Source organism: Rhinolophus sinicus, chromosome 8 (assembly GCF_057876585.1).
Source record: "Rhinolophus sinicus isolate RSI-liver-muscle chromosome 8, RSI-T2T, whole genome shotgun sequence".
NCBI lineage: Eukaryota > Metazoa > Chordata > Mammalia > Chiroptera > Rhinolophidae > Rhinolophus > Rhinolophus sinicus.
In genome coordinates, this window is record NC_142508.1 from 32,530,290 (window position 1) to 32,597,684 (window position 67,395).

Here is a 67,395-nt window from a genome sequence, read left to right on the forward strand (position 1 = left end):
GTTATAAATAATTTGAGAGCCAAGTTGATTTACATGGCAGAATTAGTTACAGGTTTAAAAATTAATGAAAATTATTATTCTGAATCAAAGGAGTTTTGATTACATAAAATATGCTTTAAAATGTATGTCATGCTCCATGTTTGTTGCTAGTATTAGATTGGAAAAGCATGACAGGATTTCATGAAGATAGGGAAAACTGAAGAAACCCCTGCTATTTTGGTGTGATTTTAGATACGCTGTTTCTTTAAAAAAATGACTCATTTTTTTATTATGCATACACTATAATAAAGCAAAGATTGTCCTTCCTGTAGAAGTGTCAATTGGCAGAATGCTAACCTTCCAATTTGTGTTCCATCTATTCTGATTTTACAAATTATTGAGTGTTTAGTTCTACCCTAATCCTTTTGCTATTACCAAAAAGTTTATTTTGCCAGGGATTTGACATCCATACCAGACATAAAGTAGGCAACATCATGTCCCATGGTGACCAGGAACTGGCTAGGGGGAACAGGCAATTTCCACACACACACAAATGGAAGTTCACTGTCACATTCTAACCCTCCTCTAAAATTGCACAACCTGGTTCACATTGGGACACATTTAAGCAAGTTTTCCTGACCTCCTTTGATCATTTTCATATGGAAAAGAAACCTTAAAATCCCTGATAGGGCCGGCCCGGTGGCTCAGGTGGTTTGAGCTCCGTGCTCCTAACTCCGAAGGCTGCCGGTTCGATACCCACATGGGCCAGTGGGCTCTCAACCACAAGGTTGCCAGTTCAATTCCTCTAGTCCCGCAAGGGATGGTGGGCAGCGCCCCCTGCAACTAAATAATTGAACACGGCACCTTGAGCTGAGCTGCCGCTGAGCTCTCGGATGGTTCAGTTGGTTGGAGCGTGTCCTCTCAACCACAAGGTTGCTGGTTCGACTCCCGCAAGGGATGGTGGGCTGTGCCCCCTGCAACTAGCAACGGCAACTGGACCTGGAGCTGAACTGCGCCCTCCACAACTAAGACTGAAAGAACAACAACTTGAAGCTGAACAGAACCCTCCACAACTAAGATTGAAAGGACAACAACTTGACTTGGAAAAAAGTCCTGGAAGTACACCCTGTTCCCCTTCCCCAATAAAAATCTTAAAAAAGAAAAAATCCCTGATATACTTTACATGATTAATATTTTATGTTTTGACTAAATGTGTCCTGCCTAAGCTTGGGTTTTGTAGAAATGGAACAGGGTACAACAACATGTGATTTAGTGAGGGGAATTTATCAGGAGAAATTGAAGGATGAAGAATGAGACAAGAAAAGGAGCTAAACAAGGGTGTGGCCTCATCCTACCTCTGCGTGATCCCATAGAGATCTCTAGGGTACAAATGGTATCACATGTTGGTCCTACCTTGAGACACTCCAGGTCTGTGTAACAAAACTGCTTTCTGTATTTACTTTTTCTAAAACATTGGACTTACCTGTAACTAACCTGAATCTATATATAAGACATTTTACTTTGTGTTATTTCTGAACATTAATTTCTTTTGTTAGGAAGACTAGATTGCATATCTATGGGCATCCTAAAAATCAACCCATCAATGAATTAAAATGCTGACATTTTTTACCAAAAAAAAAAAAAATGAGTCCTATGTTGAAATACTTACAGTCTACCTCACTTGGATGTTTGATAGATTCTAAGACAAATATGTCCAAAAATAGATCTTAATGTTTCCTTCTAAGCTCCTCCATCTGCACTACTACCACCCCTTCCCTTTTTAGTTAATGACGAATCCACCCTCCCAGATGGGACAAAAGCCTCGAGTCATCCTTGACTACTGTAGTGACACAGTGAGGCTGACTAGGGGTTGAAAAACCATGTTCTGATCTAAGGAAATGGAGCCGTGTAACCACAATCGCATGCAGCTCCTCAGTAACAGAAATGCTATATATAATGAGAATAACAGGCACCTTCTCAGATGAATTTTTGTTGAATAAATGTTAATGCATAGCAGGGGGTCATTGGTAATGTGCGTAATCTTGCTAATAGACTAGTAGGGAGTAATTTGCTTTTCACACATGGTGTTCAGAGATCATTTCAATCCCCTCTGGCAGATACTATCATAGAAATTACAGCAAACAGATTGAGATTAGAATATATATTTATCTCAGCGTTCAGATGGCCACTGTCCTGGCAGAAAATGAAATTTGGTAAATGACGAGACAAGTAAATAGTTAACAGGAGTGAGCTTGTGAGCTGGCAGGATGGTACAGGCAAAGAGTTAACAGGAGCGAGCTTGTGAACTAACAGGAATGAGCTTAAACATTAACTGCTTGGCTCTGAATCCCCTGGCTAGTACTGTACTTGCAAGTCGACAAGCACCTTACAGTTCCCTGATGCAACGGCAACCCCCTGCAAACTAAGAAACACCCATCATAGATGGGAACAGAACAGTTCCCAACCGCAACAGCAACCGAGTGCAAGCTCATATCCATCATAATGGGAACAGGACAGTCCCCCCCCTGCAAACTGACAAGCACCCTACATCTTGCTTAGAAAAATATAAAACTTGAGCTAAACAGAAAGCCACTGCAGTTGTCCCTATCAGATTCTACCCTGGCAAAACTCCTTTTGCCAGTTCCAAACAGAATTCTCTCTCTTTTTGACTTTCAATAAATCTTTTCTTACTCTTGTAGAGTCTTGTGAATGCTTTCACGTTCTGTGAATGACCAGGAGTTAATTCTACATCAAGACAGTAAATATCTCTCCTTTTCCAATAGATATCAGGTGTCACACTACTAAAAGAAATGGAATGTGCCTTGAAATATAGAATAAGAAATACTATATTGATAAGACAGTGCTGCTCACTGGGATGGCATCAGTGAGTATGCAGGTAGGAAAAGAGACTTGACCACATGATTCAATGCTGCCTGATGTCATCTCTGCCACCTCCTCCTCTCTGAGTCTTTTTTTCCATTGTCCCTACAGAACTGACTCTTAAGCTTCAGTCCTCCTGTAATTGAAGAGCAACAAGACAATATTTATTAGGACTAATCTTTGAGTGGATTCACTTTCTGTGTGACATCATGGTCCGGTGTGTCCCTTTGGGATTTTAGCCTTTGGGCACATACAACATAACACATGTAAACATTTCTCTCAGTTGCAGAAGACTTGCTCCGGAAATAGGCTGGGTGCCGTTTAAGAACTGAAGAAACCTCGCCCCGCCCCCAGAGCCTGGTGACGTCATATCTCAGATACCCTCCTGCAGGCACCACTGGTCTTTTGCGGAGATTTCCGGAAGGGCCCCCCTGGACGCAGCAGGAGGAGCTGTGAGAACCATATTACCCAGCAGGCTCAGCGTCAAGAGTTGGGCCAATGACTGCGCAGGACTAGGATCACACGCCCGGTGAGTCTTTGGGCGTAGACCTCGCGGAGGCGGTCTATCCTCGAGGTCACCGTCCTGGAGGCCCAGACTGGCTCAAGGTCACGTGAGCAAGGAGGCTTGAGAAGGTCATCGCCTCCCTCTGTACCGAGGCGGGGACGAGGGTGGGTGAGGCAGGGACAGGGGTCAGGTGAGCCCTTGAGATCCTCCCTGGTCTTCCACTTCAAACGGCCTCTGTCGGTCCCATGGAGTCTTCAGAGGCTACGATAGACCTGGCACAGGTGAGTGGCCCCCTAAGGTCTCTTGGACCTCCAACCGAGGGGCCCAGCATTCCCATATAGAGCATAATGTCCTGTGTTTCTTTTCTTCCCCTAACAATGCCTTTGAGTCTGAGGACCACGAAAGCTGGTCAGTCCAGGCCTAGTGTCCTGGATCCAGGCCAGGGTTGACAAGGAGGGCTTCCCAACTCTGTCAGGTAATCGATGAGGTGTGGAGGGATCTCCCAGGCACATGAACCCAATAGATGCAAATAATAGGAGGCAAGGCTGAGCTAGGTGGAATCGCAGATCTTCATGTTGCCTGGTGAGAACTGAGAGCACTTAGAAGTCAGGTCTGGAATGACAGGCTGAGGAGCTAAGCTTTTTGTTTTTTAGTGGACTTTTTTGCAGACTGCCTGAATCTAAAAAGTGTCCCAGTGTGTCTTGTGTGTGTGTGTGTGTGTGTGTGTTTCAAATAAATTTCATTTATTTTTTGTCTCCACCATTTTTTAAATTCCACCCCCCACTCTGCTCCCCTTTGGCAACCATCATCTTGTTCTCTATAGCTATGTGTTTGTTTCTATTTTGTTTTGCTCATTCATTTGTTGTGCTTTTTCAGATTTCACATATAAGTGAAATCATACAGTATTTGTCTTTCTCTGTCTGACTTATTTCACTTAGTATAATGCCCTCTAGGTCCATCCATGTTGTTGAAAATGGTAAGATTTCATTCTTCTTTATGGCTGAGTATTATTCCATTGTATATATGTATCATATCTTCATCTATTGATGGACATTTAGGTTGCTTCCATATCTTGACTATTGTAAATAATGCTGCAGTGAACATTGGGCTGCAGATATCTTTTTGAATTAGTGTTTTGGATTTCTTTGGATAAATACCCAGAAGTGGAATTGCTGGGTAGTACTATTTTTAATTTTTTGAGGAACTTCCATACTGTTTTCCACGGTGCTGCACCAATGTGCAATCCCACCAACAGGTTTCCTTTTCTCCACATCCTCGCCAACCTTGTTTGTTGATTTATTGATGATAGACATTCTGATAGGTGTGAGAATGATATCTCGTGGTGGTTTTAATTTGCATTTCCCTGATGATTGGTGACATTGAATGTCTTTTCATAAGTCTATTGGCCATCTGTATGTCCTCTTTGGAGAAATGTCTATTCAGGTCCTCCAGGACCTGGACCTCTTTTGAAGTTGGTGGTGTTACTGGGTTTTGATAATATTCTTTGGTTCTGTCTTCTCAAGAAAAAGAATTCAGTCGAGAGACGAGTTTTGTGCAGGTAAAGGGTAGCGAGTTTATTAATAAAGGCACATACACTCTTAGAAGTGGACCAACCCCAAGAGGCCTTACATTGTATGAAGGCTTTTATTTCTTTGGGTAGAATTGCTTCCGCCTCTCCCTTCTCTTTATCTGTTCCTCTCCTGCTGAGGTGCCCAGTCCTTCGTTTTGGTTCTCAGGGCAGTTTTTGTCAATGTTCTTTTTCGGATTTGTTTGAGAAGCTCACTAAAATGGTCCTGATAAGCAGGATATGTACTCTGTTGAGCGGGATGTCTTCTTCCTTCACTGGCTTTTACGAACACATCTCTTTGACTTAGGAGCATGTGTAAGCCTGGAATTCTGCTGGGCTAGTAAAGCATCAGTGCAGTAAGTGAGGGCAGCTGCAAGGAGTCTTGACCCAAGTAGGAGTTGCAGCAAGGGGATTTCTAACCGGGACTAGGTCTCTCCTCCTGCTCATATCTGTCTACCTACCTACCCCATCAGTGGGAGCCATGGAGGATTTGGGAGAGAGGAGGAAAATGATCTGATTCAGGTCTTAAAAGGCTTCCTTAGAATGGAGATGAAAGTAGGGGGAGAGAGGAATCAGAGAAAGCAAGGAGGGGGCTCCCTGCAACCTCCACACAGTACTTGGAACCCTCTGTTTCCCATATTACTCTCAGCCACCCTCCCAGCCCAAGCTTGTGTCGTGGTTGGCTTGCAACATATAGTAGTAAATTCATTTTTCTGTTTAAGCCATTTACTTTTATGTGAAAAGTAAGTGCATTAAAGATTCAGTGATGGCAGTGTGCAGTAGTGTGGTGTGCACATGGGTGTAAACACAACCGTCCCTAAGTTTCCCTCTAGCATGTGACCCTCTTTACTTGTCATAGCCCCAGTCACCGCAAGAGTTTTTGTCATTCGTGTGGCCCCTCCCTTCATTCCAGCCATGTTCCAGTGGCCGCTCCTCAGAGGGGCCTTCCCTGGTTTCCTCTTCTAAAGCCCCCTAACCTCTCTAATCTCCCCACTTTGTTTTCTTGTCATCAGGACCCTTAGGGCCATCTGTCATTGTCTGGCTCAGTTATTTAATTCCTTGCTGTGGGGCTGCCTCCAACCCTGGGGTGTGAATCCCAGTCTGCTGCTCTGTCCCCTGGCCTAGAACAGGGCCACACCTGTAAGTGCAGTGTTTTCCCGAAATAAGCTCTAGACAGACAATCAGTTCTAATGCGTCTTTTGGAGCAAAAATTAATATAAGACCTAGTATTATATTATATTAATATTATATTATATTATATTATATTATATTATATTATATTATATTATATTATATTATATTATATTATATTATATTATATACCTGGTCTTGTATTATAGTAAAATAAGACCAGGTCTTATATTAATTTTTGCTCCAAAAGATGCATTAGAGCTGATTGTCCGGCTAGGTCTTATTTTCAGGGAAACACAGTAGCTGGTTGGAGAATGAACGAGGCTCCCCTGCGTGGGCACTAATCATACTTAAAGTAAGTGCACAGCCTCACATTGCCTGCTGCAGCCATTCTCTGACTGCTCTGTGTCCCCTTCTGTTCTTTCTTTCGTGGCTCACTGCCCCCCAGCTGCACCATCCTCCACTTGCAAGCTCCTGTCCCCTTCCCAGCCTTTGCCCTTGCAGTTCCCTCCCCGGAGTCTGTCTCCAGAACTCTGCATGTTGTCCTTGTGCATCTTCAGGCCTCTGCTCAACTGCTACCCCTTCCTAGAGGTATTTTCTGGCCTTTCTAGTTCTAGCTAAAGCACTCCCTGCACCCACATGCTTAGGAGCTGGTATTTTGGGGCAGAGGAGAGTGCTGGGTTGAGATTTTCCTGGGTGCTTGAGGAGCAAAGAGGAAAAATAATCATAACAAAGCAACCGTAATGGCTGGCTTTCACTGTGCCCTTGATTCCCTCTGAGGGACAATTACTAGGTTTCATCTCATTCAGTCACCACCTCCTCAAATTTAGGTTCAGTTTGCATCCCTGCTTTACAGGAGAGGAATGTGAGGCTCAGAGATTTAAGTCACCTGCCCAAGTCACACAGCTCGTAAATAGATGAAACTCACACATTGTCTGGCAACCAGAGCCTGTGTTCCCAAGCACAGTGGGCCAGGAAGGCCTGAGGCTGACACCTAAATTAAACATTGTGAGGTGGGCAGGGACGTCTCCTGTAGGTGAGCTTGGCACATGGAGGGCTAGGGAGCCATCCTAAGCAGAGGGAACCTGGTGGACAACAGCAGTGAATACACAGTTGTTCAAGGAGGCACGAGAGGGCCTTGTAGTCGCCAAGGGTTCCCCCACCTGCTGAGACATGTCTTGGGAAGGGGACAGTGTGTCGCCACCCCACTGTCACACAGGACACTTTACGGCCAGTCGGAGGCTGCTGCCCATGTTCTGATGGCCACAGCTGCCTGTCCTCACCCACGTGGGTTCCCTGGCCCTTAAGGTGTCCATGCCTCAGACACATGTGCAGTGAGGACTCAGGAAGGAAACCTGACTGACGGCTCATTGTGGAGTCTCCTGGGAAGTCTGCAAGGGCCAGGGGACTTGAGCAGGTGTGGGGAGCTGGTCCAGGCCCTGCCACTCTAGGGGCAAGTAGCACGCCTTTTGGTGCCTGTCCCATGAGATGAGTGAGGATGGTTCCTATCCTCTGCCCATGTCCCCAGAAATATATTCAGGGGTGGTTGACATGGATGTAACAGCAACAGTTGTTAAAAGTGTTTCACATCCTGGTCACTGTGGGTCCGCTCTGGTGATGGAGGAGTGGGAGCATTCCCATAGACCTAGAACAGGGGGAGCTGGGGCCACATCCCACCTGCTGTGTAGACTGGGGGACTAGGGGACTCACTAGAGCTCCCTTAGCCTCAGCCCGTTGATGGTGACATAGAGCTTATGATAGCGTTTATCTCCATGGCCGTGGAAGGATCAGTTAAAGTAACAAAACATACAGAGCACTGTCACGACCAACGACTGCAGTGTTTGCTGTATGAACGTTTTCTCTTGAGTTCTTACAACTTGAAGGAGTGAGAATTAGTACTATACTTAGGGGGAAATCAAGGCTCAGACAACTGAAGTGGCCTCCCTGAGGTCACACAAGCAAGTGTCAGATTCAAGAGGTTGAATTCAAACCTGGGAGTCTAGCCCCAGAGCTGAGACATCTTATCCCCTGAGCCTGGGGCAGATGGATGGCGAGGACCAGGGCAGCTCAGCCACTGCTGCTGCTGCTGCTGTTCTCACCTTTGGAATTATCGACATGATCATTCTCCCCACACCCTCCACCCTGTTCCTCTGACGTCCCAGAGCACTTGCCATCTGCCCCACAGTCCTCACAGGAATGCCATTGTGTGTGTCATATCCTTTGTTTCCACCTTTGAAGGCTTTTCTTTCAGCCATGTCAGCCGCCCCCTTTAGCCTTGCACAGAGCTTGGCCCTCAGGAGGCCTTGGTGCTTTGGGCCTGGGTCTCTGCACCTTCACCAGTGACTGAGTGACCAGCTCAGATCCCACGGAACAACTCCAAGGAGCGTGATGCTACTTACTGTGTTTGACTTCCCAGGTATCAGTGACCTTCAAGGATGTGTTTGTGACCTTCACCCAGGAGGAGTGGGAATTACTGGACCTGGCCCAGAGGACCCTGTACTGGAAGGTGATGCTGGAGACCTTCCGGCTCCTGCTCTCATTGGGTAAGGCCTCTCCTCACCTCCATGCAGCTCCTGCAGCCTCCGAGGTCCCGTCCTCTTTCTCAAGGCCTGACCGGGAGAGGCTCCTGCAGCCACCCGCTGTCCCTGCCATGTTCTGGACTCATCTCTTCCTGCCTGCTCTTCCTTTGTCTTCACCAGGGATCACTAGGCAGGAAACATAGTCCCCCTTGTGGAAGGAATTGGGAGTGTCAGGCAAGACGTGGGAGCAGGATGTCTAACCCCACCAGGAGCTGCGTTCAGGAGCTGAGAGGAAGCAAGTTTGTGCCCAGCTCTGGGTCTCGTCCTGGCTTCTCTCTGTGGGTCTGTGCATGTCCCTGTCTTTTCACAGCAGCTTTTATTTGGTAGGCGTGGGTACCTCAGACCTTACTTTCTGACACCCTCAGATTTCTCATCTCTACTTTTCTCTGCATGTTTATATCATGGCTTCTCCATGTGGGTGCTTTTGTGGAGGGAAGTGACCAACTTAAGCCCACTCGTCCTTCGACCTCTCACCCCAGTGCCCAGCATAGGCTCTACCTAGGCCAGTTATTAAAGATTCCATGAGACGATCTGAATGGCCCAGATTGATTGGCTCAAGTGATCCCACAGTCCACTTCGGCTCATGGGTGATGGGCCGCTTCTCCGAGAAGGAGCAGATTCAGGCAGGCCCCCCCAGGAGCATGTGCTATCAGTGCCACCATCATCTTTACAAGCAACACAGTCTCAATTAAAAGGCTTCTTTGGCCCTTGCTGTCTGTTTGACCATTCCTTGTTCCAGAGGGAGGAGCCTGCTGCTCATAGCGCTGAGCAGGTATGAGCTCGCCAGGCATGGTTTTATATCATTGTGTTTTGATGGTAACCTTCTGCTTGTGGTGAGGGAAACTTTTTCCCATTTTCTGGAGTGATATGAGATTCCCTTTTTGAAGAAATTGATTTAAGAAAAATAAAAAGTGGTTTGGTTTAAAGAGAAGCCATTAGTAACAATTAGTAGTCACAGCTAATGTCCCCTGAGCACTGACACTAAGTCAGTCCTGCTCCAGGCCATTACCCTGCTCTGCCCATTGAACCTTCACCAAGTCCCTGTGGGGTTCAGTGTTTTCCCAAAACTGCCGACTCCGAATCCAGTTCTCTCCCCTCTGGGGACTTTCTGCCCAAAGACAACAACTCAGATTTCGAAGAAAAAAATTCATTATGATTATTTTAATTCACATATATTATTCAGTGATGTGATTATATGCCTTATATTATTATTTCAGTAAGGTGCACAGTCCTAAGTACCTAGCGCAATGCATGTTTTACTCATCTACCTCCTAGTGTGACTTCCCCCGGGTCCATCTCTTCAGCCCCCAGCAGGCTCCCTTGCCCCACCGTGTACAGAAAAAAAGCTCTTGCAGTGAGTTTCTCAGAAAGGTAAAATGCTAACATTTAGTTTTAGCTTAGAAAATGCCCCTCCTGGTGAGATGCCACCCTCTGCCTTCCTTGATAGTACAAGCCCTTTCCTTTGTGAAATGATGCTGAGAGCAGATGGTAAGTTGTTTTGTAAGTGACCTCATTTATCCAGGTCATTGTGTAGGTTTCCCTATGTCTGTTTTTCTTGGGGTTCCTACAACGCACAAGTTTGGGAATCATCAAGTCAGCCCCTCCCACCATCCCCAGGTCCCAGACAGTTAAGTCCTCCCTCACATTCCCCCCACGCTCCCCTCAATGGCTCACTTTCTCTTGGCTTCTGGCTCTACCCAGGGCCTGTGAGCCATGTTCTCCTGGTGCAGTGCTCAGCAGGCAGGACTTCGGAACCAGGCGGCCTAGTGTCCACTCCCAGCTCAGCTGCCTGCAGACTGTGGCAAGTCACTGAGACCAATCCCGTGGTCTGTTTTTCTGATCCCTCTCCCTGGTGCAGGGATCAATGTTCTGTCTTCTGAGTGAGTGACAGGCTTCAGTCACCTGTCTGCCTCAGACTGCTGATGACGGGGTTACCATTTGCAGGTTGATGGAGACCAGGGCCTTCGTCACTCCCTGGACACCAGAATTACCCAGGGAGCTTTGGGTGCCTCATCTCAGAGACCTGGTTTGAAGTGATCTGTGGTGAGACACAGGGACAGCAAGACCCACTGACTTAGGTTCGTTAGAAAATAGCTGGGATGGGGGGGTCACCTTCCCAGGGTCCCACGGCTGCATGTGACACGAATGCTCATCTGAACAGTGTTGGGGTCTGTAGAATGGAGGGTGGTGTGCACATAGCCGCACCGCCCTCTGCAGCCTTTACGCCTAACGATGGTGTTCAGGGCTCGCTTCCCAGGTCGTAGGCCAGCATTTTCTTTGCATTCATGGAGCGCCATCATTCTGAAATCCCCCTTGTCCTGAACACCACACCTATAGAGAGCTTCTCTTTTTGTCTTTACAAAACACTTTTGTCTTATATCTCGTGAACAGGGTGTCCCATTCCTGAAGCAGAACTGACCCACCTGCTAGAGCCTGGGCAGAAGCTGTGGACAGAGAAGAGAGGCCTCTCCCAAAGCACCTGTCCAGGTGGGTGACCAAGAGACGGGCAGTGGGGGTCACTGCAGACTGCACACCAGGAGGGGACCACTGTCTCTGAGATTCTGTAGGAGCTTCCTGTTGGGACTTCCACGGAGACACCATTTTTAGTGAGTGGCCCTGCCATCCAGGAAGTTGAAAAGGTCAGAAATAACCTTGAACAAGCCCTCTGTCTCCATCAGAGCCCTCACCCAGCCATCCCCAGTTCTGCCCATTCCCCATCGCCCACATCTCCTGAGTCCACCCCCTCCCTGAGCCCCACCGCCAACACCCTTGTCCAGCTCTCTCCTCGGGTCATGTCCACATGATGCTGTCACACCCTCTTGTCTCCACATCTGCCCCGGGCCTCCGTCCAGCTCTGTCTCCTGTACCTGCTCTCCCAGGCAATCACCTTATTCCAAACCTTGACCATTCCCCCAGCCATGGAGGTCTCAGCTGGTAACTGAATTCATGTTGGAAGTAAAGATGGCTTGCCTCTCTTCCTTGCTCCTCAGCCCTGTCAGATTCGTGCATCTGACTGCTGCCTGCAGCCTCCCATCTCACCTCCGCAGAGCAGGTCTCACCCCAGCTGTGCCAGTTTCTGTACCAGGGTCCAGGTCACACCCTCTCCTGCCATCTTGGGAACTATTCTCTTCTCTCATTTCCTTCCTTCACTCTTAAATTGCCTCTAATTGGTGTGACTCTCTGGACAACAACTTCTTGGAGATGTTTTATTCTTGGAAGAAATGCCTCCACTGGTTCCCATACATCCCCTTTACTCTTCATTTCTTTTCTTTTTTTCTATTTTTTTAACTGAAGTGTAATTTATACACATTAATATGTGTGAATCTTAAGGGTTTAGCTTGATGAATTTTTACATGTGAATAAATCCAAGTAACCAACATTCAGGTGGTTACACACCTTAGGATGCCCTTCGTAAGCCTTCCCACTCAGTACCATCTCCTTCAAAGATACCACGATACTCAAACACCGTCAGTGAATTTTCACTGTTCTTGAAAGGATGTAAATGGAGGAACCTCACGGTATTTTTTGCCTGTCTGTATTAATCATCAGGGTGTCGGTGAGATTTATTCATGTGGTTGCAAATGATTGGAGTTTGGTATTTTCCTACTGTGTAATATCTCACTGTAGTAATATATTGTAATTTATCCATTCTTTTGTTGATGGACATCTGGGTTTTTTCCCTTTTTGGATGTTATGAGCATCACTGCCAAGAGCAGTTCTGTTGGACTTATACCCAGGATTGGACTGGCTCACATGTGGCATAGGTGTCTATTCAGCCTTAAGAGAAACTGCCAAACAATTTTCAGCATGGATGACCATTACACACTCTGCCAGCCATGTGTGTGAGTTCCCGTTGCTCTACATTCTCGTCAGTGCTTGGTGTCATCTCATTATTCTTTGGCACATTAGAGGGTGTTCTTGGGACCACAGCACTGAAACTGAGATGCTTCTTTCTCATCCCCATACCTGCAGCACAGAGATAACCATTTTCCAGAATTCAGATTTATTATTCATTACTGTTCTGTGGGAACTTGTAAGTATTGCAGAATCAATTTCCTTGCAGATGTAGCGCTATTCAGATTTTCTGTTTCTTCTTGTGTCTTTCAGTCAGTCTACATCATCTAAATGTTCAATCGTCACTTTTTAAATTTGTTTCAGCATGCCTTTGTGTATGTATGTGTGTGTGCCTAGACAGTACATTGTGTAGTTTTTTAAATCAAACTTCACAAAAAGGTTATCCTACGAGGCCTGATAATTAAGTTTGTGAACTTGTTGCAACAATGTTGCTAACCATTTTTGATATCAGATGGATTATTCGTTATAAATTTGTACCAACTAGGCAAACAGTTAACCAAGTTTACTATTTGGAAGTGCTGAAAAGGCTGCATGAAAAAGTTAGACGAAAACGACCTGAACTTTTCACCAACAATTCATGGCTCTTGCGTCACAACAAAGCACCAGCTCACATGGCACTGTCTGTGAGGGAGTTTTTAGCCAGTAAACAAGTAACTGTATTGGAACATCCTCCCTACTCACCTGATCTGGCCCCCAATGACTTCTTTCTTTACCGAAAGATAAAGGAAATATTGAAAGGAAGACATTTTGATGACATTCAGGACATCAAGGGTAATATGATGACAGTTCTGATGGCCATTCCAGAAAAAGAGTTCCAAAATTGCTTTGAAGGGTGGACTAGGTGCTGGAGTCGGTGCATAGCTTCTCAAGGAGAGTACTTCGAAGGTGACCATAGTCATACCTCTCAGCAATGAGATATATAGCACTTTTTCTAGGATGAGTTCGCGAACTTAATTGTAAGACCTCGTATAGTCATCTAAGACTGGCTTTTTTATTCAGTGTTATGTCACTGCTATTTATAATATATATAGCTGTAGTTCACGCATGTTCTTTGGCTATGAAATAGGCTCTTGTATGAATATACCAAAAAGCATTTATTCTCTTCGATGTTCACTTTTTCCAGTTTTTTACTTTTACAAAAACTGCTGCCATGAAAATTCTTACATGTGTGTCCTCATGCATATGTGTAGGAGTTTCTCCTGATAATGTTCTTAGGAGTGGAATTTTGGATAACTAGGGACTTAAAACATTAAGGTGATGCCAGTTGTTTTTCTGAAGTGGTTATAATAATTTTCACATCTACCAGATTTGTCAGAGAGATTCCATTGATCTGTATTCTCTCCATTTGATATTACCAGGCTCGTTAATTTTTATCACTCAAATGGGTATAAATGAGTAGCTCGCTGTAGTTTTGTTTTACTGCCCTTCATTACTAAGAAAGTTGAACAACTCTTTGTTTGTGTACTGCCCACATGTGTGCCTTCTTTTTGAAATAGCAGTTCATAATTTTCTTGCCCATTTTTCTATTAAGATTTTTTTTTCAATTTGTCAGATTTTTTTATGTTTCAGGTGTACAAAACAATGTAATAGTTAAACATTTATATCCCTCACAAAGTGATAACCCCCTCCCCCAGTCTCCTACCCCATCTGACGTCGTAGATAGCTGTTACATTTCCACTGACTCTATTCCTTATGCTGTACTCCTCATCCTGTGACTATATGTATATATATTAAATTATAGTTGACCTTCATTATTATTCAGCTTCAGGTGTACACTGCAGTGATCAGGCACCTACACCATCCATGAAGTGGTCTCCCTAATAAGACAAGTGTCCATCGGATACCCTACAAAATCTTTACATTATTGATTATATTCCCCAAACTGTCTTTCGTATCCCTGTGGCAATCTTGTGGTTACCGATTGTGCTTTCTAATCCCCTCACCTTCCCCCTTATTCCCACCCCCCCTCCCATCTAGCAAACCTCAGTTTTTCCTCTATATCTCTGAGACTGTTTTCTGATTAGTTTGTTCATTGATTCTATTCTTTAGGTTCCACATATAAGTAAGATCATACGGTATTTGTCTTTCTCTGTCTGACTTATTTCACTTAGTTCTCTAGGTCCATCCATATTGTTGCAAATGGTAAGATTTCATTCTTCCTTATGGCCAAGTAATACTCCATTGTATAAATGTACCACAGTTTCTTAATCCAGTTGTCTACCAATGGGCATTTCAGTTGTTTCCATGTCTTGGCTATTGTGAATAGTGCTGCAGTAAACATAGGGGTGCATAAATTTTTTCAAATTAATGTATGTGGGTTTTGGGGGGGTGTTTTTTTATTGGGGAAGGGGAACAGGACTTTATTGGGGAACAGTGTGTACTTCCAGGACTTTTCCAAGTCAAGTTGTTGTCCTTTCAATCTTAGTTGTGGAGGGCGCAGCTCAGCTCCAGGTTCAGTTGCCATTGTAAGTTGCAGGGGGCACAACCCACCATCCCCTGTGGGAGTCCAACCAGCAACCTTTTGGTTGAGAAGATGCGCTCCAACCAACTGAGCCATCCAGGAGCTCAGCAGCAGCTCAGCTCAAGGTGCCATGTTCAATCTTAGTTGCGGGGGGCGCAGCCCACCATCCCTTGTGGGAGTCGAGGAGTCGAAACAGCAACCTTGTGGTTGAGAGCCCGTGCTCCAACCAACTGAGCTATCTGGCCACCCGGGAGCTGAGCGGCAGCTCATTGACTTCATTCTAGTTGTGGAGGGTGCAGCTCGCTGGCCCATGAGGGAATCAAACAGGCAGCCCCATTGCCCAGAGCTCATGCTCTAACCAACTGAGAGACCCATCTGCCCTCAAATTAGTGTTTTGTATTTCTCTGGACAAATACGTAGGAGTGGAATTGCTGGGTCATAAGGTAGTTCCATTTCCAGTTTTTTGAGATACATCCATACTGATTTCCATAGTGGCTGCACCAATCTGCAATCCCACCAGCAGTGCATGAGGGATCTGTTTTCTCCACATCTTCGCCAGCACTTGTTGTTTGTTCCTTTATTGATGATAGCCATTTTGACTGGGGTGAGGTGGTTATCTCATTGTGGTTTTTGTTTGCATTTCTCTAATGATTAGTGAGGTTGAGCATTTTTTCATGTCTGTTTGCCATCTGTATGTCCTCTTTAGAAAAATGTCTCTTCATATCCTCTGCCCATTTTTTCATTGGGTTGTTTGTTCTTTTGGTGTTGAGTTGAATGAGTTTTTTATAAATTTTTAAGATAGTAACCCCTTGGTAGATATATCATTGACAAATATCTTCTCCCATTCAGCAGGACGCCTTTTTGTTTTATTGATGGTCTCTTTTGTAATCCCATATGTTTATTTTTTCTCTTACTTCTCTTGCACGAGGGGATATATCAATAAAAATGTTATTAAGGGTAATGTCTGCAAACTTTCTCCCTATATTTTCTTCTAGGAGTTTTATAGTTTCATCTTACATTTAAGTCTTTATTCCCTTTTGAATTTATTCTTGTATATGGTGTAAGGAGGTGATCCAGCTTCATTTTTTTTGCATGTGTCTATCCAGGTTTCCCAGCACCATTTATTGAATAGATTGTCTTTACCCCAAGGTGAATGCCTCCATTGTCGTAGATTGCTTCCATTGTCATAGATTAAATGACCGTATATACATGGATTTGTTCTAATCTGTTCCATTGACCTCTGTGTCTGTTTTTATGCCAGTACCATGCTGTTTTAATTACTATAGCCTTGTAGTATAATTTGGTCAGGTGTCGTGATACCTCCCACACTGTTCTTATTTCTCAAGATTGCTGTGACTATCCGGGGTCTTTCATGGTTCCATATACATTTTAGGATTATATGTTCTATTTCTGTGAAAAATGTCCTTGGTAGTTTGATAGGAATTGCATTGAATCTGTATATTACCTTAGGCAGTATGTACATTTTAACTATATTAATTCTTCCTATCCATGAGCATGGTATGTGTTTCCATTTATTTGTATCTTTAATTTATCTCTTCAGTGTCTTATAATTTTCTGAGTACAGGTCTTTTACTTCTTTGGTTAAATTTAATCCTAAGTATTTTATAGTTTTTGAAGCAATTGTAAATGGGACTGTTTCCTTAGTTTCTCTTTCTGATAGTTTATTATTGGTGTATACAAATGCAACTGATTTCTGAATATTAATGTTGTATCCTGCTACTTTACTAAATTAATTTATCAGTTCTAATAGTTTTTTGGTGGAGTCTTTGGGATTCTCTCTATATAGTATCATGTCATCTTCGTATGATGACAGCTTTACTCCCACTTTACCAATTTGGATGACTTTTATTTCTTTTTCTTGTCTGATTGCTTGGTTAGAACTTCCAAAACTATGTTGAATAAAAGTGGAGAATGTGGGCAACCTTGCCTTGTTCCTGATCTTGAGGAGAGTGGTTTTAGCTTTTCCCCATTGAGTATGATGTCAGCTGTGGGTTTATCATATATGGCCTTTATTATGTTGAGATATGATCCCTCTATTCCCACTTTCTTAAGAGTTTTTATCAGAAATGGCTGTTGGATTTTGGCAAATGCTCCTTCTGCATCCATTGATATGATAATATGATTTTTATTTTTCATTTCATTAATGTGGTGTATCACATTAATTGATTTGTGGATGTTGAACCAACCTTGCATACAAGGAATGAATCCCATTTGATCGTGGTGTATGATCTTTTTAATGTATTGCTGAATTCTGTTTGCAAATATTTTGTTGAGGATTTTTGCATCTATGTTCATTAGGGATATTGGCCTGTAGTTTTCTTTTTTTGTAATATCTTTGTCTGACTTGGGAATCAGGGTGATAGTGGCCTCAAAAAAGAGTTTGGGAGCCTTCCCTTCTTCTGGATATTTTGGAATACTTTGAGAATAGGTGATAATGCTTTTTTGAATGTTTTGTAAAATTTACTGGTAAAGCCATTTGGTTTGTTTGGGCACTTGTTGATTACAAATTCAATTTCCCTGGTAGTAATCAGTCTATTCAGATTTTCTGTTTCTTCTTGAGTTAGCCTTGGATGGTTGTATGCTTCTAGAAAATTATCCATTTCTTCTAGATTGACTAATTTATTGGCATATAGTTGCTCATAGTAATTTTTTTTTTTTCTATTTATGTGGTCTCTATTGTCACTTCTCCTCTTTCATTTCTGATTTTACTAATTTGGGTCCTCTCTCTTTTTGATGAGTCTGGCTAAAGGTTTGTCAATTTTGTTTATCTTCTCAAAAAAAACAGCTTTTGGTTTCATTGACCTTCTGTATTGGTTTTTTGGTCTCTATTTCATTTATTTTCACTCTGATCTTTATTATCTCCTTCCTTGTACTCCCTTTGGGCTTATTTTGCTGTTCTTTCTCCAGACCCCTTAAGTGTAAAGATAAACTGTTGATTTGAGATTTTTCTTATTTCTTTAGGTAGGCGTGCATTGCTATGAATTTCCCTCTTAGGACTGCTTTTGCTGCATCCCATAGATTTTGGGTCGTGTGGTTTCATTTTCGTTTGTCTCGAGGTATCTTTTGATTTCTTCCTTGATCTCATTGTTGACCCATTCATTATTTAGTAACATGTTATTCAGCCTCCGTGTATTTGTGTGTCTTCCAGTTTTTTTCTTGTAATTGATTTCCAATTTCATAGCACTGTGGACAGAGAAGACACTTGATATGATTTCAGTTTTCTTAAAAATTTATTGAGACTTGTTTTGTGGCCTAACATGTGGTCTGTCTTGGAAAATGTTCCATGTGCACTCGAGAAGACTGTATGTTCTGCAGCTTTGGGGTGAAATGCTCTAAAAATATAGGTTAAATCCAACTGGTCCAATGTGTTGTTTAAGGCCACTGTTTCCATGTTGATTTTCCATCTGAAGGACCTGTCCCTTGTTGTCAGTTGTGTGTTGAAGTCCCCTACTGTGATAGTGTTACTGTTTGTCTCAGTCTTTATGTCAGTCAATATCTGTTTTATACATTTAGGTGCTCTTACGTTGGGTGCATAGATGTTTACTAGGGTTATGTCCTCTTGTTGGATCGATCCCTTTATTATTATTATGTAGTGTCCATGTTTGTCTTTTAATATATTCTTCATTTTAAATTCTATTTTGTCAGATATAAATATTGCTACTCCAGATTTTTACTCATTTCCATTTGCATGAAATATCTTACTCCAACCCTTCACTTTCAGCCTGTACATGTCTTTTGATCTGAAGTGAGAGTTTTGTATACAGCATATGCAAGGGCCTTGTTTTCTTATACACTCAGCCACTCTATGTCTTTTGTTTGGAGCATTTAATCCATTTACATTTAAAGTCCTTATTGATAGGTGCATAGTTATTGCCATTTTGTTATTTGTATTTCTGGTCTTCATTAGTTAGAGTGTTTTCATCTTTCTTCTGCTTACAGAAGCCCTTCTAACATTTCCTGCAATGCTGACGCTTGGTGGTAATGAATTCCTTTAGCTTATTCTTTTTTGGGAAGCTCTTTATCTCTCCTTCAATTTTAAATGATAGCCTTGCTGGATAAAGCAATCTAGGTTATAGGCCTTTGTTCTTCATCACTTTGAATACCTCCTGCCACTCCCTACTGGCCTTCAAAGTTTCTGTAGAAAAGTCAATTGATAGTCTTTTAGGAGTTCCCTTGTATGTAACCCGCTGTCTTTCTCTTGTTGCTTTTAAGATTCTCTCTTTGTCTGTAACCTTTGCCATTTTAACTGTAATGTGTCTTAGTGTGGGCTTGTTTGGATTCATCTTGGTTGGAACTCTCTGCACTTCCTGAGCTTGTATGTCGATTTCCTTCACCAGGTTATAGCAGTTTTTGGTCATTATTACTTCAACGATGTTCTCGATCCCTTGCTCCCTCTCTTCTTCTGGTATTCATATGATGCACATGTTTTTGTGCTTGATGTTATCCAATAGGTCTCTTAAACGATTTTCATTGTTTTTTATTTTTCTTTTTGTTGTTCCACTTGGGTGCTAACTTGTCTTTTAAATCACTGATTTGATCCTCTGCTTCATCTAACCTGCTGGTAATTCCTTCAGGTGTGTTCTTTATTTCAGTTATTGTATTCTGTACTTCTAACTGGTTGTTTTTTATGATTTCTCTATCCTTCTTTATGTCTGTCATACTGGGTGTCACGCGGGGTCTCAGCTCCCGCTCCCCACATAAGAACGCAGGATATGGTGAGGCCAAAAAGGAACACCCATGGAGCCATAGGTAGGGGAGTCATACCACTATATTCTTGCTGGTGGCTGAGTTGGAGACACAGGAAGCAGGATCCACATGATCTGCAATCCGCCATCCGCTTTTCTCTGCCTGCAAACCAGCCAACCAACCAGCACAGCCATGGCAGTTACATCAGCAGCCAGCTGGCCAACTGGCTACAGCCAACGGCCAACCAGTCACAGCCGACAACCATCCAATCACAGTTGATGGTCATTTACTACCCGAGCCAGCACTTTTCCACTTGAGGCCAAGAGCCTGGAAACTGCTCTCTGGGACTCTGTCCCCACAATGTCGTCACTAAATTCCTTAAACATTCTTATCATCAGTGTTCTGAACTCTCTCTCTCTCTCTAATAGGTTGGATACCTCTATTTCATTTAGTTCCAATTCTGGAGGTTTCTTCTGTTCTTTTATTTGGGACACGTTTCTTTGTTTCCTCATCCTGACTGACTCTCTTTGTTTGCTTGGATGTATTAGGTAGATCCCGTAGGTGTTTCAGTCTTTGCTGGGTGGTCTTATCTGGTATGTGTCCTGTGTATCTGAATTGCACCGCGTCCCTATTCTCCTGTGCGTGTGGTCCAGAGGTGACCCTTGTGTTGTGTGTATTCTCCTGTTAAAGTTGAGCTTTAATTGCTTTTGGCTTGTCAGTAGGTGGGATTGACTCCTAGGCTGACTAGCTGTGAGAATTGGCTCTGCCCATAGTATATGAGCTGCTCTGGGAGGGTTGACCCCTCAGATGAGGCTTAGCCCCTATGAGCTATTGTGCTGTAGAGAATTCCCTCTGGGTGTGTCACTTGTAGGTCAAACCCGGTAATACTCTGGTTTAGTCTGGAGTTGGCTTCTGGATGTGTTGGTTCTTGTGCCTCTTGGGCTGGGCCCTGGTGTAGGGTGATTTCAGAGCAAAACAAATCAATGAGCACAACACCACCAAAAAACAAAACAAAAACAAATGCACTCACATGTAAAAACAACCGACAACCAACACTCAACACAGAGAAAAATATCGAAAAACCAAAATAAAATAAAATAAAATACAGCAACACTAAAAAAAACACTCAGTACAGAAAAATGGAAAGAAGGAGGAAAAGTAGGGTAAGGAAAATAAAAAAAAAAAAGGAGAGAGAAAGGGGAAAATATATACGTATATGTGTATATATATACACACATACATATACATATATATGCTAAAAACAATAATACTAAAAAAAATTATATATATATACATATACATATATATGCATATATATGTATATGTATATATGTATATATATGCATATACTTATATATATGCTAAAAATGATAATACTAAAAAAAATTGTTTTTAAAGCAAAAACAGCAGCGCCAGTCTTGGCTTAAGCCCACCAAGCTATCTACAGGTTGTCCTCTGCTGTACAAAGACTCCTCTGCATCTTGTGGAGGCAGAGCCGGCCACATGGTACCCAGAGTGACCCTGGCAATGCAGTTCAAGTCTCATGGGTCTTAGGACACTTCTTCCGTGGGGGGTGGGGGGGTGGAGGGCACGAGATTTCTGAGCTGCTGAAAGCCCAGAGCTGCCTCTGCCACCCTCTGCTGACCCCTGCATGTGTGTGTGTGTGTGTGTGTGTGTGTGTGTGTGTGTGTGTGTCTGTGTCTGTGTCTGTCTGTCTCTGCAGCTGTAATTGCCCTGCCACAAGTAGCCCAGAAAGGGTGGGGGATGGGAAGGCAGGTGTCTTCCCATCTCCCTGCCCAGCCTCTGCCCTAGGTGACAGCTGCAAACCAGCTTTTTCCAGATCCTGATTGCTACAGCGCCCCTATAATCTGACACTACTCCTCAGTTCAGGGACCAGTTTAAGACTCTGGAATGGCAGGGTTAAGATTGCTTGTGGGAGAGTGGAGGAGAGGGGCCTAGGTATGGAGTTTGCTTTCTGTCTGAGCTGGAGATCTCAGCTGAGGTTACTGCCTCAAACACTGGGTATGCTGATCTCTTGGCAGGACTGTGGGGTGCAGGGAAAGAGCCCAGAGCCTGGCTGCTGCAATCTCCAGCTGCAGATGCGGGCCGCATCTCCAATTGCTCCCTTCCCTCTTCCCCTGCTCGCCCAGTTTGCTCACCTTCAAGTAATCCTCATGCAAGTCTGTTAGCTGTTCTGTGTGATGAGCAGAGAGTCCTTTGATGGGTTACAGATGTTCAATTTGTGGTAACTTCCAGGGGAGAACTCAAGAAGCTCACCTCAATGCCACCATTTCTATGATGTCAATTGCCTTGTCAGATTTTTTTGTATATTCCTAATACTGATCTTTTACCCATTATATGTGCTGTCATTATATTCTGCTAGAATTTAGCTTGTCTTTTTATTTTCTTTAAAGTATCTTTTGATTAAAAGAAATTCATAATTTGTTTAGTCAGATGCTTTTATCCTTTGTTTTATGATTACTGCCTTTCATATCTTGCTAGGAAATCTTTCCCTGCACCAAGATCAAAAAGACACTCATTTCCTATCGTTTATTATAATGTTTGAAAATTTGACTTCTGCCGTTTAAGTTGTAATGAACCCAGAATTAACTTTGTGTATGGTGTGAGGTTGAAATGCAGTAACTTTTCCCCCTGTGAGAAACCAGTTTTTTAGCTCCCTGTGTTGTATTGTCCCTTCTTTTCCCACAGATCTGCTGTGCCACTTCTGCCATGTATAAAAGCTTGATATGTCCATGAGTCTGTCTCTCAGCTCTATTTTCAATTTCCAGTTTTTCTTATATCTGTTCCAATACCCCAGGCTTGATGTCTTTAAATTCATCATAACCCTAATACCTGGGAGAGCAACTCCCCTCTCCTTACTCTTCTTTTTCCAGTGATATCCTCGATGCTTACTCTTCCATGTAAATTCTGGAATCAACTTGTCAAGTTTCGTGGAAAATCCTGTTATCTGGAGTGGTAATGAATTTATGGATAGATTTGAGGAGAACTGACAAGTGTATTATTTCTCCATTTGTGTAGATTCTCTTTAGTATCCTGAAGTAAATCCTTCAAATATCTTTAACTAGATCTTGTCTGCTTTTTAGTCACCTAGCTGTTCCTCATGCACAGTGGACTTAAGATGTCCCCCCTAGTCCTGCTTACCCTCAGAAAGGCTGTATTCTGGGAGTGGTCATGGCTGTCCTCACTGTTATGCATCCAAACCCTGTGAAGAGCACCCTGTCTGTATCTGTCTGCATCCCTGCCATCCTCTCATCCTTGCAGTTCCCCAGGCATCCAGGATTCTCCAGACTGCACTTTTGTGCGCTGTCTCCTTCAGCCGCAGTGCTCTCTCACTCTCTAAATCTGGTAACTCCTCCTGCTTCTTTAGGCCTCAAATCTCAAGACACCTCTTCTAGAAATCCTCCCCTGACATCTTTCTGTCTCATCTGGGCTTGGTTAGATGCCCCCTTGTGTTCCTGTAGCACTACATGATGTCCTTTCTTACGACAAACACAGCACACACAGTTTCATCATTTCTCTCCCCCTGGACCATGGGAAAGGGACTCTACTCTGGCCCCTCTGGCTGTGCCCCACATTCTCCTCAAGGTTGACCCTTTGAAAGTGCCAAGAATCCAAGGACCAATAATAATAATAAAAAACAACTGAGTTTCAGAACTGTGAAAACCTAGCAGGTATCAGTAGCCCTGTTTCCATCTTCCATTCCCTCTGGCTTGATGATTTTGTTTCTTCTATGTTGGCACCATTAATCATCCTCTCTTGTATATTGGATTCCCTTTAGGTGACAGAGTGAAAACCAAGACCACGCAGCCTCCTGCTTCTCAGCCAGCCTCATCCAAGGGATGTTCACTCCACAGGTCACCGACTCAGGAAGACTCCAGTGTTTGTACACTGGGGCAAGTGAGGGAACAAAGAGGACTGTCAGAAAAACAGGGAAGGCACTTGAGGGCAAGGACAGTCCCCCACAAGGGAACCCCTCCTGGAAAGATGAGCCCTGAGTGTGATGAGTTGAGAACAAGTGTCAGTCTGTGCTCAGAGGGTTTCCTGGCGCGAGTCTCTCCTGGAGATGCTATCGGTGCGTGTGGATCATGGGGATCAAGGAAAGACCCCTTGATTCATGGCGGGAAGAACTGCAAATGCAAGGACTGTGGGAAAGAGTTTGCCGAGAATCACTTCTTTCTTCAACATCAGCAGATTCACTCTGGAGTAAAATCCTATAAATGCAAAAAGTATGAGAAGGCCTTTCTCAAGAAGGCAGACCTCACTGAACATCACAACAGTCACATCAGGGAGAAGCCCTTTGAGTGCCTTGAGTGTGGAAAGGCCTTCAGCCGCAGGTCACACCTCACAGAGCACCAGCGGATCCACACGGGGGAGAAGCCCTATGAGTGCAGTGAGTGTGGGAAGGCCTTCAACCGCAGGTCACACCTCACGGAGCACCAGCGGATCCATAGCGGAGAGAAGCCCCATGTGTGCAGTGAGTGTGGAAAGGCCTTCGCCCACCACTCTGATTTTATTCGGCATAATAGAACCCACACTGGAGAAAAACCCTTTGCGTGCAGGGAATGTGGGAAGGCCTTTTGTGACAGCTCTTCCGTAATTCGACACCTGAGGTGTCACTCCAGGGAGAAGCCTTATGAGTGCAGTGAGTGTGGGAAGACCTATAGCTATAGCTCAACCCTCACTACCCATCAAAAGATTCACAGTGGAGTGAAAGCCTACAAGTGTAAAAGATGTGGGATGGCCTTTTACCAGAAGACAGGCCTCCGTCAACATGAGAGAACTCACACTGGGGATGGACCTTTTTAAGTAACTACTATAGTGAATCATTTGGCCAGAGAAAAAAATGTTCCTTGGCATCTAAGAGTTCATGCCCCAGATAAATCCTATCCTCCCTTGCCTGCACAGGTTGTGCTGTGGCTGTGGAGTTACCTTTACCTGTACCTTTACCATGGTGGTGCCTGGAGACCAGTTTCTCCCAAAACATGACTTCCTTCTCAACAGAGGGACCTTCTTTGCTACCACATGGCCCACATAGAGAGCTGAGCCTCAGTTTGTCCCAAAGTGGAAGTGATGTGCATTCCAGTGGCTGAAGGATCTCCTGCCCTCCTGGTCCATGTCTCCCCATCTAATTTTCTGTGTTCAGCGGGGCCTGCTGTGCTCTTGCTGGTACGATGGACAAGTGTCACGAGAACCCCATCCTTCATCCCCATCACCCACACAGTGTCCTGAGTCATGGAAATATGAGACTGAGACATGGGCCTTGCTGTCTAGAATGGGAAACACACATGATAACACAGAGGTGTGGTCTAGAATTCTACTGGGACAATAATGTGCCTGTGGCCTCCATGGGGCATAATGAAGAGCAGGCATGGAGAACAAATGTGTATTGGGAAGACTGGTGTGGTGGCTGAGAGCTTGGACTCTGGGGACAACTGGGATTCCAACACTTCTGAGCTGTTCTCATTAGCAGCTGAGTGACCTTGGTCATGTCACTTCTCCACGGGCTTCTTTTCTGTTTTGTTTTTTTTTCCTTCTTTTTTTCCCCATAGGCTTCTCTTGTCTGTAAAAGTGGGAAGATGTATATTAAAGTGGAAAGCACGGGAGGAGGAGCAGACAACAGGTGAATCATGCAGACCCACGAGGGATCAGCCACGTTAAAAAATGCAGAAGAGCATTCCTGGCAAAGGGAACAGTACGTGCTGAGACCCTGAGGCAGGCAGTAGCCTGGCCTGTTGCTGAAACAGCTGAAAGCCAGTGTGTCTGGAGTAAACATCGGACATGGTGGGACCAGCATGACCTGGGACATGTGAGAAGGCAGAGCCAACAAGACATGTGCATAATTGCAATGATGGGGTGAGCCTCAGAGAATGACTCTTTCCCCCTCAGTCCTCAAGACCAAGCATTTTGCATCCACGGAAATGGGAAATGTGACACACATCTTTGGGTTCCAATTCCTTAACCAGCACCTAGCAAGTATGTTGACTGAGCGAAGCTGAGGCCTCCCTTTCTTGGATGCAGAAAAGGTAGGACTCCGTCTATGATGGTTACATGGGCAGTTGAGTTTTCCATGGCCTTATTTCTCTGGCCCAGAAGGAGCCCTGGCCCTGCCCAAGTTAGATGGCTCTGGGCAGGAGGCCATGTAGGGCAGTGGTTACACCTGCATCACTGCAGGTACCATTCTCAGCTGTGCTACTTAGCGGAGGCCATGACTCAGAGTAACTCAGGGACCTTTGGCTTCTCAGACCCCTGTAAACTGTGATCTAATAACCATTGGAAGCCTCCGCTTCATTATTGATGAAACGAGAGTGTTGACTGACCCACACCAGGTTGTTGTCCAGGTTAAAGGACAGTGTTACAAAAGGCCTGTCAGGGTGTTGGGTATGTGGATATGCTTAAATGTCAGCCATTGTTAAAGTTATTGTTACTCATGTTACCCCTTTGTGCCATTCTATTCCTTCCTCACTGGGAGATGTGCTGATGCAACTTGCTGATAAAAATCTACTGCAGGTCCAATGACATGGAAGCTGATTTTAGGCCGTAGGAAGCTTGGTCATGGGCTCTGGTGACCTTCAGCATAAGGTCTTGGTTCCCCACAGCCAAAGCCAGGAAATTCTTCTCTGCCCCCTGGTTTCTTTCCCACAGTGGAGATGGGGTGGCTGAGGATGCCATGGAATGTTAGTTGTGCTTTGAATGGAAATTCAGAACCTGTGCTTGAAATTTATTGATGAAAATTAAATACCTTGTGAGGGGGGTTTTGAGCCATCAAAAAGTACTAACTGCTAATTTAGTTTATTCTGTACTTATTAGTTGATAGTTGATATATTTGTGTTTAAATATGTCCTCTTTTGTGAATTTCTTTGTCTCACTTCTTTTTCTGGTCCTTAAAAATAAAAAACTTTACACTAATTGTTTACAATCCAGATTTTCTTCATTCTGATTTGAAAAGCGTAATACTCTGATTCTGTTTGTTATTGTTTAAGCTAAAATTTACAAACACTGAAAACAGGAGAGCACAGAGTTATGAATATTTTTCTTCTTCGCAGGAAGCATAAGGGATTTATGTCCTATCTCAATAGTGTGTTGACACTATGCATGTTAATGCCATCTTTCTAACTCCACAAGGAAATGTTAATTGTGCTTAATGCAAATAATGAGCAGTTGTAGCAATCTACATATGAATTCCCCTCTTGGGTCCCCATGCTTTCTATCATTACAAATACTGCATCTGGGTTTACTTTCCAAAGTCCTTAAATATAACCTTAGAATTTCATTTTATGTGTGTTACTATTCCATTAAATTTTCCTGTTTTGGCTTGAAATAGTCTTTCAAAATCTTTCTTGAAAGACAGTTTTGTCATATATGGAAATCTCGGTTGGCAAGTGTTTTTCATCAGCTCCTTGAATAAGTCCTTCCACTGTGTTGCAAAACCATAATTATATTGAGAGTGAGTGGCAACTTTTATATCTTAATTGTCTTAGGTTAGGAACAGAAATACTAAGATAGAGGCATGAGATTTTAGGTTATTACCCAAAAGGTAATAATGCTGAATGTGGAGGAATATAAAAGGGGTAGCTGATGGGTTGTACAAGAAGCTGAGTAGATGGTCTCCAATCCAATTTTCTCTTTGTGAACACCAACTTCCCTTACTGGGCCATGTAAATGAGTTTTGGGCAATGGAATATAGGGAGAAGTGATTGTGAAATTATGTCTTCATTATGTTTTATTTGTGCTCCTCCATAGGGATATCTCCTTGGGCCTCAGTGATTTCAGCTTTCACACTTCCCCAGTATTTAGTACTCTCTTGGGAACTGCAGGTTCAGGCCGTGGACTGATGATAGGGTGGGGCCCTTGTACATGCATTTTTAACAAATTCCCAGGTGGTGCTGATGCTACTGGTTTGGGAACCACTGAATTAGAGCACAATTTAATATTAGTACACAGAGACATTGCAAGTAAGGTCATATCTTTTTGTCACCTTTTTAAAAAAATTTTTACTTAATACTTAATACTTTTTAAAATGTTTACTTATTGAGGTAACATTAGTTAATAACATTATATACATTTCAGATGTACAACTTTATAATACCGTATCTGTATACTCTATTGTGTGCTTACCACCAAGCTGGTTTTCTTTGGTTACCATACATTTGACCCCCTTTACTCGATTCGCCCTCCCCACAACCCCTTCCCCTCTGGTAACCACCATTCTGTTGTCTGTACCTACTATATTGTTTTCATTTTGTCTCATTACTTCATTTGTTCTACGTTTACCCTGTGATTTCACCCATACAAAAAAGTAATGAACAAACTAATATAATATTGTTAACCATAGCCACCATGCTGTGCATTACATCCCCAGGACTTATTTTATAATGTTTTTTAATCATATGTTTTTCCTGAGGGTCGATGAGATGTTGAAGAGGCTTGCCTAAGGCTGCACAGGGGCCTCCCATTAGAGATCTCTCAGGATGGGGATTTGCCCAACATGGCCACAGAAGTCTGGGCTAAGTCATATTTGGAACCGTGGAGTATTATTTCCCAGTGACCCTAGGAGGTGAGGTGCTGTTTGGCTATTGTGGTGGGGATTGAGAAGGGTCCATCCCCCTGGTGGGATGGAGGACAGGAACTACATTACCTAGAAGACTACGCTTGTGTGTTGGTTGCAGGCACTGGTCCAATGACAATGCAGGAGAGAGGTGTTTCCTGGGGGGCATGGGGCCATGGCTTCCAACGAGGTCATAGTGGCTGTGGTGGGTCTGTGCACCCCAGTGGTCTATTCCCAGGCAACTCTCAGGAACCGAGTAAGGAAAGTGGAACAGAATAGACCCACCTCAGCATCTTTGTAGGAGCAGTGACCCCCACCACCACCGCCCCCCCATGCTCTCTGGAGCCCTCACCCACACTCTTTTCTCCAGTTGCTTTTTACACGAGGGAAACTGAGGCCCAGAGTACAGGAATATGGACACATAAACATTTGAGTTCTTTATATGCATTTAAATCTATAAACATTTTACAAGCTTGGATATTTAAAAGTACTCATAAGACTAATAGCATACGCAGACAAGGCTTTTATTGACAGGCAAAGATACAGAACTGTAAAAGAAAACACAATGCCAAATGCATAATTAATAAAAACAAATGGATAAATTAGACTTCATGAAAATTAAGAAATTCTGCTCTAGGAAAGATACTCCTAAGAAATGAAAACCAAAGCCATAGACTGTGAGAGAATATTGATCAAGTATATATCAAATGAGGGACTTGTATCCAGAATATATTAAAGTGCAAAACAATTAATAATAAGCAAAAGATACGAACAGATAATTCACTGAAGAAAATATATGATGGCAGATAAAGACAAGGGAAAATGCTCAACACTGAGTCATTAGGGAAATACAAATTAAAACAAAGGAACATTGCTACACACCTAGGAGTGGCTAAAATGAATGGCCTGTCTTACATACAAAGGTCAGCAGGATATGAAAAAACTAGACATCTAATATTCTCCAAGAGGAAATGTGACGTGGCATAACCATTTAGAACACAATTTGGCAAGTCCTTAAAAAGTAAAATATTTGGATCAACTTCCAGCATGACAGTGTGAGAAGCTTTGTGGGCCTGTTTCCCATTAAGAATGGCAGAAATTATAAAAACAATTTAAAGTCTCTGGAAATGTTCCTAAGGATATACAGCAAATGAAGAAACATCTATTCAAGAAAAATCTAATATTCAGTAAGAACAGCAAGAGCCAGTCACATTTGAACCACAACCACTCCCTCTCCCCCTCCTCCAAAATCAGAGAGATGAAAACTCCACTCCAGACTGATACAGCCAAGAACGCAGGGCTCTCTCTCCCGCTGGAGCTCCCAGGCAGAGGGCTATCTTCTCAGGAGGGGCAGGATGCCAGCAATTCTCATCCTGCCCCCAGGGGGCGTATTTGGATGACTGAGTTCAATTTCTGGCTTCCTAACAAGAGCTATTCTCAGAGCTTCTTTGTTAGATTAGTTTGACTAAGAGGTAGCACAAGCCCTGCACTCCTAAGGCCTTTCTTCAGCCTGAACTTTCTGGTGCCGAACAAGGTTAATTAAGCCTTTGTCTGAATCCTCTCTTAACATTCACTGTATTCATAAGGCCTATCAGGCCTGTGAAGTTTCTGTTGCTGAATCAGAGCAGACCTTTGGTTAAAGGCTTTTCCACATTAGCTGCATTCAAGACTTCTCTGTGAACTTTCTGATGTTGAATGAGGTTGAAACGCTGGCTAAACGATTTCCCACAATCACTACACTCATAAGGCATCTCTCCAGTGTGAATCCTCCGATGTTTAACAAGGCTGGAGCTGTGGCGAAAAAATTTCCCACATTCTCTGCACTCATAAGGTCTTGCTCCAGTGTGAACCCTCTGATGTTTAACAAGGCTAGAATTCTCGCTAAAGAACCTTCCACATTCACTGCACTTAAAAGGCTTTTCTCCAGTGTGAACTTTGCGGTGTTGCATGAGGCTAGAGCTTTGGCTGAAAAATTTCCCACATTCCCTGCACTCATAAGGCCTTTCCCCAGTGTGAACTCTCCAATGATTAGTAAGGCTTGACTTGTGGCTATAGAATTTCCCACATTCACTGCACTTATAAGGTCTCTCTCCAGTGTGAACTCTCTGGTGTTTCATGAGGCTTGAGTTGAAGCTAAAGAATTTCCCACACTCACTACACTCATAAGGCCTTACTCCAGTGTGGATTCTGTGGTGCTGAACAAGTGTGGAATTATGCCTGAAGGCTTTCCCACATTCACTACATGTAAAAGGTTTTTCTCCAGTATGAACTCTCTGGTGTTGAATGAGGTCAGCATTGCGGCTAAAGGATTTTCCACATTCACTGCACCCATAAGGCCTTTCACCAGTGTGAACTATTTGGTGTATAAAAAGGTTGGATTTATGGCTAAATAATTTCCCACATTCACTGCATTCGTAAGGCTTTTCTCCAGTGTGTAGTCTCTGGTGCTGAACAAGTAAGTATTTCTGACCAAAGGCTTTCCCACATTCACTGCACTTGCAATGCTTTTTTCCAGGACAAAAGGCCTCCCCACTTTCAGTGTTCCTGTGTGGCTGCCCTCTGCTGTGAGACTCCTGATGGTTAAGGCCAGAACTAGTCAGGAAGTCCTTCTCACACTGTCCCTCCTCTTTTCTTAAGGATTTCTCTCCACAGTGCAGCTTCTGGTGTTGGTATGGGTTTGCTCTGAGCTCTCCTTCTACATTAACACTCTGCTCAGAAGGTGCCTTCTCAGCCTCCACTTCATACCAGCAACCTGAAAGCAGAGAAATGCTGATGAAGTGCATGTCAACTTTGGTGGGAGGGGGAAGCCCCCTCATAACCGTGTGTCTGTCATACCCAGTCATGAGTCCCTGGGACTGCTGGCAGAATGAGGGGCCTGAGGTCACTGTGACGAAGGGCCTGCTGTGCAGCTGCACCTGACAAGCTCCCAGATCAGTTGGGGGTCTCATGAGCAGCAAGGACGCAAGGCAGCCTAGGGAGGAGAGGACGTCCCAAATGCCAAGGCAGGCATGGCAGAGGTGAGAACTTTTGATAAGATCATAAAAGCCTCAGATGAGGAACCTGAAACCTCTACCACTCAGGATTCAGAAGCCCTGCCAATACTGACTTGACCTTCATGGCCTGGAGGTGCCCAGTGGAAAAGCATCACAGAGGCCCGCATGCTCCTCCACAAAAATTGCAGTGGTTCAGCAGATCTGTCAGTACTTTGAACATTCAGACAAGTAAAACCCTGACCACGTTTCTAATCCAGAAGAGGCCCCCTTAGTCACAGAGTCCAAGAGTTGTTCTTGCAGGCGCCCCTCCTGATACAGGGTGGGCGCATGTCTACACCAAACCTGAGGCCATGGACGGAACTGATTTCCTCACCTGCCATGACAGCTCCACCCACCTAACTCACAAAGTCTGACTTGTATATCCGCCTCCTGGCACTGCCCACCCCTGCCACTCAGCCTGCTCCTTCTGTCTGGACTGGCTGATGCCCGACTGCCTCCAGGTGTGTGTCTCATGAACGAATTACTAGGCAGCTACCCCTAAACTACAACAATTAAAGGAGGTATTAAAAGCCTCACCTTTTACCCACAGGTCTGGCAGCTCAGGGAATTACTTCTCTGAGTCCACCCAAGGATGCCCCCAGCTCCAAAACTGGCAACCACCAAGGCCTCTCCAATGGGGATTCAGCCAGTCCCCAGGCCTTGTCACACCACCCAAGGACAATCACCTATAAACAACTCTGGTGGTTTGTCAGAACTCTAAAACTATACATTTCCTAGCTTTACCGGACATAAGAGTCCACGTTACCATCATTTCAGGCAACCCATTCAAATTTCAAGGAGGTACCCCTTTTAAACTAAAAGGATAGTGCAACAGTCTTTATTAAACAGCTGCCCATCACTTACTAAACAACGTGCCACGTGCACCACTAGAACAAGCCAAAGTCCCTGGCCGAGCTAGTCAGAACCACAGAGAAAACCTGTGGAACAGTCCTGCTAATGAAGGCAGTAAATACACGACAGTACTGCCTGAAACAACGTACTGCTGGCCTGCTGGCTGTTCAAGATCTACTGAAAGAGGGGGCAGTTATCCCACTAGTTCTCCTTTCAGCAGTCCTATCTAGTCAGTCCTAAAGCCTTCTACCAACAGTTGCACTTTACTGATTATCAAAACCTCAAGCTCAAGTTCTCATCAAGGCTCTGATACCTAACATAATCAAATTAAAGGCAGATCTCCAAACGGCATCCAGTGATTATTTTCACATGGTGGATGTGGCCAGTATATTACCAATCACTCACAGTCCCAGTTCACTTTTATCTTTGAAAGGACCCAACATACATTTTCCGAGTTGTCCATGAGTTATTTAAACAGCCCAGCACTGCCCACAACTGGTACTGCCAGAACCCAGTCAGGGTCCACGTCCACTTACCCCCGGGATGGCTGCACATTAGAATCAAGTCACTCCACAGGCTTACCGCTTGTGCCCAGGACCTTCACCTCCTCATGCTAACAACTTCACGGGCACATTATGCTTTACCCAATGGCACCTTTGGATGTTATTGTGGCCCAAACTCATGAGCACAGCACCCTATATACTTTAACCTGCTGACTCCCGATGAAATTATACCCCAGTGTGCAATGATTACACTAGAGAGCCCCACCGTTCTTTATCCACTGGGTATCTCTGCTCTGCTATCAGCCTAAGGACACGGGGCAAAACGGTCAATGTTTACTCCCATCTTAATAGGACTTGCCATACTGCAGGAGATGCCCACATTGGCACTACAAAGTGCAACAGTCTTTGTCAAGATCAACAAGCCTTTGTCAAGACTATCAATGAGCACCTTTTGGAGGCCCTCTCAGATGACATACAAAGGCTGCATGAAACAATTGTCCTTATGCAAAAAGCCCACAAATCTCGAAGCCCCAATGGCCATGGATAACAGATGGGCTTGTGAGTGTTTACTAGCCAGGAAAGGGAGTATCTGCCATTTAGGGTACCTCATGATGCATGTACGTTAATAACACAGGCCAACTTACTGGAATTAGGCCATGAGGTGAAAATTCTTTCATAACATAACCAAGACCTTCTACCAGATTCCCTTAAACCCAGAGGTGCCTGACCTGTACTCTTGGCTTCCCCACGCTAAGTGCACCTGCAGCCTAGGTTTCACACCCTTGTCATACCTAGTAGGTCTCCTCTTAGTTGTAACCTTTGTCTCAACGCTTGTCTTCAGTGGCTAGACCACATTATTCCGGTCACCTTTAACATCGGCACAACCCATGTGGCAAGTGTTATCCATCCCAATTAGTGTCATTAATGAGGTTGAGACACCAGAGTCGATTGTATTGTCAGTTTTAAAACTTCCATTTTCCTGCTGCCTTAGCATCACCAGACAGGCTGTGAGCGCCCCACCCTTATGACTGAAGAGTTAAGGCCAGCCTCTGCCACAAGTTCCCCTTCTGCCCTCCCATGATTGTGACCTAGAGACATTCAAATGTTCCAGTGACATCCCCTGGTGCCTCTTCCCATGTACACCCCCAACCCTGTGGGGAGCCATGGTTGCAGATAACTCTGAGCCTTATAGAATGGCTCGGTTTATGCTTAATCTAAGGCATTGTCTCTGCCTGCACCTGGAGGGTGCTTGCAAGCTGCTAAGGAATGTGGTGGGAGCGGCCAGTTCCCGGACACAGAAGACTGATGGCTATTCAGGGTAATTGATAAGATAATTACTTTTGGGAGTTTCAGTGATTTTGTATCCTCTATGAAAAAGTTAAAATTTACATTTGTTAAGGTAATGCATGCTTTCTTTGTTAAGTTGCACGTACTCAAACTGCATATATTGGTGAAGAAAAATAAACTCGGGGCTTCAGCATCACTGAAGACCGGCCGCATCAGCATTTGTATGAGTGTCTTTTATCCATTCCCACTCCCCCATTTAGGTACTGATCGACTTGTGGCGGCTGGCCTGTCACACAACCCCCAGTAGAGGCAGTTGCCCATGGTCCCAGCTCACTCTCTGATTCCGCCCCCTACTTGGTTGGGCCCACTCCCTGGGTGCTACCTCCCACAGGACTCCCTGGCATGCAGTAACTGTCTCTCTAGATCCGTTGAGCACAACAAACTTTGTTTTTTCCTAAGTTTGTGGCCACCCCTGACTGACCTCATAAAAGAATACAAAACAAGGCCACTGTTGGAGAGCACTACAGAGGGAGGAGTGGAGAGGACCAGGTGAGATATGGAGGAGAGAGAGGTGGCGGAGGTCAGAAATCAGAAAAGACAAAAGTGGGCAACTGGCAAAGAAAAGCTAGAGATCAGTCATGGCCCCTTGCCTTGGCACCAAAACATCAGGGCCCACTGGAGAGACTCTGGTACAATATGAACCCCTCCCTGAGTTCACAGTTCTCCAACTCCTCCCTCCAAGTACCTTTTGGCATGGCCATAGTCATGACTCCACGGGCAGGCAAAAAGGGCTCTCCCCACCACTCCAGCTGGGTAATTTCATGGGTCCCAGAAGACGCAAGTCCTAAGAAAGAAACAAGACAGGTCAGTCAGAGATCCACCCCAAGACAGAGCACAGGAAAGAAAACTAAATATTACAAAAAGAACCTTAGAAGAGGGTCTTGTAGGAACAACCCAGTCAAGCAGTGGCCATGTCAGTGCCTCAATTCCTGCCACAGCCAGAGGAAGAGGGCAGAACCTGGGGCACAGAACTGCCATGGATCTTCATAGTGTCACCAGGCCAGGGAGAGGCCAGCAGTGTGATCCATTAGGTTGACTGCAAGACTCCTCATTTCTAACGCTTTCCCTTAAGGCTTTGGGGCAGCAAGTATTGAGGCAGCTTGGGGAGAGAAGGGGGAGAGCACACAGCCCAGGCATGGGCCAGGTGCCCACACCACACCCACTCCAGAACACAGGGAAGGGAGCAGTGTCCTGGGAAGGACAAACCTACCCCTGGGGAAAAGGGGAAGAGCAGAGCCCAGCCCAGTATGCTGGAGTGGGTTGTGAGGTCCTTACCCAGAGAGGCCACCAGTGCAAAGTTCTCCAGCATCACACTGCGGTACAGAAGTCTCTGGGCTTCCTCAAGGAGCCCCCACTCCTCCCAGGAGAAGTAGACAGCCACGTCCTCAAAGGTCACACAGCCCTGCCAACAGGTGGACAGTTGAGTTTATGTACAACCGTCTTTCCCAGGACTCTAGGCGTCAAACATCCACCCTCCTTCCTAGCTCCCCACCTTGGAGAAGACCCCAGGACCTGGTGCCACTGATGCCCAGTTTCTCCTTGTGGTCCCATTAATCACTGTTCAGCCCTCGGCAACAACAGGCGGGTGGGCACACAGGTGTCAGGTACACTCTAGGCCTGGCCTGCAGGGCTTCACCCTTCTCCTGCCAGATAGTTCACCTGGGGTCTTCCAGATTGTGCTTCCCAAATACCAGCAAATGTGGGTCACCATTCTCCCTTCAGCTCCCAGTGTGAGGGCCTGAGGCCATCAGTTTACACTCCCTGCCAACTTGCACATCATTCTTTGTACCACACCTCCCCTGACATCCCCAACACCTCACGGCCACCCCCCCCACCCCACCCCCCACACAAACACAGCACAGCACGCCTCTCCCTGGCTTTACCACATGCTGGTGTGCACAAGGCATCCACGGGGTACTTGGCAAATGTGATCAGAATCCTGTCCTGTCCAGGCCTGTAATGGCCCTGTCTGCCAGAGGCAGCCCCCAGGCCTGCTCTGAAGGCCTCCCCACCTATCCTTTATCCTTGTTTTAGCCTCAGCCACTTTGAACCACACGCCGAGTACAGACACCCTCAGCCCTCTTCCACTTCTGTCACAAGGTGTCTCCTCACCAGTGTCAGCTTCCTCTGACGCTTATTGGAAGCCCAGGCTCACTGGCTCTCACATCAGACCCAGTGATTCTCCCAGAGGGTCCCATCTGATCTTGCTGGGATCTCAGGTCTCAGCAAGGGTTGGAGCCAGGGGAGCCACCAGCTTTACTATCCTCTCACTGCCTTGTGTCCACATCCATCTCATGTCCACTCCCCATGGAACCTGTGGCCAGACCTCTTCACTCCGCACCCCATCCCCATGGCCACTGTTCTCCCTCATGTGTCTTTGTGAAGCTCACCACCCCCACCCAGGTGTCCAGCAAGAGACCCAGTCCTCGGCCCCACATCCCCTCCCTTGTTACCTAATGGCATTGCCACCAGGACTGAAGATGCCCGATGCCAAAAGTGACCCACAGTTCCATCCTGGTCCACACACCAGTGGTACTGTGGGTGTCTCCAATCTGAACTATTCACCTGAACTCCACAATTGTGTGTCCAGGTGCCTACTTGACGAATCCACTCAAGGGTCTCTGGAACATCCCAATTCAACATGGCCCCAAACTGACTCCTAATATTCCCACTAAACATTACTCTTACCATCAACTTTGACCAAACATTTCAGAGTCACCCCTAACTTTTCCACTTCTCTCCCCCACCCTCTACATCAGAGTCTGCTCAGACCTTAAAATCCACATACAGACTCCAACACCTCCCAGCCACCTCTCTGGTCTGGCTACCACCAACACTCACCCGGACTGTTGCAGCAGCCTCTGCCCTGGTCTCCCTACAACCCCAAAGTCTGCTCTCTACTCTGCAGCAGAAAAAGCTTGTTCAGCCGGGGTCAGATCACCGCCCTCTGCTTCCCATCTTCTCTGGCTCCCACTGCCCTCAGCAGGAGGGCCCAGCTCCTCAGGCTGCTATTCCAGGTCTAATGCCTGCTTCCTGCTGTTTCCACCAGACACCATGAAGACCTAAGGTTGCCTGACATTCCCAACTCAATCTCACATCAAGCACTGTGAATGTAATATCTTCTAAACTTAATGCCGCTCCTTGCCAGAAATGGGAACCAACTCATATAATCCCTGATCTGGACTCAAGCCCCTGACCTTGGATGATCACCTTCCAAGGACCTTAGATGGAAGGGTAAGGAGAGTAGCAGGGAAAGAGATCCAGGACACCTGGGAGCCCATGCAGGTGGGAGTGGAAGAGGATGAGGCTCCGAGACACCCTCCCTTACCTTTGCACAATCTGGAAGCAAGTCTGCATCCACAGGAACCTACGGATTGCAAGGCTGTGAGAGCAGGCAACAATGTTGGGCCCCAAAGGCTCATCCAGGTCCGTCATACTGTCTGATCCTCAGGCCTCAGTGATGCCTCTTACCAGCTGTGTGACCTTAGACAAGTACTTGACCTCCCTGTGCCTTAGTCTTTCATCTGTGAAATGGGAATAATGCCTACCCAGTGGGGCTATTGTTTGTATCAAGCTCATTACTGTGTCAAGTACTAAGTATCGACTCTTTCTGTTCTCATAATTAACACTTCTGTCAACATTTTCAATGCAAATGAACTGGTAAGTATTGAAAATGTGGGGTTTTCTTTTTACTTGCCTTTTAACTAAGAAGATGTGATATTTAAAACATTTCACTTTAATCAAACGCTTCGCAGTATATTAAGATTTCAACCAATTACTAAGTGGTTCATCATTTTAACTTGTTAAATCAATGTTACTTTAATTGCCTACGTATGAGTATATATTAATATGTGCATACATGAATGTACACATATGTGTATATATGCATATGTATATGTACACAAGTATTTTATCAACTAATTCTTAAATACTTATTTCATAAACTCACAAGTTAATGAAGTGAGGGCTTAGACCTGAGGAAACTGAGTAGACACTAGTCCTGTTGGCAACCTGGCTGTCTGCTGTGCACTCTCCTGAGGCATTCGTGTTGGGGCCTTCCCATTAGAGCTCTTGGTCATCCCTTCTTCCCTGAAGGCTGGGGGAACTTAGGGCCCAAAAAGGCTGCTCCGCTAGCCTGGCTGACCTTTCCTTTTCTCTACTAGGAGTGGACATGAGCACCTGCTGAGCCGGAGTGGCAGATCTATACCACATAACACGTTGCGTACGGCGGGGTTTAAATCCCTCATACCCCTCTGTTCTGGCAGGTTTTTAAAAGAAACTACTTTAAAATGCACTCTTCTCTTTAAAGCGTAAATGCTTCTATGTCATTTATTATTTTTCTATGGAATTTTTTAGGATTTACTCACCTATGATGTTAGTAATCCCTCCTGGTGTGATACTGCAGAAAGCAGCTTCCTTTGTTATTAACGAAACACAAATAATTCAATAAAATGTGCAAAGTAAAAAGAGTCAACAGTAAAAACGAGAATTCTCATTATCCGTCCTTAACGCATGGTTCAGAAAAAATGAAGATTCTCGTGATCCGTACGCAACGTGTTAACATCTCTAACTCCAACCCAGTCCTGGGTCCTTACATCCTACAAACGTCCATTCCTACACACACCAAGCAGAACCATGTTGGACCACAGGTATTCACCCCTCTGGAGGCAGCCCCACACTCCAAGCCCATCTGAAATAAGAACTTTAAGATTCCCCCTCCTAAATAAGAGCCTCAGGCCTTGCCCTGGTCCAGGCCACCACCCACTACCCATCCCTTGGATATTTCCAGCCTTCCCCAGAAATCCAGATGTGAGTGAACAAGCTACCCATGTGACACCTCCACTCTGGGACATGTCAGGGTTACCATGTCCAAAATCCAACTTCTAATCTTTTCCCTGAAACCTGCTCCCTGCACTGACTTTTCCATCTCCGGTCTTCCACATATTCAGGAAACTAAAGGGATGGTCCTTCATTATTACCTGTCTGCTCGAGTTTTTAAAACACATCCCAGATTTGATCATTCCTCCCCGATCTACTGCGGCCAGGATGGTCCAGTCCCCACCAGAACTCTCTATTAGTCTACTGCACTGACTTCCTTAGGGTTCAGGTGGCATAAAGGCCCGGGGGACACGCACTCACCTGAGCCGGGCCCCTCAGCGCCGCCGCAAACATCGGTCTCTGTGGACAGAGCGGGGTCCGGAGTGGAGGACCAGGTCCCGCCCCGGGCATCGCTGTCCCCGACCCAGAATCAGAGTCACCGGGCGCCGCTGCCGAGCCTCTGAACCGCCTCTGTGCAGCGACGACAAAGCCTGCGTCCTCTCTCGCCATCCCTTCTCGTCACCGCAGCCCAAAGCCAGCTTTCAGGACTTGCGGATTACACGGACCGACCCCAGAGACGCGAGAGTCACCTCCCCCAAGGCAACGTTAGAAGTCTTACCCAGAGTGTGTCTCACGCGCGGAAATGACCGTTTTCTTGAACGAACACCGGCGCCGCAGGGCGCAGTACCTTCTGGTTAATGTAGTTCCCACAGCGCCAAACGTAGAGGACATGGATAAAGCGGCAGAGGTGGCGGTGGAGCAGAAATCTAAATCCAGAACTCCGCCAGACTCTCGTCCAGAAACTATCCTTATTGTAGGTGGGCCTGGATTTCAATTTCTCTGCGCAGCTGGGGCTCCAGTCTTTCCTTTTCTTGAGCGACTTGAATACCATCTTGAGAGCAATAATAAAGCGGTTTCCTTATGCTGAAGCAGTTATCCGTTACCAAATTTCCCCTGCCAAAGGGAGGCCCCAGATCAAACAACGTGATGAAGCAATATCTGATGTGAGAAAATGCTCAACAACTCCTATTCCTTCTGGGTGAAATCTACAGCTCCATTTCTGAAAGCCATCAACGTTTTGTTTATTCCAAAAAGAAGAAAGAGGTCTCCCCTTGCCAGTAGGACAGCACTAGAGCAGGCTGCATGGGCTACGCGGCCCAGTCGGCCTCATGCTGGCTGTGCGGGATTTCAGGGAGCTGTTTTGCTTCTCCTGCATTTAATCGCCACATATAAAATGAGGCTGACACAGATAGGGCAAGGTCATGCATAAATGATGCTAACCAACAACGGGGAGCATGTTACTAACCCTGATGCTAAAGTTTGAGGGGCGGGTAACAGGGAGGAGGACTAAGGCCCTTGCCTCTCTGGCCACCAAAGTGCTTCTGATCCACCCGAATTTGCCAAATAGAACCTGATTAGTTTTGAAATCACACAAGGCCTGATATGTGGATAATGAGCTGAGGTAGAACAAGAACTGATGTTGGAGGCAGGGCAGAGGCTGTTGTGTAGTTCGGAAGGTGTTGCGGGTAGACTGGCCCAAGGGGGTGGTGTTGGAGATGTTGGAAGCAGAGGTGACAGCACATGTGGATGGTTGAGATGATGAAGCAATGACAGTTACCCTCCTCAAACCCTCTGTATCTGAGGGCCAGCAGAGCTTTTCCTGTTCTGATTTCTTGGTAGGTGCCCAGGAAACACGTGTCTAGGGAATAAATAAAGCTGAAGGCTAATGTTTCTGAGGCAAAGGCAAGACTCATCCCTGTCCTCATGTCAGTTACAGGGGCATATAAGGGATTAGCGCATTAAGCAATTAGCCTCCTCTCAATGTATATGTTCTGAGGTTATGCACGGGAATTCCACCATTTTAACTCCATAAGGAGATATATTCACATCTTATACAGCTAATGAACAGTTATTTTAATCAAAAGGTACACCACCCTCAATCCTCATTCCTTTTCTCATTGAAGACCTTTCATCTGGGTTCAGCCTTCTTTGGACTTGAATATTATATTTAGACTTTTATTTCCTGTGGGTTTGTTTTCCATTACATTTATTAATTTGGGCTTCAAATAGTCTTACATCAGAGTTTTTTAAAAGACATTTTTACAGTGTATAGAAATTTAGTTTGGGGGGAGGCGGATGGTTGAAGACGGTAAACAGGGTCAAATACATGGTGATGGAAGGAGAACTTACTCTGGGTGGTGAGCACACAATGTGACATATAGATGATGTATTATAAATATACATTTGAAATCTATGTAATTTTACTAACCATTGTCACCCCAATAAATTTTTAAAAATTAGCCGGTGGTTATTTCTTCTGCACAAAAATTGTTGCCCACCTAATTGTCAAATGTCATTTGGTAAATCGCCTTTCTTATCAGATATTTATAAGATACCTAAATGGATTGCATACATCTCTGTATACGGAATAAGAAATATTATCTTGTAAAAAAAAGCGTTATTCACTGGGTTTGACACTATTACTGATTATACAATCAGATATGCTTTCTGAAATAACCAGACACAAGCATTGTCCATGAGCTTCAGCCGCACTCAACATTCCCCACTCCATGTTCCACATCATGGAGTTCAAGGCTGAACTTTTCTCTTGTTCCTGACCCAAAATGCTGAGGCCCACAACACTAACTCTAGAGCTTGGGGCTACATGTGTTTATTTGATAACAACATAATATTTATTAAATTCCAGCTATAGAGGTCTGAGTGACATTAGCATACGGTGTGTCCATTTGATTTTTGGGTGAGCATTATTTGCATAAAGAAGCCTGAAACAATATGTTTCTAAGTATTTCTGTGATAAGTTACAGGCTACCCAGGGGTGTCAAAACTGCAGCCCACAGGCCAACTGCGGTCCACAATCCAGCAAATTCCAAAAATATATTTAGTTTACTTAAATAAACCAGGTGAGGCAATAGTACTTCACCTCGAGTGAGTGGCCCAGCTGTTTGTGTATTTTACCGCATATGGCCCTTGGTAAAAAACGTTGAAAAAAGTTTGGATACCCCTGGCACTCACCAGAAATATAGGTGCGGCTCATTTAAGAGATAGCCGAAGTTCCCCCAGTCATCAAGACTAAACACGCCCTTTTGAGGTTTGGCGGTTACCCTGGAGGTAGCTAGCCACGCATGGCTACCTCGTTGCTGTGGAAACCCAGGGGCCTCGGTGGCGCTGGGCCAATGACAGAGCAGGAAAGGGGCGTTTCCGGTCGTACAGAAAAGGTCAAGGGTGGGACTTCCTATTTCCTTCTTGGGCGGACATTTTGTTTGCTTTGTGGATTAATCCACCACATCGGTCTCCAGGACGCAGTGTCACACTAGAGTCGACACTAGAGGGGAGCGTGAGAAGAGGCTGTTCTCCCCTGAACAGAGGCGCGCCTGAGGATCTGCTGTGGCGCCACCTGGATGACCCGGACGCCGTAGCCCGGCTCCTCTCACTATTCTCCCGCCAATTATCCTCTCTCCTCTCTTCCCCTCACCCCCCTCCCGCCTTCCCTAGTTCACAGGTTCCGGTGTCGGAGGCCGCACTAATGGACCCGGCGCAGGTGGGTGCTCTGCCCCCGGGTCCTCCCCCGACCTCCATCTCTGAATCCTGAAGCCTGGAATGAGGGCCGCCCAGGCCCCTGTGTCCGGACATTCGGGTCCAGTTTCTGACAGGCAGTATTATCGGATGTGGAAGGACTACAGGTAGAGGGGTGGGCATGTGGAAAGGCTTGGAGGTGCGACACAGCCGGAGCATTTGGGAAACCTGGGGCCTTGGTGTCTGACAGGTTCAGAGTGTGTGAGGAGTAACGCCTAGAATGTTAGTTGTGCCTTCATTCTGAGGGTGATGGGAACCATAGAAGGTTCTGAACAAAGGAAAGGCGCGTTTTAATTCTATGGATTGCTCGGGAGAACAGACTTAGAGTGAGGGTAGGCTGGTGGTGAGGAAAATGAGGCACAGGAAGATTGAGACAAGGTAACAGCCGTTAGGTGACCCTGAGGACTGAGGCACAGAAGGTAGACTAGCCCGCAGGTTTTTTTTGTCAGGGCAAGAGTAGGAGACAGGCATGAGCCCTTGAGGCTCCTTGGTGGTTTCTTGTCTCACAGTTTCCCTCTTCCCATAGGCTCCCATGAACTCAGAAGTAGTAATGGACCCTGTACAGGTGAAGGGAGGTTGTCCGTGCTCGCATCGATCCCATCCCAACCCCACCCACATGGTCTCCACGATTGTGGTGTCATAGAACACTTTACTTGTATTGTCTCAGCTCTTGAGTCTAAAGACCCTGGAGAACCCTCAAACCCAGGGTCCTGAGTCCTGGCCAGGGATTATATGGAAGGGATCCCCCTTCTGGTAACCATTGGAATAAGGTGTGGGAGGTTGTTCCAGGCACAGGAACGGCATGTGCAACTGAGATGGGAGTTTTCACGAAACTGCAGGTCTCTACCATGTCTGGTAGGACTTGAGCAGAAGTCAAGCCTGAAATGCCCAACTGATGAGGTAGGCGTCTGTTCTGAGGGTGATGTAGCAGGTGTGGGCAGAGGAGGGAGGTAATCTGATCCAGGATTTAATAGGCTCCCGCTGGATGCCAAGTGGAGAACAGACTGTGGTGAGGGTTGAGGGAGTTACTGTGGAGACCAGGGAGGAGGTTCCTTTCATATTCTAGGTGAGTGGTAATATTGGGTGAGCCAAAGGGGTGGCTGCGTAGGTGGGAGAAGTGATTGGATCAGATTTTCTGATGTGAGAAAGAAATAACCCCAGGGTTTTACACCAGGGTAGAAGCTCCATCAGCTAGGTGGGCAAGTCAGCAGTAGAAGTAACTCTGGATATCAGGAGTTTATTTGTGACCACATGAAGAGTCTGAGAAGTTCCAGAGAACACTGCGTGGAGGTGTCGAGTGAGCTGCTGGACACAGGACTGAAGTTCTTTGGCGGGGTTCATTACGCAGATGTCCAACGGTAGAGGATGGCATTTAGACAGGTTTAGGAGGGAGAATCTATAGATCACAATGGTGGTGCAACTAGTGAGCCAGGAAGGTGATGGTGGAGGCCAACGACTGGGTGGGGGCCAGAGTTGTGAGACAGAGAGTGATCCAAAAGAGTGATGTGCATGTGGGAAGGAGTTTGGCCCCTGGGCCCTGGTATCTGGGGCTTAAGGGAGAAATCTGAGCTCAACTTTGGTTGTCCAGTAAGCATGATCTTAGCAACCCCAGGAAAACTGGCTGCCAGGAAGGAGGTGAGGTGTAGCCCTACATGCCAGGCCCAGAGCTTAGGTGGTGTCTTCCTGCCTACCTGCCTGTTTGTTGTTGTGGTAGTTGGACACAGCGATCAAAGGACCACGAGAGAGCAGACCCTGTGGCACCTGGTCCTGGTATTTTCTCTGAGTTCAGTTAGGAAGGAATAAAGGAGGGAGGTCTGTGGGGACATGGATGGGTGTCCTTGGGAGAGAGGCTGCTCATGGACTCAGCTCTCCCCACTGTGGCAGGGGCAGGTGACCTTTGAGGACGTGGCTGTGTACTTCTCCCAGGAGGAATGGAGGCTCCTTGAGGATACCCAGAGGCTCCTGTACCGTGATGTGATGCTGGAGAACTTTGCACTTACAGCCTCACTGGGTAAGACTCACACTCACCTCAGTGCCCTGGACTGGGCTGTGCCCCTCCCTGTTTCCCAGGGGCAACTTAGTCCTTCCTTCATCAGAGCCATGAGCTCTACCTCCCTCCGCAGTTCCTGGAGTAGGTGCTCTGGATGCCAGGCGTGAGCTGTGTGCACTGCCACCTCTGATTCCTGAGTAGTCCCAACACCTGCTGCCCCAAAGGTTTGCATGGATGGACCCAGGAGTGAGGAATCTTATAGACACCGAGTGGATCACATGCAGATTGTCCTCACCCTGACTGCCTCTGTCCAGACGCATGGCACCCCTGTGCCCCAGGTTCTGTCCCCTTCCTCTAGTTGACATTTCTGATGGCCTGCCTGTGTCGGAATTGCAGGGACAAGTGTGGTCACTACTTGCTGGCACCACTGTAGTTTTTATAACATTTAGTTCTCTTTGAGGGCTGGGCACCCAGACCAGTGCTGTCCATTTACCTGTCCTGTCTTTTCCTTAGGATATGCATCTTCCATGTCCCATGGGGTTGCCCCACTGGAGCTGGACGGCAAACCCTGGGTACCTGACTGGGTGGATGTGATTCCAGCCATGACTAGAGAGGCTCAGGGTGGATGTGTCCCTGGTGAGTGGGAGCCAGGGAAAGGTGTCATGTCGGGGTTGAGTCCCAATCATTCTCTAACCTCTGTGCCCAAAGTTGTTTTAGTGCTAAGGCCACTGGCCACACTTCATTTCTGTCTTTACTTTCCCATTCACACACTTGTTTTTTATGCTCTGATCTTTGGCCTCTGGCTGTTCCCCATCTCTGCCTCCACAACTCACCTGTTCCTCTCCCCTGCTCCTTCTGCAGTGTTCCACTGTTGGCATATACTTAATGTGTCATGAAATGTGCATGGACTCCAAATAGTCCTTAAGTACCAGTGATTCAGTTATACCTCTTCAGGGGACACACCCTTCTGCACAATTGTCAGCTGTGCCCAGCAGCAAAGGCCTTGATGAAATTCATTTGTGGTTTACTTCATTAGAAACCCGGGTTTCCTGGGCTGTACCCCACATTTGTGTTCTCTCTCAGTCAAGGCCATTCCCTTCTGTGACCTTTAGATGCCACCTGCTGTATAGCAGCCCTTTACTCAACTTGAGCTCGGGCCTCTTGTCTTGGCAACATTCCTATGATCTTGCATTTAGTTCTGTTAGACATTTGCAATGAGACTGCCCTCTCCCACCAATGTCAATTTGTGCTTTACTAGCATTTGTCTGCTTTTAGGTTGCTGGCATGGAATGGAGAATGAGGAGATACCTTTTGAGCAGTGGGTTTCTATAAAAGGAGTGTCACAGGTCAGGACTCCCAAGTCAGGCCCTTCTACCCAGAAAGCCCATCTCTGTGAGACATGTGGCTTGGTCTTAAAAGATATTTTGTACTTGGCTGAGCACCAAGAAACATACCCTGGGCAGAAACCATTTGTATGTGAGGGATGTGGGAAACAGGTCTGGCTCAACGCAAACCTTCACCACCAGAAGCAGCACGATGGAGAGAAATCCTTCACAGGGGACGAGGGCCAGGACTGTCTTGTGAACAGCTGCCCTGTCCAACCATTGGAAATGCCCATTAGGACTGCGGAAGGGTGTAAGTACTTCCCAACTAGCCCAAGCGTTTTCCAGCACCAGGCCCCTCACAGTAAGTGGAAGCCACACAGTAACACCAAGTGTGTGGAGGCCCTTCACAGTGGACAGAGGCATTACAAGTGCAGTGAGTGTGGGAAGGCCTTCAACCGCAAAGACTCACTTATCCAGCACCAGAGAGTCCACACAGGAGAGCGGCCGTATGAGTGCAGCGAGTGTGGAAAATCCTTCAGCCGCAAGCCCATACTTGCTCAGCACCAGAGAATCCACACTGGAGAAATGCCCTATGAGTGCAACATATGTGGGAAAGTTTTTAATCACAGCTCCAACCTTATAGTACACCAGAGAGTCCACACTGGAGCAAGGCCTTACAAATGCAGTGAATGTGGGAAAGCCTACAGCCACAAATCCACACTTGTTCAGCATGAGAGTATCCACACCGGAGAGAGGCCTTTTGAGTGCAGCGAATGTGGGAAATACTTTGGTCACAAATACAGACTCATTAAACATTGGAGCGTTCATACTGGGGCAAGGCCTTATGAGTGCATTGCATGTGGGAAGTTCTTTAGCCAAAGCTCTGACCTTATTGCACACCAGAGGGTTCACAATGGTGAAAAGCCCTATGTGTGCAGCGAGTGTGGGAAAGCCTTTAGCCACAAACATGTGCTTGTCCAGCACCACAGAATCCACACTGGAGAAAGGCCATACAAGTGCAGCGAGTGTGGGAAGGCCTTCAGGCAGAGAGCTTCCCTTATCCGACACTGGAAAGTTCACACGAGAAAGACCTTAGGATAGTGGAGAATATGCCATCTCCTTGTTCACCATAGTGAGTGATGCCAGAGAGAAGCTCTGAGTCGCTTTCGAGAGTAACCATCAGCCCGAAGTTGAACCTCATCTATTTGGACACCCAACCACGGGAGATTCTTCTGAGGGCCAGCTACATGGGAAGCTTTCTGGAGCGGCGTTGCACTTTGTAACCTGCCCAGGACTCTTGCCAGAGTTTTGTTACTGCTGGTGTCTCTGAAGCCATCCATCTGTGTAATGGCAGGGTCCCTCATTGTGCATAAGTCACCCAACATACTTTGACAAGAAGACCTGTGCTGTTCCTCCCTTCCCCAGAGGGAGTCCTCAGCATTCTGAGCCCATTGGAGATCCTCACTCCTTCCCCGCTTCCAAATAGTTTAAGGGTACACATGCCCCAGTTTGGGCCAGAAGGATGCAAGCTTTGTTTTGCTGGTCGCTTGTAGAGAACGTTTCCAGTTTCCATGGACTTTGTTGGTCTCACATGGCTCTTGTGATGGATTTGTCCAGCCTCCAAGTCACCTAACTTGGGAATTGCCAGCCTCAACATTCTGGTTTTCCAACAAATACCTTAGTTTTTAAACTACCTTTAGTCTTGGGAGGTTTTGTTCATTTTGTGAGTTGGGATGAGAACAGAAAAGGGCTCTGCCAGCATGAAGGGATAGCTTTTGTGAGAGCTCCATCTTATGTCTCAGTCGTGTAAGCAGAACTGCAAACAAACTACCGTGTTTCCCTGAAAATAAGACTTAGCCGGACCATCAGCTCTAATGTGTCTTTTGGAGCAAAAATTAATATAAGACCAGGTCCAATTTTGCTCCAAAAGATGCATTAGAGCTGATGGTCCGGCTAGGTCTTATTTTCAAGGAAACGGTACAGCTCTTGCTCTAGTTTCAGCCTAACTTGCATTTGTGCTCAGTGCCTCGTAGGAGACAATACTGACCTGTGCAGGCCTAATCTGTGGCTTGTATGCCCAGATTATGTGACCCTGAGCAGTGGTCATTTGTGACAGCTTCTGGTATGTTGGCACAGCATGAACTGGGTCCCTTGTTCCCAAGGAGTATTTTATATTTCCGAGCCCTGTTGAGAATTTGACCCCGTGAGACCTGCCAACATCCCTGACAGCTATTATTCAGTTGGCAGATGTCACTGTCCCCTAAAAGGACCAGGTAGGAATCATAATTGGTACAGAGACTGGTTAATAGGGAAGTGGAGACTGCAGCAAACCATAGGAAATGTGTCTTCTGAAGGTGTGTCCACATTTCCATTACTGTGGCTTTGGTATGAGGGCTTACAGAAATTCTAGGGCTCCCATATTTGTGTCTCATGGCCATGGTCAGCAATCAATCCAAATACTTTCTGCAATAAACTGCACATATTTATAGTACACAGTTTGATGTTTCAATACATGTTTGCACCTGTGAAACCAGCTTTCTTGATTCCTTTTATAATCCCTCTCCCCCTCACCCGTTCCTACCAACCACTCATCTTGCTGTTACTAGATTTGTTTGCATGTCCTAGAGTTACGAGGTTGGACAATTAAGTTTGTGAACTCATCCTAGAAAAAGTGCTACATCCCTCATTGCTAAATATCACTACAGTCACCTTCAAAGTACTCCCTTTGGGAAGCTATGCATCGATGCCATGCCTAGTTCACCCTTCAAAGCAATTTCAGAACTCTTTTTTTCTGGAATGGCTATCAGAGCTGTCGTATTACCCTTGATGTCCTGAATGTCATCAAAATTTCTTCCTGCTAATATTTCCTTTATCTTCAGGTAAAGAAAGAAGTCATTGGGGGCCAGATCAGGTGAGTGGGGAGGATGTTCCAATATAGTTATTTGTTTACTGGCTAAAAACTCCCTCATAGACAGTGCCGTGTGATCTGGTGCATTGTCATGATGCAAGAGCCATGAATTGTTGATGAAAAGTTCAGGTCGTTTTTGTCTTAGCTTTTTTGTGCAGCCTTTTCAGCACTTCTAAATAGTAAACTTGGTTAACTGTCCAGTTGTTACAAATTCATAATGAATAATTCCTCTGATATCAAAAAAGATTAGCAACATCGTTGCAACAAGTTCACTAACTTAATTGTCTGACCTCATATATATGTATATATGGAATAATTTAATACTTGCTCTTGTGTATCTGGCTTCTTTGCACAATACTTTTGTGATTCATCGATAGCTTGTGTGTCAGAAGTTCATCCCTTTTCATCCATACTTTTGCTGAAAGTATTTCATTTTAGAGAAATAGTTCCAAAGCAAGTGATCCATAAGTAGTCACAAAAGATTGAAACCACAGTATCCATTTTAACAGTAACCTGGAAGTAGTGTACCATTGTTTATGACACATTCTATGGCTAACACGGACTAATCCTTGTACAAGATGGAAGGGGACCCTACAACAGCGAGAATACAAGGAGGTGGGGATTTGTGAGGGCATTTCTTGGACATTGGTGAGCACAATCATAGTTTTTGTTTTTCTTTACCTTTTTAGTCTTTTAATGATGAATTACATTGATTTTCAAGTTAAACTAACCTTGCATGTCTGAGGCAAACACCATTTGGTCATAATGAATTATTTTTCTGTACTATTGGATTTTGCAGTCACGCACCTCTAAATGACGGGGATAATGTTCTGAGAAATGAGTCATTAGGTGATTTCATCACTGTGTAACATCATGGTGCGCTTACACAAACCTAGATGGTCTAGCCTTCTGCACACCTGGGCTGTATGGTACAGCCTATTGCTCTGTACAGCATGTTACAGAATAATATTTATTCTGTAATTCATGTTACTGAATAATATGTGTATCTCTAAACATAGAAAAGGTATGGTAAAAATACGGTATAAAAGAGGAAAACAGTTGCACACCTGTAGTGAAACTTGCAGGACTAGAAGTTGCTCTGGGTGAGTCATGAGTGGTGAGTGGATGTGACAGCCTAGAATATCATGCTGTTGTAGACTTCACCAACACTACACTCAGGATACATTAAATTTATTTTTACTATAATTCAATAAATTAATCTTAGCTTAATGTAATTTTTACTTTTTAAACTTAATTTCAAAACTTATCAAGTCATAATGCATAGCTTAAGACACAAATATTGTACAAACTGTACAAAAATATTTTCTTTATATCCATGTTCTATACGCTTTTTTCTATTAAGACACTTACTTACTGTTTCAACTTTTTTGTTAAAAACTAAGACACAAACACACACATTAGCCTAGGCCTACACAGGGTCAGGTTGATCAACATCACTGACTTCCACCTCCACATCTTGTCCCACGGGAAGGTCTTCGGGGGCAACAACATGTGGAGCTGTTGTCTGTGATAACAGTGCTTTCATCTGAAACACCTCATGAAGGACTTGCCTGAAGCTCTTCTTGAGGTGCCCCTCTTTTCAGAAATACATCTGTGGTGGTTTGCTGGATTTACTTCATCATAGATTTGCTGTAAGCAGATAATACACCATGAATATCCCTCTCTTAGTGAAAACCTTTTGGTGTTGGGGTCCATGTTTTCAAACTTTAAGGAGCTTGTTGAGGTCTGCAAAAGTTTCTGCTAAACCCTGTGCTGATTTTTGGGGTTTTTTTTTTTTTTTCCTACAGTTTATTTTCCTCTTGCCTCTTTAGTTATGCTGTCATGTTCCAGTTCCAACTCATTAGTCTCTCAGGAACCACCTCTAAGGGGTCCCCAATGTCACCCTCATCCATTAGTTGCATCTCATCCACAACCTTGTTAGTTTTTGCAACCTCCTCACCCTTAGCAAACCCTTTGAAGTCATGGACGAACCTCTTGAGTGTCTTCCAGATGCCACTCATACTCTGTGTTGACAAGGTTCGAACTTTGCCTGAGCAAGGTTCTTGATGCAGTCATAGATGTAATCCAGAATTGCATCAGTGTCTTCCTTAGTTGCAGCAATAGCCTGGACAAAGGTCCTCCTCAGATAGTGGGCCTTAAATATATAGTAAATATATAAACCACTAACATAGATGTTTATTATCAAATATTATATACTGTACATAATTGTATGTGCCCTACTTTTATATGAGTGGCAGTGTAGTAGGTTTGTTTACACCAACATTGCCACAAACGTGACTAATGCATTGTGCTATGACATTACAGTGCCTACAATATCACTAGGTGATAGGAATTCTTCAGCTCCATTATATGTAGGACTATTACCATATATGTGGTTAGTTGTTAATAGAAATGTTATGTGGCACATGACTATTTGCTATTTTTAAAGAAGATTTTTACATCTATATTCATGAAGGATGCCAGTCTCTAATTTTCTTTAATGCCGGGGTTCAGTTGGTATCGACATAATGCTGGATTTACAGAATAAGTTGGTTAAGTATTTTGTGCTCTTCAATTTTCTGAAAGTTTGAGAATTGGTGTGTTTTTTTAATTGTTTGGTAGACTTTACCAGTGAAGTATCTGGGCCTGGAGTTTATTTTATGGGAAAGTTTCTAACTACAAATTCAATTTCCATAGTGGATATAGATCCATAGAAGTTTTGTTGTTTTATCCTAGAGTGAGCTTTGGTGGTTGTTGTCCTTCAAGGAGTTTGTTAATTTTAACTAGTCTAATTTTTCAGACTTATTTTAGTACCTGTAGAATCTGTAGTGATGCCATGGTAATGTCTATGTTTCTCTTTTATCCTCGTTCAGCTTTTTAATCAGAGTTTTGTTACTTTTATTGATCTTCTTAAAGCACTTAGTTTCACTGATTTTTTTTCTGTTTTCTGGTTTTTATTGGATTTAATTCCTCTTTTGCTTTTTTTGACATGGGAGCTGAGATCCTTCATTTGAAACCTTTGGTTTTTTTCCTAATATAGGTGATTAATTCCAAAAGTTGTCCCTATAAGAACTGTTTTAATTGCCTCCCACAAAACTTGATATGTTGTGTTTTCATTTTAATTAAGTTTAAAATTTTTTCCAGTTTCCTTTTAAATTTCTTCTTTGACACATGGCTCTTTGTAGAAGTGCTATTTCCATATATTTGGGGATTCTCCTTTCTGGTAATTGATTTCTAATTGAACTCCATTGCAATCAGAGTACATACTTTATGACTCAAATTATTTGCATTTATCGAGACTTGCTTTATGACTCAGAATATGGGCTATCTTGTATTTCATATTTATTTGAAATGAATGTATATTGTATTCTTGTTTGGTGGAAGATACTATAGATGTCGACTGAATCAAGATGTCTTAAGTTTTCTGTATCCTTACAGATTTGGGGAGGGTCTATCAATTATTTGAAGAAGACTGTTGATATCTTTGAATATAAAAGTAGATTTGCCTATTTCTCTGTAGTTCTATCAGTTTTTGCTTTGTGTATTTTGAGCTTTTTACAAGGTGAATAACCATTTTGTAGTGTATTTCCATATAATGAGTAGACCTCCCTATCTTAAGTAATATCTTTTGCTCTAAAACCTACCTTGTCTGACACTGTTAACATGGTGTAATTTTTATTGGACACTGAATTTTGCCTTTTTGGGATACTGAAAAGTTTTGTATTTCTATAAATATTCTTGATATTTTTTTCTGTTACATGGTTAAATTCCTTGGAAGCAATGTGGTTTTTTAGGGTCTTGATTCTAAACATTTTCAGATGGAACTATTACAGTATTCATCTTAAGGCTGATTTTTCCCTCTCACTTTTGAGACACAACCATTCTATATTCTCTACTTGATGCTTTAAGAATTGGAAATTATTCCATTTAATCCTTTCAGGTATTTCTGTATGCAGCCTCTCGTGGTTCCCTACATGCATATACAGATTTGTACTCAGCTCAGTACTTGAGGACAACCCTCCATATGTCTGTGAAGTTTTCCCTCTCCTGTACTGTGGTCTATGGACTCCAGAGTCCAAGGTCTCTCTCCTTAACTCAGATTGATGTTTGGAGGTCTTCCTGGACTCACCATCCTTGCTTCCTGCTTGGGACTTTCTTTTCACAGTATCCTTGGACAGTCATGTGGCTCATGTCATTTGTTTGCCCTCTCTCATAGGTGACTGCTTGATGTCCAGTGTATTGAGAAGCACTTTCATAAACTTTTTTTTCCAAGAAAATCTATGAACTCCCCCACCCTGAAAACAGATACCTTGAAAAAATTAGTGCAATTGAGGATAACCTGCAATCACATCAGAAAAAAATACAGAAATCACTTAATACAAGTATGAGCAAGGAAAAGGTATAGCACTAGATATCTTTGAAACATATAATGGATAATGTGTGATTATTTCAAACAATTCTTCCCCAGTAAATGGAAAATTGGAGGACAAAAGTTACTGAAAGATACCAATGAACCAGGTTCACTCGAGAAGAAATAGATCATCTGAAAAATCCTTTGTCCATTAAAGACATTTAATTAGTATTTCTAGATTACTTAGTAGTGCTAATCTGTATATAAATGTAAGAAGCCTCCCCACTAAAAACTTCAGGCCAAGATGACTTCACTAATGAATTCTACGAAATATTTAATGAAGAAATAATTACTAGTCTATCAAACCCTTCCAAAAAAAAAAAATAAGTAATAATGTATGGAACACTTCCCAACTAATTTTGTGAAATCAGTATTACCCTGATAGCAAAATCAAGTAATGATATTAAAAGAAAATTGCAGACCAATACATGAATATAGATGAAAAAAAAAATTCTTAAAATTTTAGCAAATTAAATCTGGCAACAGAAATATATATTAAATTAATATGCTTTCAGTTGTTAAAACTACCTTGCACTCCTAATATCATAACCTAGTGAGATTTGTCAGGAATATAAGGTTGATTTAACAATTGAAAATATATTAGTTTAATCCATGTTAACAAGAAGTTGTGGTACAATAAAGAGTTGTCAGGAATATAAGCTTGGTTTAACAATTGAAAATATATTTATTTAATCCATGTTAACAAGTTGTGGTATAATAAAGAATATATCTGCTCTTTGTCCCAGGTTTCTGGCACAGAGCTCTAAAAATCTTGGAATTCCTGGAGTGATAGTTGTCTTACGCTAATTAGGTGACTCACAATAGGCCCCTAGAAAAACTCCAAATGGGAACTAGTCATCAGAAAGACCAATCATATGATTAGAAGCTTGAAACTTTGAGCCAGACAGACCTGTAGAGAAGGGAGAGGGGCTAGAGATTGAGTTGAGTCACATGGCCATGATCAAATTAATCATGCCTGTGTAATGAGACCCCCATCAAAACTCTGGACACATGGTGGAGTTTCCTGGCTGGTGAGCACATTGATTTGCAGGAGGGCAATGTGCCCTGATTCCTCAAGGACAGGTCTTGTAAGCTGCACATCTGGGACTCCCTCAGACCTTGCCCTGTGCATCCTTTCCATTTGGCTCTTCCTGAGTTGTATTGTTTATAACAAAACTGAAGTCGTAAGTATAGCACTTTTAGTGAGTTCTGTGAGTTAGTCTAATAAACTATTGAAACTAAGGGAATCATGGGAACCCCTGAAATGATAGCTAGTTTGTCAGAAGTGCATGTGACCCTGAGACTAGCAGCTGAAGTGAGGGCTTTGTGGAGGGCAGCCCTCAAACCTGAGGCTAACTCTGGGTAGTTGGTATCAAAGAATTGATGTCAGAACCAATTTCCTTAACCTAACATAGGGCAGCTACTACAAACCTAAAATTAGCATTACATTTCATGGTGAAAGTCTGAATGCTTTTCCCTTAATATTGGGAATAAACAGGGATGTCCACTCAAAATTGAAGGTCTAGGCCAGTGACATAAAATTAAAGGAAACAAATGGTCTACAAATTGTAAAGGATGAACCAAAATGTCCATTATTCACAGATGACAATCTGAAAATCCTTATCTACTTAAAAAGCTAATAGATCTAATAAGTTCGATTAGCCAAGGTCCCAGAATAAAAGGTCAATATAAATTAATGTTTGGAAATTGAAAAACTATACCCCTTACAATAGTATCAAGATGTGAAGTATTTAAAAATACATTTAAGAATGACAAAATTTACAAAACATTACTGAGACCATTGTTCTAAATCTAAAGATTTAATATTTTAATTTGTTCTCCACTAATTGTTCTATAGGTTCACACAACAATCAAATTCCCAGTGGCTTTCTTTTTTTTGGGGGGAGCAGGTTAGTTATTGACAAACCAATTCTAAAATTCACATGGAAATTCAAAGGACCTAAAAATACCCAAAATAAAGTTTGGAAAGAACATCAAATCTGAAAGATTATATCCGATTTTAAGAATTACTATAGAGCTATATGAATGGAAAGTATAATATTGGTGAAAGGATATACACAGCAAGAAAACAGAGCCAAGAAATAAATCCACACATATATTGTTGATTTATTTTCAATAAAATTGCCAAGGTATTTCAAGACTAAAAGGATAATATTTTCAACAAATTACTCTAAAATGATACATCCATAAGAAAAATAAAAGCAAAAAACCTCAAAACCTCATTATTTACTAATTAACTTACTAATTACTTGAATTCTTCAATTTATGAGTTAAACCTGAATGTCTGGAATCAAAAAAATATATACACCTCATAGGAGATAACATTGGAGCATTCTTTGACCCAAAAAAAGGACATAAAGATCAAAACCCAAAGGAAATAGAAAAATTCAGAGACAACCAAGATGGCCCAGTAGGTAAATGCTGTGTTTACCTTCTCTCACGACCACATCAAAATTACGACTAATCTACAAAACAACCATTGAGAATCATCTAAAATCAAGCTGAACTGAAGCCTTTCAACTAAGGAGTTGCAGAAGAAGCCACTCCAGACTGGTAGGAAGGTCAGAGTTGCGGAATGGGCTGGTCCCACACCCATGTGTGACCATTCAAGATCAGGAGGGCTATTTCGGCTGTGGGGGTCCCTAGAGGAGCGAGAGATGCCAGCCTCACCCCAGTCCAGGTTCCCAGTGCCAGGGAGGGAAGTCCCCTCGCTGTGAAAGTGAGTGGAGGTTGTGACTTAGTGAGACTAAGTGTCGCTGCACTCACAGACGCTTCTCTTAAAGGGACTGTGCACAGACTTACCCACCAGTGGAATCACTTGCTTTGAGCTCCAGCATTGGGGCAGCAGCTGGAGAGGCAGCAGGGACATATGGTGGGGAACTGAGTTGTCTGGCTTGGGACGAGGGCTGGAGATGTGGCTTTCTCCTGGACACAAGCTGGCAGAGGCCATTGTTTCTTTGTTTAGCTCTCCCTGTTCCTGGCATGCGAACACAGTCGGCTACCATTTCTGAGTCTGCCATTAGTTTGCCACGCCCTGGTGATTTGAGAATTGGCCCCACCCAACTTTCGGGCACACCCAGGCTGCTTTCAGTGGCTTTTTCATGCAGACCGCCTGCCATGGCTCAAGCTGCAGACTTTCCTAGGGACTCTCAAAGGTTCGTGGAACCCACACAATCAGCATCTGGCTTTAGCATGTCCTGTACCTCTGGCTGAATATCCTTAAGCCGGCATTAGTGGCAGCTGGTCTTGGTTTGCAGCTTGGCCTCTCAAGGTACTTCCAAGCACAACACAGGTGGCAGCCAACTGCGGATTTCTTTCTGGCTCCCACTGGGTGGCCCCAGGTGGGGCATGGGCTGTGGCTGAAGTAGACCTACAGTGGATCCCCTCCAAGGTGGTCCTGGGGCTGGCGCCCCCCCCCCCCAATAGCAAGCTTCAAAACAAGCTGGAGTGTCACCCAGCCACCTCCAAGTACAACACACCCAAGGGGCAGATTGGGCAGGCACCAGAGTCCTGCTGAGGCAGATCCTGCTCTGTAGGATCAGCCCCTGCACAACCACCCTTCCACTGTAGTCAGGGCCAGTCTTCACAGCCAGTGAGCCCAAGGGTCAGACCCTCCCATTGATGTGTAATTATCAACCAAGGCTCAACTCTAAGAGGAGGGCACACACAACTCACACAAGGGACACACCTTTCAGGTGACCAGAAAGACTGTGCCACCGAACCCCACAGCACATCTGCTACATGAGGCCACTCTAGTAAGACCGGAAGACATAGCAGCCCTACCTAATACATAGAAACAAACGGAGGCAGCCAAATAGGGAAACAAAGAAACATCCCAAATAAAAGAATAGAGCAAAGCTCCAGAAAAAGAGCTAAGTGAAATGCAGATAAGCAATCTATCAGATGCAGAGTTCCAAACACTGGTTATAACAATGCTCAATGATCTCGGAGAATTTCAACAGAGTAATAGGAAGCATACAAATAGAGATGGAAACTACAAAAAAGAACCTACAAGTACAGTGGGAAATAAGCAGTCAGAAATAAAGGATACAATAATGGACACAATATATTACAGGGAATCAACAGTAAATTAGATGAAGCAGAGGATCCAACCACTGATGTAGAAGATAAGGTAGCAGAAAACACCCAACCAGAATAGCAAATAAAAAGAATCCAAAAAATTGAGGAGCATTTAAGGGGCCTTCAGGACAATATCGAGCTTACCAACATTCACATTATAGGGGTACCAGAAGGAGAAGCGAGAGAGAGAGAGCAAGCAATTGAAAACCTATTTGAAGAAATAATGACAGAAAATTTCCCTAACCTGGTGAAGGAAATGGACATACAAGCCCAGGAAGCACAGAGTCCCAAACAAGAAACCCAAGAGGCCAACACCAAGACACATCATAATTAAAATGCCAAAGGTTAAATACAAAGAATCTTAAAAGCAGCAAAAGGAAAGCAGTTAGTTACCTATAAGGGAGCCCCCATAAGACTGTCAGCTGATTTCTCAACAGAAACTTTGCAGGCAAGAAGGGAGTGGCAGGACATATTCCAAGTGATGAAAAGCAATGACATACAACCAAGATTGCTCTGCCCAGCAATGCTGTCATTTAGAATTGAAGGACAGATAAGGAGTTTCCCAGACAAAAAAAAAAAAAAAGAAACTGAAGGAGTTCCTCACCACCAAACCAGTATTACAAGGATTCTTAGAGGGACTTCTTTAAGATGGGAGGGGGGTTAAGGATGGGTGAAAGGGGAAGGGATTAAGAAGTACAAATTGGTTGTTATACAGTAGTCATGGGGATGTAGGGTATAGCATACGGAATGTAGTCAATAATGTAATAACTAGGTATGGGGCTAGATAGATACTAGATTTATCAGGGTGATAGATGGGAATGGGTTTGGGGACAGGGTGGAAAAGGTGAAGGCATTAAGAAATACAAATTGAAATTAATACAGTATGGGGAATATAATCAACAATGTAAAGATCATACAAGGTGCCAGATCACGTTGGGGATCACGTCATAGACTGTGTAGATGCCTGACCTGAAGCTTAAGGTGAATAATATTGAACGTCAACTATAGCTAAATATATAGGTATATATAGTCACGTGATGTGGAGTACAACATAGGGAAGACAGTTGATGGTATTGTAACAGCTACATAAGATGTCAGAGGGGTAGTAGCTTGGGGGATGGGTTATCACCTTGTGAGTGTTTAAATGTCTATTATGTTGCTTTGTACATGTGAAACTAATTTTAAAAATAAAAACAAACCCAAAGAAAAAATAATAAACTGGAACTTTACCAAAATTAAAAAACTTTGCCATCAAAAAGACACATTTAAGGAAGTTAAAAATGCAAACCACAGCCTGCTGAAAAATATTTGCAAAATATATCTGATAAATAACTCGTATCTGGAATTTTAAAATAAACTACAACAATAATAAGAAAAACCCAATTTAACAAAAAAGGACAAAATTTTTATTGTATTTCACCAAAGAAGAAACATGAATGATAAGCATGTGGAAATGTGCTCAACATCATTAACCATAAGGAAATACAAAATAAAACTATAATGAGACACAAGCACACAGATTTGAATGGTAAATTCAAATACTGCCAATGCTAAATCTAAGTTGTGAAATGGAACTCCCATATGTTGCTGACAGGAATGTCAAATGTGAAACCCACTTTAGAAAACATGATGGTGATTTATACAAAGCTAAACCTGCTCTTATCATGTGACACAACATCTTATTTGTACGTATATCCCTAAGAGGAATAAAAATGTGTCCACAGAGTTCCTTGTACTTGGATTTTCATAGCAATAGTTGCTTTATTGATAAAAGCCCAAAGCTGGGAACAAAATTTTACAATTCTGCAAATACCCATCCATAGGTGAATGGGTAATAGTTTGCTAGAGCTGTCATGATAAAAATACCACAGACTGGGTGGCCAAAACAACAGAAATTTATTTTCGCATCGTTCTAGAAGCTGGAAGTCCAAGATCAAGATGCCGGGTGGGTGGTTGTCCCTCTGTGCACATGTGCCCCTGATGTCTGTGTCCTAATCTCTCTTGTAAGGCACCAGTTAGATTGGATTTGTGCTTGCTGTAGTTAGCCTCATTTGAACTTAATTACCTCTTTAAAGGTATTTCAACATACGAATTTGGGGTGCACAACTCAACCTCTGTGATGAGAAAACAGCTATTTTGAGTTGCCGCCCAGGCATTTCACAGTGTGATGACACTTCTCACACCAGAGTCAGGACATTAGGTAAGGACCTGAGCTTAGAATTCCCACCACAAGTTTCCCACGGAAACTTTTTAAATAACCGCTCAAAGTTGAGCCCCTGAAAAACTAGTGACCACTGCCCCAACCACCTATAAGTAATAGGTGCTCCCCATCCTACTCTCTGTCTCCTGCTGGTTCATGACCTGGGACAAAACACTGCCCTCCCATGGCTCACTGCCACCCCCCACCGATTTTGGGATCTGTAAGTAGTAAACCTTGTGTGAGTGTAGTGAAACAGTTCCTTCAATCAAAACTGCCCCAGGCCTTTCACTTCCGGAAGTGGGGTCTCAGATGCTGCCCCCCATGTGGGCGGTTTGTGCCTCAATCAGCAGGTCATAATCTGCATCTTAACACACCAGCTCTGGAGGTTCCCACACAATGTCACCTTCCATTTACTGTCTGCTATTTTCTCCATGCCTTATATCTTCCCACTTTTGCTGCAAAGGACACTACGGTGTGGGGAGAAGGACATGACCAAGTGATATTTCCATTTGAAGCACAACAGTTCATAGCATCCCACATGATGAGCAGCAGAGCTGAGAAGGGTTGAAATTCCTCTCTATCCCCAGAATCGAAGCTTCCAGACACCAGAGAACACCCCCTGCTCACCTGTGTCATGATTCCAAGCTTTGACCCTTCTCTGTCTCATGAACTCAGGATACATTTCTGTCATAGCAGGATTGTCATTGTGCTCATCGTTTTCACATGTTTACCATACTTGATGAGCTCCTTCCCTGCTTAAGGGTAGGGCCATATCTCTGTCATGCACATCATTTCACTACACAGAACACAGTGCTTGGTGTGTGGGGAAAGGGTCTCATGACACTTTCGTTCATAGAAGCAAGGCCACAGTAGGCCCCTGTGAGTGACCATGTTTATGGACACTAGACAGAACTGGATGATGAAAGAATAAACCTCAGTGGGCCCTTCACCCATTGGGGTGCATCTCACTCCTGCATCAGGCAGCCCTTCATGGGCCACCTTAAACCAAAGAGCTCCTAGGTATGGGAAGAATAATGTTCTGCTTTGAACCAAGAAGTATTTCCTGAAAGTGGAATCTCTGACTCTCATGGACCCCATCCATGCAAGACCACAGCTATAGCCCAGACAGTCCTCCTGAGAGCAGACAGAATAGGGTAGGGTCCTCAAAAGGCAACCACTTTAATAAATAATGGAACTATACAAGCCATCCTAAAAACATTACAAATTTATATAAAAAAATTTTTTTCACCGAGAGGTGTGTGTGCAGTAATAATAAGAGATCACACAAAGGCTCGTGCCAACCTTAGGAACACAAAGTATGTATGTGATCATATAAAAGGCTCTAAGAAGGGCTCAAAGTGAGGACATAATTTTTTATATCTTTTGGGACAACACTTTAAAAAAAAAGTTCACATTATTTCATGCAGCTTTGACATTAGTCCCAAAGATAACCTCAGAGGAGGAATTTCAAAACACCCTTACAGATATGAGCATCACAGGAATGCCTGTCTATTCAGGATTAAATAACCCAAGAAACACCAGGAGGAAGAAAGAATGAGCTCTTGCCTGGGATAACCACACAACTATGTGATGATCCCCTCTGGGTAAAATCACCCAATTGCTTAATCCACCAAAATGGTTCCTCCCTTCCCAGACCACCCTGAATCCACTATCCCTGAAACCCACACAATGCATGTTGACCCCACCAGGAGAGTCCAGAACCTCCCTCTACCACAGCGCTGCCCCCATTCCCCCTCAGACTATGACTCCTGGGCCTTCTTAGTGGCCATTTCTGAGGAAAGTTTTCTGCTACTGGGCTTGAGCTGATTTCCTTCCACCATGTGTCCTTGCATGTTGATATTCAGTCTTCAAACATACGTGAGTCTCCAGGTTGTGCCAAGGTATGCATCTGGCTCCCTGTTCTGACTGCCATCTGTGCATCATCAGACCTGCATGGGTGGGACCAGGATAGGGTAATGGTTGTTCTCTCCAAGCCGGGTTGAGACCACATTGTCACACACAGTCCACGGGGACTGTGATTCTGTGTGTGTGTGTGATCCACACACCAGGTTTTTGGGTATCTGTACCTCATGCCTGTCTCACAAATCTTGGAGTGTTTGTGCATTTGTGTCCTCATACCTGCTGGAGTGGGTCAGCACCTCCTTCGGTTCCCATAAGCCCCTGGTGCAAGTTGCATATGCCAGTTGTGTGTCTCATGTCTATCACACATCTTTTCTGTTGTAGATGTGGTTTAATGCATGTGTGTGCATAGGCTGTGTTGAGGGACGTCAGCATGCCACACTGGTCACAATATCCCTGGGATATATGTGCTGGGGCTTCCAGGTTGTGGTGAATGTGTCATTATCACAACACCTGTCACACCCCATGTATCTCCAGAAGTGTCACCGTTGCACAGCTGTCCATCTGGACTACACCTGAATCATCCATCTCATCAATATCTACTGTACAGGAAATATGGGAAAAGAATGTAAGAGTAGAAGCAAACTAAGAATAAAAAAATTAAAAAAAACAATAAGAAAATGATTCTCCCAGGCACAGTAAGAGGAGAGTTTCCTCGAATCTCTTTTCATAGAGCGTTTCTCTTAGCAACATTCTAATTGTAAATTCTTTCTCTTCCCTTTGAGATACATGTATAAGCCTCTTGACAGTTTTACAACTGTATAAAAAAGTGCCCTTGGGATTTTAATTTATGGAGGTGACTGAGTGGCTACAGGAGAGACTAATGCCATTGAAAGACCTTTTATTATTCAAAGTTCCTCTGGAAATGCGAGGTACAGCATGCCATGCAGGGCCACATGAGGCCTGTCACACGCAGGGGGCAGGAAGCAGAGTGTGGAACTGCGACTAAGCCTGTATGACTACCGTGGCACGAAGGAACTAGGTGAGGGCGCTCCCTATTGGGCAGGAAGCACAAACACATTCTATAGTTTGTGGTTGGGAGGTTTGTAATATGACTTTTCCGTAGCTGAGAAATGCGCTCCCAGGGGGGCCGGGACGAGGTCGGGCATCAGCGGAGATGGCAATGAGTCCTCAACGGCCCACGATCCGTATTCGTCCCGCTGACATTTGCGCCTGTTTCGGGCGCCATCTGGTGGCCGCTTTTATAGTTTCCACCCTCCGGAGCTGGGGAAAATCGGTTAGGGATGGGATTTGGCCTGGGGAAGAGGGGGGAGATTGGTGGGGGGAGGAAAGGAGGTGGGGGAAAGGGCAGGGGAGGGGGGCAGAGGCCCACCCCTGGACCCTCAGGGAGGCACCTGGAGAATGCAACGGGCTCCGCCGCTGGCGCGGGTGGGTCCCGATAGTCGGATTGGGTTTTTCTCAATATTCCGGGTCTCGCTCCCGAGGTGGGGAACGGCCCGGCCGAGCTCCGGGTAGGGCTCCACAGGCCTGACACGGTCTTTCGTGAGGCCTGGCAGTCAGAGGCGCCTCCACGGAATTTTTTCTAAGTCCGAATTCGGAGACATGGAAAGATCGGCCCTGGCCGTGCGGGCGAACATGCGAGGGTACAACCGACCGTCCAGCTCGTGCCCTCTCAGCCACCAGACCCCAAGATCAACCAGACGAACCCTGGGAACTCGGGTGGTAGTGATAGGGTTGGGTGTCAGTGGATGGGCACGCCTTCAGGAAGCCACTGTGAACTGTGGACCAGCCCCATCACCAGCTGTGGTGCCCGAAGACGTTGGCCCTTCGGGTGCGCAGTGCTCCGGGCTTGACCATGGCCCGCCACCCGGCTCTGTCCACGCTACCGGAGCCACCTTCCTTTGTCTGCATTCCGGCTCACGTGGGGCCGGGGCCCCGATCCGGGTACAGTCTACGCGCTCCAGCGCCCAAGGGCTGCGGGCGACCTCACGCCGTGCACACGCGGATGCAAGTACCGGGTGCGGTCATGGTGATTCCACGTCGCAGGTTTCGTGCCGCGTTTCAGGAGTCCTCTAGCGGTTGTCAGCCGCCCTCGGCTGAGAAAGGGGCGGTGAGGCTAACGCAGCCCCTCCGATTGCTGTCTCGGGCTCCCTTTGGGGCTTCCGGTATGGATGATGCACGTGGCGCTCGCGGTCTCTCAGGACCAACTTAACCCGTGCATACAAGGATCCGCGGCCTCCCCTCTCCGGGCCGGGCTAGAGACGAGCTCCGAGGTAGACCGAGGCAAGACTGGGCGTCGGCAGCGGGAGGTGAGCCCTTGCGGCCTGGCGATGAAGATCCGTCCATCCGACCTTTGCGCTGGTGCTCGGCGGCCATCTGGCGGCCTCCTCCATACACGTAATTTCCTCCCGCCGGAGCTCGGGGAAATCAGAAGGGGATGGATGTGGCCTCGGTGACTGACGTAGAGTTCCGGGAGGACAGCGGCACTAATCTGCATTGTCCGAGTCACGCCCGGGCGGTGGCGCTTCATCTGGTTGACGAAGAGTGTACCTGCAGATATTAGGGAGCGGCCATAGCTGCAACTCTCCTTCTGGCTGTTGCAGCGCCGGGACCGGTCAACCAGCAAATGTTAGTGCTCTCCGCCCGCGGGAGCCGAACGCGGCTCCACAGAGAACGGGAGGTGGTGTCTCACGCCCTAACTCCTGCAAGCTCAGGAGGTGAAGTCCAAACTGTGGCCTGCGGGGAGGCCCAGGAAGGGAGGCCACTGGCATTTCGCGGTCCCTCGCGAGGCCCAGTCAATGGAGGCACCTCCACTGAATTTTTTTCTAAGTCCGCATCTGGAGACACGAATGGTCGGACCGGGCCCTGGCCACGAAGGTGGCTGGGGAGGTCGCACCTGGCCAGGCTAGCTCCCCTCTCCTTGGCCACCACGCTCCACGATTGACCAGATGGGCCCCTGGAGCTCCAAGGGTAACAGTGACGGGGTGGTGCATGAGGTTGGTGGCTTGGCTGCAGTTGCAAGAAGCTGCCTTGACTTATGGACTGGGCCTGTCAGCAAGGAAGGTAACTTTTGCGCCCGAAATTGGTTTTTCCCCCGGTGGCTCTGGGCCTGGCTGTGGTCACTGATGGGCCTGGTCATTGGAGGCAGTCCCATGGAAATTTTTCCAAGTCCGGATGAAACAGCCCCTGCCCACGTGCGACAGGGGAGGGTGTACTTGGCCCACCACACTCCCAGGGTTGACCAGATATCCCCCAGGAGCTCCAGGGCGGTAGTAATAGAGTGGTGCTGGGGGGAGGGGGCGAAGGTCATGCAGAGAGGATCCTGGAGGCCGCTGTTAACTGTGGATTGGCCCCCGTCATCAGGCGTGGTAATTTTTTTGCCCAAAATTGGTATTTTCTGCCACCAGGTAGGTGGACGTGGTCTCCAGCAACTGTGGATGAAGAGATTGGCGCTCTGGACATGCAGGGCTGTGGACTTGATCACCACATGACACCCAGCTGTCCCTGCTGGTAGAACTGCGTGCCTGAGCCTGTGCGCTGGATCTCCTGTGCCTGCGTCCCCGGCTGCGTGCTGTCTCCAGTCTCCAGCATTGAATGGTGGTGGTGTCCTCACCCAGAGTGCTCCATGCTCCACACCTCAAGCACTTGGTGGGACCTCAGCAACCCACAACACGGGCTTTGTGCTGCTTGTCAGGCATTCTTCTGAGATTTTTCTACCCTGAGAAAGGGTGGCGAAGCTGACACAGAACTTCCCGTGGTTGTGCTTCCGGGGCTCTCCTCTAGGGCTTCCTGTACTGAGCGTGCTCCCCAGGCCTAAGTTACGCCGGAAGAGACAGATGTCCATGCTAAGTGGGCTGTAGGGCGCTGTTGCCTCACCCACCCCTCTTTTCCTCTGCCCAGGGACGGGGCGGGAAAGACGGGGCTGCAGGCGCAGCTGACCTTGCTCTCCTCGGCTCTGCCTCATCAACGGTTGGCGTCCTCCAACGCAATGGCCACTCACTCAGCCTTCGGGTGTGTCTCCCCATGGTGGGGAGGCCGCTCCACCCGGTTCTCTGCGGTGTCCCTAGAGGCTCCAGGTCACCCCTCAGCTGCCAAGGCCGAATGCGGGCATTGTTCCCATTCTAGTGCCTCTCTCGGGCCACCACCTTCGGGTCTTTGGAGCATGGCCCAGTCAGTGAGGAAGGAGCACCCGCCCCTCGCAGGGACTGACGGCGCTCTCCGGGTGTTCTCCACTGCGCACAGGCCCCACGGGCAGGAGCGTGTGTGGCAGTTAAGCCAGCCACGGATGGATCACATCTTCTAAAAATGCAGTTTTGCCGTTTTGAATGTGTGCCAATTGTTCATTGTCTTAATGGAAACACTAATTACAAATAACACAAAGACCCTGTGGGGGGGGGATGAGCCAGAGGCAGTGAGTGGGTGCTCAGGTCACCCTCCCAGCACCGCTAGCCGCGGCCTCTGGCGCCTGGATGCCTCTGGGCCCCCGGCAGGTGTCTGAGGCGATGCCCCAGCGAGGAGGCTTTTAGTGATGGGCGAAGGTGGTGTCCGGGACCTGAAACCCCAGCCGCTCCTTCTCCACATGGCAACAATCGGTGTGGCGCCCAGGTGGGTGGGCCTCCAGTGGCCACGCCTCTCTGAGTCAGAGCGGTACCGCTGGGCGGGCGTCTGACATGGGTGCCTGTGCGTGCACGCAGTCCTCCATCGCGTGCCAAGGGGAGGCCATTCCCAACCCACGTTCCTGCCGCAGGGCAGCTCTTCACTCCCTATGTCCTGAGCTGCAGGTGGCATGGCGGGTGCAGGTTAGGCTGCCTCGCTCGCTTGGGCACGTCCCTGAGATGTGACCCCTGGAGAGCATCAGGTGGTGAGTAGAGGGATGGGCCCCACCGCGGGCGCCAGAGGCTTGAAGTGCTGAGCCCCTGATCTGTCCCAGGCGTCATGGGGCTGCCCTCCTGTTGTGGGTGCGCTCAGGACATTTTCCCTCTGAAGCTGAATACTCTGAGACGTTTTTTGAAACACCCTCCCTTTGGCCTCACCTGCGTGCACCCCTACACTTTCCCACCTTCGCTGGCTTGACGGGGATTGAAACCAGCCTCAGTGCCGGGGCTGTCGCCTCTAGGTCTCACAATCCCTTGTGTCACCGGACCCAAGAGAGCCCTGACACTTGCAAGATGTCAGCCGTGACTGTGGGGGTGGGCAGTCACTGTATTTCAGTCTCTTCCTGAAAGTCAGGGGACATTAACCCCTCGGCAGGGCCCTACGACCCTGGGTGGTACTCGTGAGGGGAGCGGGGGACAAAGTCCCGGCATACAGGTTCAGATAGAGTGAATAACACAGTTTTATTTGGGAACCAATGTCCCTCCAGAGGCCAATGATCTGGCAAGCACAGGTTATACAGATAAAATAGAATTTAATAACGAACCCAAGTCCAGAGTCAAATCGAGGTGGAGAAGGTCCCTGGTCTGGGAGAGACGACTGGGCCCAGGACGGGTCTGAGGCGAGCTGGTCTCGCAAGGAAGAACTTTGGAGAGTCCCAGAGTATTGCAGCTTGCACCTCACAGAGGACTCTGTGGGATCGCCCAGACGAATGTCCTGGAGGGTCATTTGGAATGTCTTCCTCAGAGCCTCACAGAGGGTCTTAGCTGGAGCGCCCAGTCAGACTACTCATGGCATTGCTCTGGAGGTCTGCTTTTATCCTCTTTTTCTGGACTTGTTTACTTCTTAGGTGAGAACCAGAAGTTGTTTGCCAGGAGTTGTTTACCTCTTAGGTGATAAGCAGAAGCTGTTTTGGTGAACGTATTTATCACTCAATTTTGTTATGCTCAGTTTCACACAAAAACATGTTTTTTACTTCATTCTTATCTGTCTCACACATGTGCAGCCATAGTCCTGTCCCTAGTAGTAAACAACTTGTTTTGCAAACCTCAATTCAACATATATAATACATTTTATATGCTCTATGGGGGGGGGGGCGGCAGGCGGAGCCCCCAAGATGAGTAGTCACTGAGTCCAGTGGGCGCACTGTACCACAGAGCCGCCTTGTGCTTAGGTCCCTGAGGTGAGACCCGTGTGTCCTGGCGACAGACTTGCTTGTGAGGTTCCTCAAGTCCTCGCGGGCGGCCCCCAGGAGCCTCTCTCGCCGCCCGCTGTCTGCTGTCCACAAACTGGCTCTGTGCACCTCGCTTCCCGGGCTGCTGTGGCCCTTC

The 67,395-nt window shown here is 45.5% G+C and overlaps 3 protein-coding genes across 7 annotated transcripts; 2 read left to right on the plus strand and 1 right to left on the minus strand.

Annotated features, from left to right (window-relative positions):
* The first annotated feature begins 3,609 nt into the window (after positions 1 to 3,609).
* Positions 3,610 to 27,175, plus strand: LOC109437586 (zinc finger protein 264-like). The gene is made up of 4 exons (XM_088800717.1): positions 3,610 to 3,645; positions 8,479 to 8,605; positions 11,033 to 11,128; positions 23,464 to 27,175. Exons 1-4 carry the CDS (start codon positions 3,610 to 3,612, stop codon positions 24,489 to 24,491), a joined length of 1,287 nt encoding a protein of 428 aa, XP_088656843.1. The 3' UTR covers positions 24,492 to 27,175.
* A 1,563-nt stretch (positions 27,176 to 28,738) lies between these two features.
* LOC109437581 (uncharacterized) lies at positions 28,739 to 39,797 on the minus strand. Of its 2 annotated transcripts, XM_019716912.3 has the most exons (5): positions 39,104 to 39,797; positions 37,293 to 37,331; positions 35,240 to 35,366; positions 34,650 to 34,748; positions 28,739 to 30,982 (listed from the first exon to the last, which is right to left on the minus strand). In XM_019716912.3, exons 1-5 carry the CDS (start codon positions 39,290 to 39,292, stop codon positions 29,850 to 29,852), a joined length of 1,587 nt encoding a protein of 528 aa, XP_019572471.1. In that variant the 5' UTR covers positions 39,293 to 39,797; the 3' UTR covers positions 28,739 to 29,849. The 2 variants fall into 2 exon arrangements, with proteins under 2 accessions (XP_019572471.1, XP_074171501.1); XM_074315400.2 differs by lacking the exon at positions 37,293 to 37,331 and having other exon boundaries at positions 39,104 to 39,793.
* A 2,227-nt stretch (positions 39,798 to 42,024) lies between these two features.
* ZNF772 (zinc finger protein 772) lies at positions 42,025 to 58,836 on the plus strand. 4 transcript variants are annotated; one of them, XM_019716915.3, is made up of 4 exons: positions 42,025 to 42,341; positions 44,261 to 44,387; positions 44,880 to 45,002; positions 45,642 to 58,836. In XM_019716915.3, exons 1-4 carry the CDS (start codon positions 42,327 to 42,329, stop codon positions 46,790 to 46,792), a joined length of 1,416 nt encoding a protein of 471 aa, XP_019572474.1. In that variant the 5' UTR covers positions 42,025 to 42,326; the 3' UTR covers positions 46,793 to 58,836. The 4 variants fall into 4 exon arrangements, with proteins under 4 accessions (XP_019572474.1, XP_088656589.1, XP_088656590.1 ...); XM_088800463.1 differs by having other exon boundaries at positions 44,267 to 44,387; XM_088800464.1 differs by lacking the exon at positions 44,880 to 45,002.
* The last annotated feature ends 8,559 nt before the right edge of the window (positions 58,837 to 67,395 follow it).

Excerpts from the sequence above, each read along its gene's own strand:
- LOC109437581 (XM_019716912.3), bottom strand. The coding sequence starts at position 39,292 with ATGGCGAGAGAGGACGCAGGCTTTGTCGTCGCTGCACAGAGGCGGTTC. Across the intron at positions 37,332-39,103 it reads CGCTGAGGGGCCCGGCTCAG|GTTCCTGTGGATGCAGACTT; the intron begins GTGAGTGCGTGT and ends TGCAATCCGTAG. Across the intron at positions 34,749-35,239 it reads TGCACTGGTGGCCTCTCTGG|GACTTGCGTCTTCTGGGACC; the intron begins GTAAGGACCTCA and ends TTTCTTTCTTAG.
- ZNF772 (XM_019716915.3), top strand. Across the intron at positions 44,388-44,879 it reads TGCACTTACAGCCTCACTGG|GATATGCATCTTCCATGTCC; the intron begins GTAAGACTCACA and ends TCTTTTCCTTAG. Across the intron at positions 45,003-45,641 it reads TCAGGGTGGATGTGTCCCTG|GTTGCTGGCATGGAATGGAG; the intron begins GTGAGTGGGAGC and ends GTCTGCTTTTAG.
- LOC109437586 (XM_088800717.1), top strand. The coding sequence starts at position 3,610 with ATGGAGTCTTCAGAGGCTACGATAGACCTGGCACAG. Across the intron at positions 8,606-11,032 it reads CCGGCTCCTGCTCTCATTGG|GGTGTCCCATTCCTGAAGCA; the intron begins GTAAGGCCTCTC and ends TCTCGTGAACAG. Across the intron at positions 11,129-23,463 it reads CTCCCAAAGCACCTGTCCAG|GTGACAGAGTGAAAACCAAG; the intron begins GTGGGTGACCAA and ends GATTCCCTTTAG.